The sequence below is a fragment of the Oncorhynchus tshawytscha genome, linkage group LG08 (genome assembly GCF_018296145.1).
Source record: "Oncorhynchus tshawytscha isolate Ot180627B linkage group LG08, Otsh_v2.0, whole genome shotgun sequence".
NCBI lineage: Eukaryota > Metazoa > Chordata > Actinopteri > Salmoniformes > Salmonidae > Oncorhynchus > Oncorhynchus tshawytscha.
Window position 1 is genome coordinate 30,885,266 of NC_056436.1, and position 55,060 is coordinate 30,940,325.

The 55,060-nt window shown below is 43.2% G+C and overlaps 3 protein-coding genes across 7 annotated transcripts; 1 reads left to right on the forward strand and 2 right to left on the reverse strand.

Moving 5' to 3' along the window:
- Positions 1–5,069: 5,069 nt before the first annotated feature.
- LOC112256655 (rho GTPase-activating protein 11A) lies at positions 5,070–13,960 on the reverse strand. 5 transcript variants are annotated; one of them, XM_024430055.2, is made up of 13 exons: positions 13,206–13,960; positions 10,631–10,698; positions 10,399–10,495; positions 10,028–10,284; positions 9,765–9,928; positions 9,513–9,653; positions 9,275–9,349; positions 8,671–8,838; positions 8,424–8,562; positions 8,116–8,224; positions 7,179–7,299; positions 6,605–7,027; positions 5,070–6,487 (listed from the first exon to the last, which is right to left on the reverse strand). In XM_024430055.2, the coding sequence occupies exons 1-13, from the start codon at positions 13,335–13,337 to the stop codon at positions 5,523–5,525; spliced, it is 2,859 nt and encodes a 952-aa protein (XP_024285823.1). In that variant the 5' UTR covers positions 13,338–13,960; the 3' UTR covers positions 5,070–5,522. The 5 variants fall into 5 exon arrangements, with proteins under 5 accessions (XP_024285823.1, XP_024285821.1, XP_024285820.1 ...); XM_024430053.2 differs by having other exon boundaries at positions 5,070–7,027; positions 9,765–9,925; XM_024430052.2 differs by having other exon boundaries at positions 5,070–7,027.
- Positions 13,961–14,582: 622 nt separating this feature from the next.
- On the reverse strand, positions 14,583–18,676 carry LOC112256654 (actin, alpha cardiac muscle). Its single transcript, XM_024430050.1, has 9 exons — positions 18,570–18,676; positions 16,885–17,035; positions 16,567–16,695; positions 16,325–16,435; positions 16,126–16,210; positions 15,573–15,734; positions 15,237–15,428; positions 14,941–15,122; positions 14,583–14,812 (listed from the first exon to the last, which is right to left on the reverse strand). Exons 2-9 carry the CDS (start codon positions 17,011–17,013, stop codon positions 14,669–14,671), a joined length of 1,134 nt encoding a protein of 377 aa, XP_024285818.1. The 5' UTR covers positions 17,014–17,035; positions 18,570–18,676; the 3' UTR covers positions 14,583–14,668.
- A 7,031-nt stretch (positions 18,677–25,707) lies between these two features.
- LOC112255754 (eIF-2-alpha kinase GCN2-like) lies at positions 25,708–51,240 on the forward strand. Its single transcript, XM_042326284.1, is given in 38 exon segments — positions 25,708–25,851; positions 26,408–26,523; positions 28,699–28,801; positions 28,996–29,169; positions 29,262–29,342; positions 29,606–29,768; positions 30,043–30,200; positions 30,294–30,832; positions 31,374–31,489; positions 31,625–31,779; positions 31,919–32,340; positions 33,118–33,145; positions 33,238–33,360; positions 33,921–34,025; positions 35,236–35,347; positions 35,454–35,533; positions 35,853–35,954; positions 36,059–36,109; positions 36,309–36,545; positions 36,951–37,026; positions 38,146–38,267; positions 38,448–38,497; positions 39,019–39,187; positions 39,698–39,761; positions 39,764–39,813; positions 39,956–40,021; positions 40,189–40,359; positions 40,477–40,611; positions 40,704–40,811; positions 42,276–42,404; positions 44,608–44,694; positions 45,068–45,180; positions 45,282–45,338; positions 45,753–45,858; positions 46,174–46,242; positions 47,161–47,205; positions 47,931–48,046; positions 50,774–51,240. Coding segments are annotated over 38 exon segments (4,785 nt in total). The 5' UTR covers positions 25,708–25,722; the 3' UTR covers positions 50,832–51,240.
- Positions 51,241–55,060: the final 3,820 nt, after the last annotated feature.

A 55,060-nucleotide genomic window follows, 5' to 3' on the forward strand; every position in this document is an offset into this window, starting at 1 on the left:
ACTGCTACAAGCCAACACTGTTACGCTGAAGAGGTTCGAACCTGTCAGACCAAAACCTTAACCCCGGTTAATGTGTTGGCTTGACAGTCGCTGGACCAGAGTTCGTCTCCCGGTCAGGCTACCCCTTGCTCAAATTGAGGTGTAGAATCACTGATCTACAAATAGTATTCCCTGCCAAATAACAGTCTTAGTGCAATTAAGATTCAGAGAGCTACGCCTTCCCTGGTTTAGGCAATCCCCCTACCAAACACTTATGCACAACCAGACGTTAATTGATTAGAGACAGCATGTGTCAATTAAAGAACATTTCCTACGTTTTTCTACATGCAGCAAACCTAGTGGATTTTTCTGGAAATACCAGTAAACTAAAAAACTAAAACAACTGTCCCTACATGTCACGTCCTGACCTTAGTTCCTTTTTTATGTCTCTATTTTGGTTTGGTCAGGGCGTGAGTTGGCGTGGGCATTCTGTTTTGTTCTGTGTGTTGTATTTCTATGTGTTTGGCCTGGTATGGTTCCCAATCAGAGGTAGCTGTCAATCGTTGTCTCTGATTGAGAACCATACTTAGGTAGCCTGTTCCCACCTGTGTTTGTGGGTAGTCGTTTCCTGACCTTACAGGACTGTTTCGTGGCGTTCTTTTTTTGTCATTCAGTGTTCAGTTTATTTAATTAAATTTACTATGAACACTTACCACGCTGCGTGTTGGTCCGATGATTCCTATTCTTCATCATCAGACGAAGAGGTGTCTCAACCCCGCCCTGTGCAACTGGGTACTGGACTTCCTGACGGGCCGCCCCCAGGTGGTGAGGGTAGGTAACATCTCCACCCCGCTGATCCTCAACACTGGGGCCCCACAAGGGTGCTTAGTGAGCCCTCTCCTGTACTCCCTGTTCACCCACGACTGCGTGGCCATGCACGCCTCCAACTCAATCATCATGTTTGCGGACGAAACTACAGTGGTAGGCTTGATTACCAACAACGACGAGATTGCCTACAAGGAGGAGGTGAGGGCCCTCGGAGTGTGGTGTCAGGAAAATAACCTCACACTCAACGTCAACAAAACAAAGGAGATGATTGTGGCCTTCAGGAAACAGCAGAGGGAGAACCCCCCCCCCCCTATCCACATCGACAGGACAGTAGTGGAGAGGGTAGTAAGTTAAGTTCCTCGGCGTACACATCACGGACAAACTGAATTGGTCCACCCACACAGACAGCGTTGTGAAGAAGGCGCAACAGCGCCTCTTCAACCTCAGGAGGCTGAAGAAATTCGGCTTGCCACCAAAAGCACTCACAAACTTCTAATGATGCACAATCGAGAGCATCCTATTGGGCTGTATCACCGCCTGGTACGGCAACTGCTCCACCCACAACCGTAAGGTTCTCCAGAGGGTAGTGAGGTCTGTACAACGCATCACCGGGGGCAAACTACCTGCTCTCCAGGACATCTACACCACTCGATGTCACAGGAAGGTCATAAAGATCATCAAGGACAACAACCACCCGAGCCATTGCCTGTTCACCCCGCTATCATCCAGAAGGTGAGGTCAGTACAGGTGCATCAAAGAAACTGTTTTTCAGTCTCTCGGTCCCTGCTATCTCAAGGCCATCAGACAGTTAAACAGCCACCACTAACATTGAGTGGCTGCTGCCAACATACTGACTCCACTCCAGCCACATTAATAATGGAAATTGATGTAAAAATGTATCACTAGCCACTTTAAACAATGCCACTTAAAATGTTTACATACCCTACATTACTCATCTCATATGTACATACTGTACTCTATACCATCTATTGCATCTTACCTATGCTGTTCTGTACCATCATTCATTCATATCTTTATGTACATATTTTTTTATCCCTTTACACTTGTTTATAAGGTAGTAGTTGTGGAATTGTTAGGTTCGATTACTTGTTGGTTATTACTGCATTGTCGGAACTAAAAGCACAAGCATTTCGCTACTCGCATTAATATCTGCTAACCATGTGTATGTGACAAATACAATTTGATTTGACAGAGGAATATGTTTTCTATATCCTATTCCAGGTTATGATTATTGTCCAGTGCTCAAACCCTATCCACATATCCCCTCCCCTCAGTCTATACTGTTTTTACATCTAAGCACCTTCATAACAACTATAGTTTGATCACATCTGTAAACTCCATTATACCAGTGCTAAAGGTGTGCACATTTGCCTGAGGTTATCAGGCACACTAACTTTCGATTAAACTGAGAGGAATTAGTGATGTCATGTTGATAGCATTTGGTTATTCAATGCAACACTCCTATGGATCAAGCTAGTGATATGCCTTAATGAGCCTCTCTTGTATGTGAGAGTAGCATCAGCCTATGGCAGACATTCTCAAAATGAAAAGACATGGCACCATCTGCTGGAGTAGTCCCAGTGGGGAACCGTAAGGGATTTATTTTTGAAAAAGTATGTTTATTTTATTACATTTAATTTAAATTTCTATTTCATCTTTACAATAAATTATCTTCTGATTTCAAATTGTGTTGAAAAGAGAAGGGTTAACACTAAAAAGGAAAAATATCCAATCAGGATTTCCTTTCGTGGTCTCTAGGTAGAAAAATCTAGCTAACTCAACCAGCCATTGGCTAGGCCTTCAGAAGCTGGACAGAATTTATGGTGATACGGCCTCTGCAGAAGTCGGAATTAATACTTATTGTGCTTCGTGGAGCAGCACAGAGCCGTTGTGAAGGAAGTGAGTTTATACAAGACATCCTGACCGCACCTACCGTCAACCAATCCTGTAAATGTGGAGCTTTATGAGCTACTAAATATATATATAGCACTCTGCAATGTTACAAAATTTGAGAGGCACGCCCGCAATGCGGTACGGAACTCAATTTGGCCTCTGCATGCCTAAGGAGGCTCCGCAATTGCATCACACCTTCCACATAGCGCCACCGACCCCATTTTCAGATCATGTCTGAATTGGCTTTACAGGTCTTATTTGGAATAAGCTGTTTACATGCAGATTTGATATCCTGCTCACAAGTATCCCTGTAACCACAAATAAACAGAATATTCCTAATTTAAGGCAATTTGGGTGAAATGGAATAAATGGAATAGTGACAAAAATATGGACACTGACTCACTCTGATTGGCTGGGCCTGGCTCCCAAGTGGGTAGGCCTGTGCCCTGCCAGGCCCACCCATGGCTGTGCCCCTGACCAGTCATGTGAAATCCATAGATTAGTGCCTAATGAATTTATGAACTGTAACTCAGTAAAATCATTGAAACTGTTGCGTTTATATTTTTGTTAAGTATGGATTACTAATGCATTCATTCTACCAATGTAAGACATTCTGGTGAGTACTACTGACTACTACTTTATTTAGTCTTCTGGGGCAACAAGTCATGACAGAAGAGAATCTGCATGTATCCAACTATAGCTAATAAACAAATGGCCCCCCAAATGTAAAAAATTATAATATGGCCTACCAAATGTCAGACATTATAAGCAGAAACTTGTCTAAATTAAGGGGTGAAAGTAGCCAGTAGGCTATACAGTCCAGTACAAAGTATCTGTAAAATAAATTATGGAATTACAGTGGATCGAAACGCACAGGTAGCCTACCTTTCGAAGTGATTTGTTTGAACATCAGATGAAAACATCCCACAACACCCATGATATGCAAAACTGAGCCTGTGCAAACAAAAACAGTAAACGGGATAAAATGTTTACATGGCACAGTATCCCCTTTAAGATCAGCATATCCCAGGCATCTTATCTGGGTTTCTCATAACCTGGATACAAGCCTTTTCAGGTTATTGTAAACGGGATATGTATGGTGTTTATATGCATCTACTCAATAACAGAATACTTAAGTATCCTGAATAATAATGGGATATTGGTGTGCATGTAAATGTGATCAGTGTTAGCTAGCTTGTGTTGTAGTAGTGTGACAATGGCAACAGCAGCTGCAGTGGATATTATCAACTTCAAAGTGGATGTTGCTAATTTGTTAGCATCACCCTTTTCAAGATAAACTTTCAAACTTAGTTTTCAAATCATCACCTGGTGAGTGGCATTTTGTTGTTGTTGCAGCTCACTTACTGTTAGCAATCTCTCAAATAATGATCATGAAACATTGTTGCATTTAAACTTCATCACCGGTTAGGGGGAAGAATGTTATAAAAATATATTTGCAATGCAATTTCATTGTTATGATTTCATGGGGAGTAAATGGGCCGCATATTCTTTAACATTATTTGATGCTGTGTGACTGCAGTCACCATACCAGCCGTGTCTATGTGACCAAAACGTTCTCTCCTTCAGAGCCATGGAGTGCACAGGTATTAAGGTCGATGTCGTTTCAGCACCACGAGCCTGTCACCTTTGATGTGACACTGTTGTTGTCGCTATCGGTGATGGTGTGATCGGTGTTAAAGGTTGTGTAAAGTTTTGTTTTTCTGGTCGCATTATTTTATGCATTATTTCACCTGTCAATACCATTTGTTTCTGTGTGCGCGGCAGCCCGAAGCACGGCCAGGCTTGTTTGATTCATTCATAACGTCATCAAAAAGCATGGCTCTTCCTTGACGAGAACGGTCGGACTACAGAAGATATGTCGGGCGTATTAAGCAATGCTATTTTCTTGATTTTATACAACGTAAACGGAAAGATATTTGTCAGTCTGAAGTCCTAGGTCCTATAGTCAAGTTTTGCCATTGAGTAGTGACAAATTACATACAGTACCCATGATACATTGCAGCTCCCCAAACAAGTGACTATAGTACACCCCCTTGTGGAACGAAGCTCTAAGGACCAGTAGTGATGTCGAGGTGTTGTTATAATTATAATACAATTTCCTATTGCAGCATTAGTGCAGACAAATGCACACAGTATTATGAATTATTCCCAACTAAAAAAACAAGTGTTCTGAATGTGTTGATTTATTTTTCTATTTAACAAAAATTCACATGGTAATGCACTACTTCTGAAGAGATTGGAAATACTAGGACTGTAACTGCAGAGGTGAATTAAATCAATGCCGCTTGAAAGGTTTTATCAATAAATTTGCCCAAAAGTTGCCTTGATCGGTTCATATGTTTAATCCAATGCAAAATATATATTTTTTAAAGAAAATACATTAAATGTTTTTTAGGGGAAATAGTTTGCTTTGTAGACCTTTACCAAATGACAAACTCAATGAAAAGATAAGTAAAAGCAAATCTAAAATCTGGAAACTTCCAGCCATACACCCAACCGTTGAACATTGGCTTTCACACTAGTTGAACAGACTACAAAACAAACTCATTCCATTACACTGATATGCATTTGCAAAACTCCACTTTTACCAACAAGAGTAAAAAAAAAAGGTGCCATAGATCATAGATCAGTCACCCCAAACACAACTCACGGAGAACAGCATCTAGAAATTAAAATAAATTAAACCCTGAAAACATAGAGGGGAATGTTTTGGAGTCATATGGTGACTGTCTATTTCCAGATAGGGAGACCTGCATATTAAAGGGAGCAGTTCTACCAGACTAGAGGTCTATGGGCTTGGTGGCTGACAGCAGTCTGCCATCGTTGAGGGGGTTCCTGGGGGAGCCTCTGTAGCAACACACATCCCTCTCAGCCACCTGCTGCACCACAGACTTCTGACCTTCACCTCCTGGGCTGTTCTTAATGGGTGTGTCACCTTTGGCCTTAGGTTGTACCTTGTTGGTCACGTCGCCTAGAGCGCAATTCCTAGGCTTGCGCATGATGCTGGCGGTCTTCTTGGGTGGGACAGGAGGAGGGCGGGTTTTTGTGGAGCGGCCCTTGTAATTTGGGAGGCCTCCCTGGTTGTCTGCCTGGCACTGGTAAGGCTGAAGCAGAGCCCCAGCAGACAGGCCACTCTCCAGGCTGACAGCCTTCCCCACAGGGGTAGGGGTGTCCTGGGCCCGGCTGGAGGTGTTCCCAACCACTGCAGGCCTCCTGTCCACCAGTAGAGAGTTGATCCTGCGGACAGACTGGCGCACGGGGGTACGCTGGAACTTGAGAGGGGACCTGACTGCTTTGGCCTGTGATTTAGGTGAATACAGGACAAGCTTGTTGAAGCGCTGGATGTGGTCTGCCACCCTTACCCTGCGGGTCTCCAGGGTGCCTGGGGAGGGAAGCTCCACCTGCTGATGCTCCTGCCTCTGGGGATGGGTACTGGGCTCTGGGGATGCCACAGCCACATCTACCATTACAGATACTGTACCCATGGGGGGTAGAGGGGTGTTGAGCTCCTGAAAGTACTCCAGCCCGGAGGCTCTGTATGGAGTGGTCTGGACCCCAGCAGCCATGCTGCGTGTGAAGTGAGCAGGGCTCTGGATGTCCAGGGCATCGATCAGCCTACTGCAGTTCACTTGGTCAGCCACAGTCTCTGCCTCTCCCCCCACAGATCTGTCACCAGCACACAGCGACTGGTCACAGGCCTTCTCTGACTGACTGCTACTCCCTCCCACTTCAAACAGGGTGCTGTCTATAGACAAGGGAGACAGAGGAACAAACTTGATCTGACCAAATGTGATGTTCTGGTCATCAGCCAGACACCTGTGAGGTGTTGGCATGCTAGAACTCTCTTTGTTTGGTGATGCACCTTTGAGTGTTGAAGATTCAGAAGGAGTTGAATCTGTTTCAGTGTTCTCAGGGTGTGATGCCTTCTCCTCTCCTGAGGGGGCACTGTGGTGTGACTCAGTGAAGGATCTTTTGATCTTGAGTAAGGTGGGCCCGGTCTGGGACTGGCTGAACGAGCCCTCACTCTCCAGGCTCTCAGCGCTGGAGCCACAGCATAGCTTCTTGGGGAAGCTGGCCACCATGGGGGGCTTGGCCACCACGATGGCAGGCTCAGAGTAGTAGTTGTTGTTCAGGCACATGTTCATGGGTGTGTCGGTGAAGGAGCCCCCGCCCAAGACAAAACCCTCGTCAGGGGTCTCCCCGTTCCAGGACGTCCGGAGGGCACTGCCTTCGTCACACTGGGGGGTCAGCAGGTTGTCCTCTGACTTACTGTAGAACTTGGAGCCTGTTGAGTACAGTGGGCAGTAGCAGACAGCGCTTCCCTCAAGGGACAACGTATAACACAAACACTGATCCATTTCATGCATTACTTTAACTCTTAGCACATTAATTATGAAAGTACATTTTGAATGTTAGTTTTTAAAATATGGACTCACCATTCGACGAGCTCTTGTTTCGCAATACAGTCGGGCTAAATTCGGCATCTTTGGTGAAACGAAAACTGGTGGTGCTCTCTTGAGTGGCAAGTCGCCAACCAATGGACTCTGAACCCTCTTTCTGAATCGCCAGCATGGAATGAGAAATGACATTGTTGGGATGGAAGCATCTAGATGTAGCCGTGCACTAGAACGTTGTTTAGATGTTTGACTGATGGATTGGAATTTAAGGGTCTTTGGAGTATGGTAAAAAGTTACTCTGAAGAAATGTTTTGGTCAATGTTTTATTAAATTGCAAATATACATCATTATGACGCACTATAAAATTACTGTCGTACCTAAACCAGGTTACAGTTCCGTTTATGTAAATATAATATTTGGTTAATATATTAAACGTTTTAAAAGTCTTAAAATGTTAAGATTTCACAAATCTAAAATAATATTTAATATCCTAGCATTGAGAGTATAAACATCTTGGTTCACTAGTTAATCAGTATAAACATTCCATCAAATGTTACAGAACAGTCATGCAGAAATAACGGTATTCTCGTCATGTAAACAATAATGTTTGACTTATTGGAAAAATTCATAATGTCTTAAAATGGGCTACGTTCAATTTATTAACCCACCATGCATTATTGAAACTAAACATGAATACGCTAAAACTGCCATAAAACAACAGACAAAATGTAAGTAGTTAATCCAAAGATTTAAGCTAAAAATAAAACCTAAAAATATTAGAAATAAGTGCTTCCGTGCTAAATTGTACCTTACAATTGCACCCTAATCCATAACTGTTCATTATTTATATTCGATTAGTACACTTAAAGTCAATAGGCAAACAGGGGTCATCAAGGCTGGGATTGAGAGCAGGCTTTCCCTCCAATTTGAGGACCATATAATCAGTGTGAGGTCAAACATGGGGATCTAAACTTACAGGGTCTCTGCTGCTCTTGCCCAGGCTGAAGCGCAGGCGCAGGGACTTACAAACGGTTTCTTTCTTGGTGACCTTGGGAGAGAAGCAACCAGCTTTCCCTGACTCCACTCTGAAAAACAGACAAGAACATGTGAGCATACCGTTTCAACCATTGTCAAGTTAGACATATTATACATAATTACATACAAATATTGAATAAGGTTAGTGCGTTTCAGATCGTTATCAGTTTGAATACAGGAACAGGATGCATCGTCATTACCACATAGGATTGGGAAATAGCCTTTGATAAACCACATGCATGTATGTACCGGTTGACAACATGCCGGTGACTCAGTCGTTTGCTCTTTCTCCTTGCAGAGCTGGCACACTGCCTGCTGGACCTCCCAATTGAGGACAATGCATTCTGGGAGGAGTTCAGGGATTCCGAAGCACTGGGGTCCATGTATCCTGAACAACAGGAATGAAGGGGAACACTCAGAACACACTATTTTTAGTCTTCTTCTTCTTCTTATTTTTTTTTACGTCACCCATTTTGATTATATAGGGCCGCGTTACCTGGTACAGGAGTAGAGCTTCCACCAAACAGAGCATTAGGTAGTAACTCTAAAACAAGGTTCTTTTTGATGGATCTCCGTTTCTTGCTGGAGCCATAACTTTGACCAGATTCCAAAGGAAGTTTTCTCTTGGAGTTGGGAGTAATTATCACAGGAGTTGAAGAAAAAACTGGGGAAAATCATGAGTGAATTTAGGTTTATGTTCCCCAAGTTTCCCAATGAAAATGATTCAGAACAGAGTCAACTGAAATAATTTGCGGGGATTCTGGATTTGCATTGATGGAGAATATTAAAGCCAATGGACAAGCACACAGGCAAAGAGTAGGCAAGGCAAAGAGTAGGCAAGACCATTTGGGCAAGCATCAAATCATTTAACGTAATAGGGAAAAAATGCTAACAAGACAGACAGCATTGCTACTCATTCACTACATATGAGCAAATGAAAACAATCTGCAATCAAATTGTAATGAAGAGTTTCTTAATTTCTGTGAAAGTCAAGCAGCTGATTCCTTGTTGTAAACTGGATGTTGAATATGTGTTAGAGCTTTGGGGGTATGCTCTCATTTGACGGCAGGAGGCGTGACCTAACCTGAATAAATACCTACCATATCCGTCTGACTGGGGAGTATTTGTGGGTGTTCTATTTGTTTTTAACTTATTCCGAGCTCCATTGACCATATCTGAAATGCGAGACAAAACATTCCAGATTTGGAAATTCAATAGAGCTTTACTGAGAAAGCGATAAGCCTACAGCACTGGATAATTTCAATGACCAAATGCTATACAGAATAAATGTATTCTACATCAAGCAATGTCCTGCCCAGTTTTTCCAGTGTATCTGACCTCCTAAACTGCGCCTGTGTCTCCTCTTGGTCCCAGAGTTTGTGTCTAACTCCTCTAATCCATCTAGAGTAGGGGAGAGAACAGCAGCCTCGCAGCCCAGCATGGCTGGAATCTTCTCCATGATGAACTGAGGTACCACACCTACCACAGAGACACATTTAAAAACTGTGAGCTATAGACATTTACTTTTAACTATCACATTTAATACCCAGTTGATTAGTGACACTACAATAACAAAGCTTGAACTGTTACCGAAATCCAGAGCATGTTCTATAAGGCAGTAGACCACGGCTGCCTGTTGCTTGAGGCGTTTCTCTGTGCTGGCGTTCATCTTGTCTGCCCCGTCTCCAGCGTGCAGGAGGTTGGGAGCCAGGATCACAGACAGGTTACTGCTGTCCATCTTATTCACACCACTTCTGAGACGAAGCAAAACCAGGGTGGGAAAGAATGATTGCCCCAGTTCAAAATGGTACAGATATACTATTTAATTACGAGACAAACTTGTGAAATTGTACCTCTGAGAGACTTTGTGGAGGAAGCCGAAGAAGTAATGTAGGATGCTCATGTTTCTGTCAGGCAGTACACAGGACAGCAGCAGGGTGGCAGAGGTCCTCTCCTCCTCTGTGGGCAGCTGCTGGGCCTTGAGGAAGGCATCATGCAGCTCTGTGGGCAGAACAGGATCTGGTAGCTCCCTGAAGAACTGCTTGACCAGGCCAGCAACATCACACGGCAGGGCAGTGGACAGGCACTCCTCACCCTTATCCAACTTCGCCTAACCAGACAAAAACAAACAATGATGCCCTGTGTTTAACTATCCCAGCAGCCAGGGCCTCCCTATTCATATCAAGGTCAACAGCAGCAGGGTCAAGCTCCAGCCATCACTCACCCTGAGTGCTTTCAGGCGGACAATGGAACCAGACTTTCTGAACAAACCCTCTGTATCCACATGTTCCAGCAGACTTGTGCACGCATCCATGAGAAAACTGGGAAAGCAAGGGGATGGGAGAAACAGACCATGAAAAGGACAAATAATTTGACTAACACACACAAATAGAGAACAACAAAATATTGAGTTAGAAAGAAGTAGAAGTTCTAGCTAAGACAGGTGTTTATCTTACCACGGTACACTGCCATTCTCCACACTGTACTGCGGAAGGCTCTCCAGCGGTACACCAAACACTTTCACCTGCAAAAACAAATGTCATTATTTCCACTTCATGTTTGATTTCAACAAGGAAGGCTTTGCACGGCACCTGGTTTAATCCTCCTATATAGTCCTAACTCACTAATAAACTTCAATTTGGTACCCCATCAATCAAACCACACCACAGAAATATCTGTGAAAGGGCACTTAAGTCTTTACATGTGAATCGTCCCTACTCAGCAGAAGGCAATGACAACTGGTTTAGAACGGTTACGCATTCCATTGCCCAAGGCGGTAGTTTATAACTCATCACCTGATCAAATACAGGCTAGCTGTATGTTGTGCCTGCCAAGTGCCAAACAGTTCTCTTCAGTATTTTAGAGGGAGAGACTAGAAAACAAGTGCTTCAATGTGCTTTTGAAAAACAACAGCCTATAGCCTACCACAGCCCTGTGCAATTTATTTAATAGATTTCCTGCCAGTACATTTGAGAGAATGTGTGAGTTAAATGGACAAAACCAATTGCCTTAAATCAAATTAGTCTACCTGCCAAAGGCAAGCATTCCTTGAGCCACTCTCTCATCACCAAGCTCAATAAAACAGTCTGTGCTATTATGTATGCCTCTTTAGGAATTTCTTATAACAGGGCAGACTGACCCAAATGTGTCTTATAGTCATTTTTTGACTCACATTTGAGACAAGGAACAATTCACTTAGCAGTTAAATACATAAATCTTAGATAGCTATGGCTAGTCCACCCCTTAACACCATTACTTCTTGGGGAGTGAACCTCCAACTCAGTTCTGGCTGACAGACTAGCCCTTGATCACGACATGTAGTTCCATTTCATTACACATAAGAGTCATTGGACAAAGACATATTCTTTACGGGATCCTTTTTTAAGATCCCTGATGCTCGGGTTGAACATAAACATGCATCGCTTGTGGTAGGGATTTGGAAGAATAAGGACCGTATCATTCATATGTATATAGACTCTCTTTAAAAAATAAAAAAAATATCAGAGAGAAATAATTTCCCAAAAGGTTAAATTGATAGACACCTTTATAGGGTTAGTGTTCGCACGCAGCCATGATACGAAAGTAAAGTGCTTTGTGTTTCTAGAAACCTATTAAACTGAGAATCAAATCCAATCACGTGCCCCGAATACAACATTTATTCGATTCACGTTTAGAGTATTTGGCTGCCAGAGTCAGTCTACCTTTGAACATAACACAAGGTCCTTGGACCTTAAGGAGTAATGGTAACATTACACTCAGTAAGAGTACATCTTGGGCTAGCAGACAGACTAACATTAATCCAACAATGAAAGTGAATTACAATGATAGGCTTAACAAATTGGGTTGGGTGAAAGTTAACTCTTGACAATTCTAGGCAGAATTCTGCCTTCTTCCTACAGTTCTCAGCCATCATTATATGCTGACCAGACCAGACGCATTGTGTCTGGTCTGCATCACAAAATAAATTTAGAAATCCATGTTAGCGCATTGCCAATGGCTAAAATAGAAGTCATTCCTATTTCTGACGCAGATCGCCCACGTGCCATCTCCTCATTGGTTATACCCACATGGGTGATTGAAAGGCGAAATGTTTTGCAGGTCGTTGTGATAAAAGTGTAGATTCCAATCACCATATAGGTTCAAAGATGAAAAGGCCTGGAAGGAGGAGAGATGACTATAAACGATTCGGTTGGCCGTTTTATGTGTGGATTAATTGTAGTAGAAGATCTTGTTATTTTACCTGAAACGCACAACTCAATGTTGTGGGGGGGGGCACAATTAATGTATGCACGATAGCGAACGCGCGCAGCCGGTTTGGGTTCCGTAGCCTCGCCCACGACTGCCTCACATGAACAACAATCTGAACGATGTGTTTTATAAATCACTAGCAATACTGCTTTCGAAACGTATGGCCGTTATCTTTGATCAGCTTGGAATAATCTTTCAAATTAAAAAGATACACTTACTGTACTGCAGCAGTTTTGCACAGATAAATACAGTTGTGGGTGCCTCCATCCAACAAAACTACACTTCTGTTTCACTCCCAGAGTTACTGTAACGTTACGCTTACACAGGTGTTACTCCCAGAGTTACTGTAACGTTACGCTTACACAGGTGTTCAGAGGATGCTCGATAGCTCATTAGCACAGGTGGTTGCATCTTGTTTTCCATAAACTTGCAATGTAACATGATGTGTGGGAACACTAACAAGGTGTGTATCAATGTAACCTTGTTAATATATATATAATATGTTTCTCGCTGATATGAAAGGTCATTTTTCTTCCAAAACTGTACCGCAAGCGATGCATGTTAATGTTCAACCCGAGCGTCGGGGATCGTAGCAAAAAAACAACTAAATTCAGAAGACACCTTCATACAATGACTTGTGTCATGTAATGGAACTGTGAGTCATGGGGGATACTTTGGTGAAAGTGCACCGAATGATGCATATTAGTCAGGCAGGATGTTTCACAAACAAGGAACTTATCTAGCTGACTAATCTAGCTTGCAAACTAAACAAAACAGACTTACCGAATAGCTAACTGTCAACTTGCAGCTGGTGTGAGCTTTGTTTTTATTCCAATTCTTCGTCTTTATCCCATAAGCAGCACGAAGGTGTTGCACAACAGCCAGACGCATCACATTTCTTTCAATGATCTTCATATTTCACTTTAACAATGACTTCCAATGTGCCTTCATAAAATGTTCAACACGGCTACCAATTTACCTAGCCAACTAGCAGATCATCTATGCGTATCCTTCTCTAACGTTAGCATAACAGCTAGCTAAAAGTGCCTAGCTAACTATCCCACGTCCGCACTTCCCTTCCTTTCAATCAGCAACAACTCTGTGTACGCGCTTCTTCTCATTCAAAACAATCCATCTAACGTTAATTTGACAAACCAAATCCTTCGACACAACCTGCAACTAGCTAGGTCGACCATCAAATAAAAACAACCACTGTGCCAACTATCCAGTCCCAGCAGAATCGACCCTGTTAGGCGCTATCATTATTGTGTAGCAAGCCCACGTTCGCCACTGTTAACAGTTAGCTAGCATGCTGTAGCTAACGTTAGAAAGTTAGCTAGCTCAATAACGATTATCATAGCTGTACTAGCTAATTTATAGTACAGTATGCCTAAATCTATATTCTACTATTTACTTGAATACATGTGTCGAAAACGATATGACTATTCTCTTGTTTTTATCTAATCTTAATTGCCCTAGCTAGCTACATTGCTTGCAGACTACGTTTCCCTAAAATATTTTTTCTAATCTTTCAAACGGCAGCGCTTCTACATATTGCGCTCTGATTGGCTAGAATGGGTTCAAATATCAAGACCCACACAAAGGAAATGCAGATGCCTTTACAAGTGCCTGTTGAGCAGCTACTGTACCTATACCAGTCTCAGACTATGCATTGAATATCCTTAAAATAGTTAAATATGTAGATTGTCCAAATTATGCAATTTAAAAAAACAGCCAACAGCTTGAATGCTAGACTCAAGATAGGCTACTGTAAAGTTTAGAAACTGGGCCAGAAATATGTGGAGACATATCTAATATGATCTAATGGCAAGTAAAATATGAATACCAACAATACTGTAAAAAAATTATATTAATGTTTTAAATTAAATACTTCTATGTGCTTTTACATTTGAATAAAAGATAGATCTACAAGTTGGTCTATGGCATCTTAAAAGGCCTATATCATAATTACATTTTAGTCATTTAGCAGATACTCTTGATCAATTTATGCAGGTTAAGTGCCTTGCTCAAGGGAATATTGACAGATTTTTCACCTAGTTGGCTCGGGGATTCGATCTAGCAACCTTTCAATTACTGGCCCAACACTCTCCCACTAGGCTACCTGCCACCCTACAATGCAGAAAAGAATCAAAACAAATGCGTTGTTACAAGGATCTAATTTTATTACAACATGTATATACAGGAAATTACACATTACAAATGTATGGGTGAAGAGGGTTGACTGTTTAGAAGCACTTTCTGTGAACAATGGAGGGGCCTGCCTCATCGTACTCCTGCTTGCTGATCCACATGGCCTGGAAGGTGGATAGGGAAGCCAGGATGGAGCCACCGATCCAGACAGAGTACTTACGCTCAGGGGGAGCAATGATCTAGAAGATGAACATAGTACAGAGAATTGCTTAGATTCACGTAGACTCACTGCAAATGCATACCTGAACATTTCAATTAACTTGATGGTTGACATCCAGAAGGTAAATATGGTGGGATTGTCCCTCACCTTGATCTTCATGGTGCTGGGGGCCAGCGCTGTGATTTCCTTCTGCATACGGTCAGCAATACCAGGGTACATGGTGGTACCACCAGACAGCACATTGTTGGCATACAGGTCCTTACGGATGTCAATGTCACACTTCATGATGCTGTTGTAGGCGGTCTCATGGATACCAGCGGACTCCATACCTGATAGAAGATATTACAGACGTCCATTAATTGACACAGAACACACAATTTTGTTGTTGTTGTAATAGCATTTTGTAATGCAACCATAATGTTTAATGCATAAGCATGCCTCACCAATGAAGGAAGGCTGGAAGAGGGTCTCTGGGCAACGGAAACGCTCATTACCAATGGTAATGACCTGACCGTCGGGAAGCTCGTAGCTCTTCTCCAGGGAGGAGGAGGAGGCAGCAGTGGCCATCTCATTTTCGAAGTCCAGGGCGACATAGCACAGCTTCTCCTTGATGTCACGCACAATCTCACGCTCAGCTGAGGGGGGCAAGTTTACAGGATGACATGAAGAACTTTCACACAACTGCACAGCAAGAGATTGCTGTAATCACACAGAAATTACAATAATCAAAAAAATGAGGCATAACCTCGTTGACAGTTAGCTCTCCTACACATCCTTACCGGTGGTCACGAAAGAGTAGCCACGCTCTGTCAGGATCTTCATCAGGTAGTCAGTCAGATCACGACCAGCCAGATCCAGACGCATGATGGCATGGGGAAGAGCATAACCCTCATAAATGGGGACGTTGTGGGTCACACCATCACCAGAGTCCAGCACAATGCCTATAGGGAGCAGACAAGGCACATTAGTGAGTTAGACAGACACGACTAACAGAGGAATGGCCAGTTGTCATATGGGATTAATTCCAAGCATTTGTCACATCATAAACTAACAATGCCACTGACATCAATGGCAGGTGTGCCACATACCCTTCTAAACAGTATTTAACACGTCCTTTGACAACCAGGGCACAATTCATCTAGCTGTCTCTGACAACTAAACAGCACACTTATTCAACATATTGTAACATGTGCATCAACTTGATTTGAGTTGTCTCCTGTTGTCATATTGACCACTAATGTGTGACAGCAAACTACATATTGTATCAGTAATATAGCAACTACCCATGGTTGATATTGGTACATATAAGAGGCAGTGTCCTGGAATACTGACCTGTGGTACGACCAGAGGCGTACAAGGACAGGACAGCCTGGATGGCCACATACATAGCGGGAACGTTGAAGGTCTCAAACATGATCTATAACACAAGAATAAGGGAGATATTTCCGAAGTTTGCTTGACGGTTAACCATAGCATTGCTTCTTACAGATAACCTGGATTTGAAATGGGGGAATAAAGGAGTTACAAGTACCTGGGTCATCTTCTCTCGGTTGGCCTTGGGGTTCAGGGGAGCCTCTGTCAGCAGGGTGGGGTGCTCCTCAGGGGCAACACGCAGCTCATTGTAGAAGGTGTGGTGCCAGATCTGCAAGAATACGAGAGAGTTGAAGTTCTCTGTTTATTATGTTGTTATGCTGCATGTATTTACTTCTAGTCTTGTGCCAAAATCAATACCAAGACTGATGTCAGTGCAAGATGTTGTAATCTAGGACCCACCTTCTCCATATCGTCCCAGTTAGTGATGATGCCATGCTCGATGGGGTACTTCAGAGTCAGGATACCCCTCTTGCTCTGAGCCTCATCACCTACGTAACTGTCCTTCTGACCCATACCCACCATCACACCCTGAGAAGAGAAAAGAGAGCTTAGGAATTACACTATAATCATCAGAGCCTATATGACAGATGGCACAGCAACATACTGCACTCTTTTTGACACAGTTTGACACCCCTCCCCTAAAAATCTGTGTCTGTACAATGACATAATCTATACCAGCCCCAGTTACGTCGTGGTAGTTTTTCCTAAGAACAATACCTGGTGGCGGGGCCTTCCCACAATGGAAGGGAAGACAGCACGGGGAGCGTCATCTCCGGCAAATCCAGCCTTGACCAAGCCAGAGCCATTGTCACACACAAGGGCGGTAGTCTCGTCATCGTCACACATGGTTAGGCTTTACTGGTATGGTCTGTGGGTGACAGAGAGATATAAGGTTGAGAATGAGTGGTGGAAACAGCTGTAACCCCCCTCCCAACCATTGATTGCATTTCAAGCAGTCTTTCCTAACTGGTTTTTGTTCACAACCACAGACAATTTATTACTGTATTGACATGGAAAATGTCTCCATGCAAATCCAGGTTTTTCAATATCCGGTCTTTTGGAAGATAATATACTGCTCTCTCTTTTATACACTGGTTAATATAGTTGTATTTATTTTACTACTGCAGTGCAATTTTTACAACTTGTCTTGTAACTATTTTGGTGGCAGGTAGCGTAGTGGTTCAGTGCATTGGGCTGGTTCAAATCCCCGAGCCAACTAGGTGAAAAATCTTTACATTTGTCCTTGAGCAAGACACTTTACCCCAGTCGCTCTGGAAGAAGATCTGATGAATGACAAAAATGTATTTTGAAAATGTTATCAATTCCTTGTATTTAAAATAGCAGCTATCTATAGAATCCTAACCAATGTATGCTTTAAAAAAATGTATATACAAGCATGTTGTGAAGTTACTGATACTCATGGGCGCAACTTTGGTTTTAGAAGTTATAATAAATCTCTTTAGTCGGATGAACACTGCAAACAGCCTACCCGACCGTTCGGAGGTGTCCGCATGGTCCTAAAGCACAGAGATGTGTTTGTTTTGCATCACATTCCAATGATCCAATGATACAACTGGGGGGCGGCAAAAATGCAATTCCAGAATGTGGTGGGGGAGGGGGGGGGTGCATCTCCCCCCAGCATCCCCCACCATCCCCAGTGAAAGTTGTGCCCCTACCGATACTGTATCTCAGCTGTCATGATGGTTCTTAGGACATTTTTAGGGCCATAGAGGTATCTCCAAAAAGGGCCATATCATTGGCAACAGCAGGCAAGACAAGCTATCTATTTTAAGCTCAACATCCTGGCTGCTACAAACACAGCTTAGACATTGTGCCACATTGACCTCCATGGACACCTATCTGGAGCTATTTCAGGCATGGGAGAGTTGGAGCCAACCCAGAGAGCAGCTGTTGGCACATTGTAACACCTCTGTTTACAGCATGGCTCCTTACCCCATCTCCCTATAATGGCTTCATTTATTAGACACTTTTAGATGTTCCTTGACCAGACTGGCATTAATCAGTGTACCGGTAAGTGTTTACTAAGTTATTACACAATAATTACCTGCACCCTCCTTACCTGCACAATCAGCTCATGATAAGTAATGTATCATTCACAAATCTCTGAATAGAATGTTGCTTATTATTTTGGAGCGATACCATCAATTCATTCCAATAAGCAGTGACTTCAGTTTAAAGTGTACTTCTAGTTCATTCCTCAATAAAGCTACAAAGAATTCATCCTGGTAAAAAACTACATCCAATGTCAGAGACCAGCTCTGTCTGGTCAGTGCCAGGTCAAGATGTACTCAAATAACCAAAAAGTGGACTCCCAGTCCCGACAAAGTTGGATGTTTTCCATAGAAATAAGTAGTAATAATATGCAAGTAATATGCACTCACCAAGTTGTATTGCAAGACTGATGCTTCCACTGGGACAAAGGGCGAGAGTGAGAGGACCCCTTAAATAAGAGCAGGTCTGGGGATCAGGGGCGGAGCCTGGAGTTCACATAAGTCCAAATAAGAGCAGCTAGAAAAAAGAAAACAACATTAGAAGTAAATGTATGTGAGCAGGTGGGATGAGACTCCTCAAAATGATGAGATACTTCCTGAAAAATGCTAGACTGATCTGCTTTAGAAATAAAATGAGAGAAGTGAAAAGGGAATGTTCTAGAAAAATATATATATATGTCTGGGTGTTATAATGGTATTCTTAATGTCAGGCCATGTTGTTAGGTCAGTTTAAATTGTCTTCTTCATTAAAATACTTCATATACCCTGAGTGGACAAAACATTAGGAACATCTTCCTAATATTGAGTTGCATCCCCTTTTGCACTCAGAACAGACTCAATTCGTCAGGGCATGGACTCTACAAGGTGTTGAAAGCGTTCCACAGGGATGCTGGCCCATCAGTTGTGTCAAGTTAGCTGGATGTCCTTTGGGTGGTGGACCATTCTTGATACACACAGAAAACTGTTGATCGTGAAAAACCCAGCAGCGTTGCAGTTCTGGACACACTCAAACCGGTGCGCCTGGTACCTACTACCATACCTCGTTCAAAGGCAATATTTTGTCTTTCCCATTCAGCCTCTGAATGGCACACATACAAATCAAATTTATTTATAAAGCCCTTCTTACATCAGCTAATGTCACAAAGTGCTGTACAGAAACCCAGCCTAAAACCCCAGACAGCAAGCAATGCAGGTGTAGAAGCACGGTGGCTAGGAAAAACTCCCTAGAAAGGCAAGAACCTAGAAAGAAACCTAGAGAGGTACCAGGCTATGAGGGGTGGCCAGTCCTCTTCTGGCTGTGCCGGGTGTAGATTATAACAGAACATGGCCAAGATGTTTAAATGTTCATAGATGACCAGCAGGGTCAAATAATAATACACAATCCATGTCTCAATTGTCTCAAGGTTAAAAATCCTTCTTTAACCTGTCTCCTCCCCTTCATCTACACTGATTGAAGTGGATTTAAGAAGTGACATCATTAAGGGGTCATTGCTTTCACCTGGATTCACCTGGTCAGGTTTTCTTCATGTTTTGTACACTGTAGGTTAGCTTTTATTTTACATGTTTTTTTACACAATGATAAAGAGTTCGTTCGAATTACATTCGAATTTTCAAAGAATTCTGAGAACTGTTGATAAGACATGATAAAAATAAAGGTTCTGATCAATCATTATTTTTGAGATCACACAAAAAGCTGCATTGGTCATTGTAAATGTAGTTTCATGATGTTGTTTTAAGGACAGAGTTTGTGAGAGAACTGAAAAGCAATTCTGACATTTACTGAAATTGAACTTAATGCAATTATCTCTAAAAAATATAGAGCAGATGTGTCACAGTGTTTTTATTGACACACATTTGGTGTGGGTGGAGTAGTCAATGGGTGTCTGAGGGATCAGACACATGATATAAAATCCACTGACTGGTATGAGACACTTATACCACGGCAATATGAGGGCCTTGCATGCATGGTGGCAAAAAACAGATTTGTGGGCCTTCTTAAGGAGATGAATGAGAGCGGCTTTAGTCCACCAGTCAGTAGAACACTGTATATGTCAGTGGACCAGGCTGCTGTTGGTATGTGGGCTGAGCCCCTAAACATGGTGAACAGCTGAGGGTAATGACAGTCCTGTCCTTCCTCCGAGCTGTCTGTCTGACTGGCCTCCGTCTGCTATGCTGAGCCCTGATTGGCTCAGCTCTCTCCTTTTAGGGTCATGGTGTGTAACAGGTGTCAATCCAGTGGGGTCCCGTCATGTTGAGTTAGCAAACTGAGATCCTTATTTGTCCCACCCCCTTCAACACCCTTTAGGCGGGTCAGACAGGGGGACACTGTGGCGGATGGTTATCTTTGGAGTCTGTTAGATTATATCCACGGCTGGATTATATGAGAGCATTTTTCTCCTCTAGGCTGTCCCACTGGATGTTGGGCCTGCCTATTTATAGGTGTTACTTTGTCGCTATTTCTCCACAGATAGATAGGTGCTGGATGCTATGGGTTAGGATTCCATTGCAGTCCAGTTATGTTCTTTTGCCATCCAATGACCAAACCAGCATTGATCACTGATGTTATTGGAGACATAATTTTTAGAATCTCACATAACTCAATGTCACACAGCTTGTTCTGAGCACAGGCATATCTTTGAACTCTCATCACACCCAGAGCCTTTTACACCAATAGCCTATACCATTGAATATCTGTTCCAAAATAATTTATTCAGAATATTAGTTTTTTAATTATGTACTATTATCCTAATTTGTCATGTAGTAAAAGTCTTGGTCTGTTTTCCCTACTTATCCACTCTGCTTCCTCATCACCATCATCCAGTATTTAATTTTATTTATTTAACGAGGCAAGTCAGTTAAGAACACATTCTTATTTACAATGATGGCCTACCCCGGCCAAACCCTCCCCTAACCAAGACAATGCTGGGCCAGTTGTGCGCCGCCCTATGGGACTCCCGATCACAGCCAGTTGTGATACAGCCTGGGATCAAACCAGGGATCGAACCAGGGTCTATTCTGACGCCTCTAGCACTTGAACCAGGAATTATTGTCCTTGATAATGAAACAACAAATTTGGGCAATTAAGACAATAAAGCTATCAGGTGGACATATGTTTGTAGTGAATGGGATTGCATAGATTCGTTGCAGGAAATAGAATTTATCTGCACTCTTGTTTTCTTTAGATGAACATTACTGCCATCTACAGTTGTCTTTTGAAACAGTTAAGTGATGATGTTACACGTCTGTGATAGCAAGTGATGCCATGTTCCAGCCAAAGATGGTGGATAAATGAAGATTTCTCACCGGCCTTTTTGTATTATTGATGTTTAATGAAGAAGTTCTCCACGACCCATGTAAATCTGGGATATATGAGATTTGTGGTGCAAGCTTATGTACAAAAGCCACTTCAATGCCATGAATCTAAAAAGTTTGGCCACGTGTCAAGTGTTTGCAAACGGAATATCATTTAAGAGTCTGAGGATGCACGGTGTTGCAATTATGATGGGAATCACGTTCCAGTTTCCTGAGTGCCCTGTTAAGGTGAAAGAGGTCAAAGTAGCAAGGTTCAGGGCTGTCGAGAAGCTCTCCTATGCAGAGGCAGTGAAAATTGTTGAAGCATCAAGTAGAGATGATGAAGCTATGGCAGTGGATGATACCCAACAGTCTGTCGATGTCAGTCAGATGAGAGATCCTGAAATATTAATCGTGAAGAAGGTTGATTTTATTGCACAGGTGATTAATTGTACAGGATAAATTAACAAAAAAATTTAAGAAACTGGAAATCACTGTGAAAGTGGCTAAAATGTTCTTGGATCGCCAGGATTTCCCAGCTGAATCATTGCATGGAACGGTGGCAGGCCTGATTACCAGAGATGATGAGTCAGCCTACAGGGAGGAGGTCAGTAACCCGACAGTATGGTGCAACAACCTCTCCCTCAATGTCAACAAAACCAAGGAGCTGATCGTGGGGCAGCACTGGAGCAGTTAGACAGCTTCAAGTTCCTCGGTGTCCAAATCACTAAAGACTTAAAACGGTCCAAACACACACGCACAGTCGTGAAGAAGGAGTGACGGTGCCTCTTCTCTCAGGGGGTTGAAAAAGTTTTGCATGGGCCCTCAAATCCTGAAAAGGTTCTACAGCTGTACCATTGAGAGCATATTGACTGGCTGCATCACTGCTTGGTATGGCAATAGCACGGCCCTCGATCGCATGATGCTACAGCGGGTTGTGCAGACAGCCCCCGAGCTCCCTGCCATCCAGGTCCTCTATATCAGACGATGTGAAAAGAAGATCCCAACCACCCAAGCCATAGACTATTTTCTCTGCTGCTGCACGGCAAGGGGTACCGGTGCATCAAGTCTGACACCAACAGACTCTTGAATAGCTCCTATCCCCAAGCAATACGATAAGTAGCTAACAAAATGGCTACACAGACTGAGTTTACCTTGTATCTTTATTTACCTTTTATTTCAATATTTGCACTGTCTCTATGCACACTCACTCGCCCTACACACTCACACACACTGTCACTCCAACACACACACACACACACACACACACACACACACACACACACACACACACACACACACACACACACACACACACACACACACACACAGTCACTCCAACACAGACACACACACACACTGTCACTCCAACGCACACACTGTCACTCCAACACGCACACAAACACTCACTTCATCATCTGCTCACTCACACATAATATGCACATATATTTATACTGGCTCTATACACCCGCACACCCACTCACATGCAAGCTGCTGCTACTCTGTTTATCTTATATCCTGTTGCGCAGTCACCTTACCCCTATACATATCTACCTCCATCACTCCAGTATCCCTGCACATGTAAATATGTTATTGGAACTGATTTTTAAAATATTTCCTGTATATAGTATGCTTACTTAGTGTATTTCCTATTTTATTTTCCAAGTAAAATTTTGTTATTGATTATTGCATTGTTGGGTTTATTGCATTGTTGGGTTTTGAGTTAACAAGAAAGGCATTTCACTGTACTTGTGCATGTGACATTAAAACTTGAAACTTGAATAATGTCTGAAGATGCTTCCCTTCTCAGGCTCCATAGCCTGTGTAGAGATCTGAGTACATTTGACTAAGTGAAGGAGTACATTGACTTCTGTTTCGTTTAAAAATATATACAGTGAGGGAAAAAGGTATTTGATCCCCTGCTGATTTTGTATGTTTGCCCACTGACAAAGAAATGATCAGTCTATAATTTTAATGGTAGGTTTATTTGAACAATGAGAGACAGAATAACAACAAAACAATCCAGAAAAACACATGTAAAAAATGTTAGAAATTGATTTGCATGTTAATGAGGGAAATAAGTATTTGACCCCTCTGCAAAACATGACTTAGTACTTTGTGGAAAAACCCTTGCTGGCAATCAGAGGTCAGATGTGTTTTGGGTCATTGTCATGCTGGAATACCCCTCCACGACCCATTTTCAATGCCCTGGCTGAGGGTAGGCGGTTCTCACCCAAGATTTGATGGTACATCGCCCCGTCCATCGTCCCTTTGATGCAGTGAAGTTGTCCTGTCCCCTTAGCAGAAAAACACCCCAAAGCATAATGTTTCCACCTCCATGTTTGATGGTGGGGATGGTGTTCTTGGGGTCATAGGCAGCATTCCTCCTCCAAACACGACGCGTTGAGTTGATGTCAAAGAGCTCCATTTGTCTCATCTGACCACAACACTTTCACTCAGTTGTCCTCTGAATCATTCAGATGTTCATTGGCAAACTTCAGACGGGCATGTATGTGCTTTCTTAAGCAGGGGGACCTTACAGGCGCTGCAGGATTTCAGTCCTTCACGGTGTAGTGTGTTACCAATTGTTTTCTTTGTGACTATGGTCCCAGCTGCCTTGAGATCATTGATCCTCCCTTGTAGTTCTGGGCTGATTCCTCACCGTTCTCATTATCATTGCAACTCCACTAGGTGAGATCTTGCATGTGGAGCCCCAGGCCGAGGGAGATTGACAGTTCTTTTGTGTTTCTTCCATTTGCGAATAATCGCACCACCTGTTGTCACCTTCTCACCAAGCTGCTTGGCGATGGTCTTGTAGCCCATTCCAATCTTGTGTATCTCTACAATCTCGTCCTTGACATCCTTGGCGAGCTCTTTGGTCTTGGAGAGTTTGGTGGAGAGTTTGAAATCTGATTGATTGATTTGCTTCTGTGGACAGGTGTCTTTTATACAGGTCACAATCTGAAATTAGGAGCACTCCCTTTAAGAGTGTGCTCCTAATCTCAGTTTGTCACGACTTCTGCCGAAGTCGTTGCCTCTCCTTGTTCGGGCGGTGCTCAGCATTCGACGTCACCGGTGTTCTAGCCATCATTGATCCTTTTTTCATTTTACATTGGTTTTGTCTTGTCTTCCCACACACCTGTTGTCAATCCCATTCATTACCTGTTGTGTATTTAACCCTCTGTTTCCCCTCATGTCTTTGTCAGAGATTGTTATTGTCAGTGTAGTGTTGATTGTTTGTATAGGTGCGCGTCGGGTCCTCGTACCCATGTTTTGTGTTTATGTACAGAGTGTTATGGAGCATACTCCGTGGACTTTATTAAAAGACTCCATTTTACACTCCATTTGACTCTCCTGCGCCTGACTTCCCTGCCACCTATTACACCTATGCTTGACACCGCTTGTTACCTGTATAAAAGACACCTGGAAGCCAGAAATCTTTCTGATTGAGAGAGGGTCAAATAATTATTTCCCTCATTAAAATGCAAATCAATTTATAACATTTTGACGTGTTTTTTAAAATTTTTTTGTTATTCTGTCTCTCACTGTTCAAATAAACCTACCATTAAAATTATAAACGGATCATTTCTTTGTTAGTGGGCAAACGTCCAAAACGGCAGGGGATCAAATACTTTTTTCCCTCGCTGTATTTTATATATATTTATTCTTTAAAGGTATCTTAGTTTTTACCCCAACCAGTAGGTGGCGATAATACATATTTTTGTATGTAGTCCACCAATAAAACCCTTGAAGACGAACGTTTATTGGCGATGAGGTTGAAATGGGTGTAGAGTTAGCTGGTAGGGAAATTCATACTACAGAATAGTAGGCTGATATACAGCCAATACAGTAGGTGGCGGCATGCACCTATAACATTTGTTTGTGGATCGCCATAATACCAAAGACTAAGAAGGCCGCCTACCATTAAGATCCGGTCTTTTTTTAACAGGGTGGGTCTCATAGGCGCCAATGCCTAGTTCGTGACAGTAAAAGAACCATAAAAATAAAATGTGAGTGGGATGTATCGCTTCCTCTTACGCCTCTGGCTACAGTGTTGCAACAATGTTGTGACTATGTGGTGCAGTCAATGCTGTAAGTTCAACGTTTTCGAACCAGATACAATGTCAATCATGTAACTTTATTCAATATTGGTAATGTTTGGAAGTAACAAGATGAGTGTTACGTCGTTAAATCGCCTCGATATTTAGAGAGGGGTGTGTGCGCGAAACATGAGTTCCCATGTAGCGCAGCTATGATGAGTTGTCATCAGACTTCTACATGGGCGGACGACTATTCTGTACAACAGGAAAACGAACTAGAAGCGCTTGCGTCAATTTTTGGATAATATTTTAATGGTCTGCGTAATAACCATCCATGGAAGGTTGGCCTACTTTCAACACAATCGATTTATGAATAGATAGTAGCAACTTTTTGCCAATAAAGTTGAATCGGTAAAAGAGCCGTTCACTTGGCTCCCTGATTAGCATACTGTTACTACTTATTTTTGAGCTCAAAACGTTTTTCTGCAGATAAATTACAAAATAATTGTCGAAAGAGGGTGAATCCTCACTGAAGAAACAATAAATAGCGGGGAGGGCGTAGTAGAATAAATCTAATAATTTGTCCATGTAAAACAATATTTGAAGGAGCATTTCACGATCTGACAATGGTAGCCTATCTTTTGCGCTTTACATTGTAGATTTGCAGTTTTGTAAAGCATTTTGAACGAATAGCTGTTTTGGAGCCAAATGAGCCGGCTCTTTTACGTGAACACTTTTACGTGAACAGAGCCAAATGAGGCGACTCACCAATAAGACTCTGAATGTCCATCACTATTGCTGACTTGCAGAAGCAAAGTTGTGCTAATTACACAAACGCCATGCATGTCTATTCGTGGCTAGGTTTCCATGATCCTCTGTTGTTTTCTCCTCATCAAGATCAAAAGACCACTAGATGTATACCTGTGCCTGCGACCTAATGGACTAAGCAATGGGAAGGAAAGTTATGTGACAGTGGACCTGCAGGTCCATTGCCCACCTACGTTCCCTGATGTGTGAGTATCGTTACTCAATCCATCAATGGGATGGATATGTCATAGAATATCCCTTTCCCTAGATTCAGATGTTTATAATGTTGCACTCTATTGCTTAGTATACACCTCTGGCATTAGGAAGACTGTATGACCCCTATCATGACTCCAATGACATTACGTTGGGTGATTCCACATACAGTGCCTTCAGAAAGAATTCACACCCCTTGACTTTTTCCACATTTTGTTGTTACAGCCTGAATTTTAAAATGGATTGCATTAAGACTGTGTGCAATAATAGTGTTTAACAAGACCTTTGAATGACTACCTCATCGCTGTACCCCACACATAAAATTATCGTTAAGGTCCCTCGGAGGAGCAGTGAATTTCAAACACAGATTTGACCACAAAGACCAGGGAGGTTTCCCAATGCCTCACAAAGAAGGTCCCTATTTTTAGATGGGTACAAATAAAAATAAATAAGTAGTCTTTGAGTATCCCTTTGAGCAAGGTGAAGTTATTAATTACTCTTTGGATGGTGTATCAATACACCCAGTCACTACAAAGATACAGGCGTCCTTCCGAACTCAGTAACTCAATCGCTCAGGGATTTCACCCGAGGCCAGTGGTGACTTTGAAACAGTTATAGAGTTTAATGGCTGTGATAGGAGAACTGAGGATGTATCAACAACATTGTAGTTACTCCACAATACTAACTAAATGACAGAGTGAAAAGAAGGAAGCCTGTACAAAGTGAAAATATTCTAAAACATGCATCCTGGTTGCAATAAGGCACTAAAGTAAAACTTCAAAAAATTTGGCAAAGAAGTAAACTTTATGTCCTGAATACCAAGTATTATGTTTAGGGCAAATCCAACACAACACATCACTGCGTATTTCTGTCATATTTTCAGGCATGGTGGTGGCTGCATCATGTTATGGGTATGCTTGTCATCGGCAAGGACTAGGGAGTTTTTTAGAATAAAAATAAACTGAATAGAGCTAAGCACAGGAAAACCTGGTTGAGTCTGCTTTCCAACAGGCACTGGGGGACAAATTCACCTTTCAGCAGGACAATAACCTAAAACACAAGGCCAAATATTCACTGGAGTTGCTTGCCAAGACAACATTGACTGTTCTTGAGTAGTTCGTTTTGACATAAATCGGCTTGAAATCTACGGCAAGATTTGAAAATGTCTGTCTAGCCATGATCAACAACCAACTTGACAGAGCTTGAAAAATGTAAAAAATCAAATAGAATAATGTTAAAATATTTCACAATCCAGGTGTGCAAATCTTAGACTTACCCAGAAAGACCTACAGCTGTAATTGCTGCCAAAGGTGATTCTAACATGTATTAACTCAGGGGTGTGAATACTTATGAAAATTAGATTTCTGTATTTCATTTTAAATAAATTTGCACAAATTTCTAAGAACATGTTTTCACTTTGTCATTATAGGGTATTGTGTGTAGTAGATGGGTGAGAATTCAATTGAATCAATTTTGAATTCAGGCTGTAACACAAAATTTGGAATAAGTCAAGGGGTATGAATACTTTCTGAAGGCACTGTAACTGTATGCCGCCTGAGGCAAATGCCCTGACAATAGCCTCTAATACTGCCCAATGCTGGCCAAATGCTCTGTCTAAACATAAATATGCCTTGCTCATGATTTGGAAACCTTTGGAAATTTTTAACTTTCATATGAGCGTTTTTCAAATACAGAAGATAAACTTACTGTACGCAGTTTAGCAAAGTTACTCACGACTGTATTTTGAAAAACGCGATCCAGACGGAAATGTTAAATGGAATGGCCCAATGGAAATGCGAGCAGCAAGGTGGGAGGATGTGGCATGGCCTAGGCTGTGTGAAAACAAAGCCGGATGCAACTTTGCTAAACTGCGTACATAAGTGTATCTTATGGTTTCCATAAACATATTGCAAGTGAAGATTAGCAATGTTTCTAAGCGTTAAAACAGAGCGTCGGGACATGGAGCCAGCTGTGGTCCATACCTTCAGGTGCGAACCCAATAGGGGGACATGCTGTAAGCCCCCTTGTTACCTTGTTCTGGAGAGCTAGGCACAAATGTACAGTCAACGTGTCTTTTGGTTTGGTACCATCGCCTGACAATCCTTTTTTAAGCAAAATGTTATACATGCATAGCAATAATTCACGTTTGTTGTTTGCTTGGGCGACAGACCTCCAGAGTTTGAGCTGAAGAATGCCAAAGGTCTCTCCAATGACAACCTCCAGAGCCTCCAGACACAGCTCACTAAACTGGCTGCAGAGCGATGTGGGGAGGTGAGAAAGACATATACAGGCAGACAGACGGATGCCTACAGACAAATCCACTCTGAACCAAACATGTAGATCTGAATAGTTTATCTACTCGTAGTTAGGAGTAGATGACCCATGAAATCCGGTGCCATTTTTCAATGGCCGCATCTCTGACAGAAAATATTTTTTGTCCCATCATCACCCCTCTCTTCCCCCAGATGATGATCTATGAGCTGGCCGACCATGTCCAGGGGTTCCTGAGTGAACACAACAAGCCTCCGTTCAGCTCCTTTCATGAGGAGATGCTGAAGAACCAGCGGCTGCAGCAGGAGAGGCTAGCCCTCGAGGAGCAGGAGAAACTGGACCAACGCCGCAGTAAGGAGGAGCAGACGGTGAGGATGCATGCATGCTTATACACGCACTACATGCACACACACACTTACTGTCCTCTTCACTGTACCTCTCAACTCATTCATGTCTAAAGCAATTTGAGATTATGGCTGAAATCCAAAGGAGAGAGGAGGAGAAACAAGAGGAGAAAAGGAAAAAAGACATTGCCAAACAGGTGCCTTCATAATCTTCAAATGTGTACATTTTGCAAACTCGTGCTGTTTTAGTAGATAAGCAATTCTTATTATTCCTCTGGAAAATTGATTGGAATTATTAGCTATGTATGTTTTTAGGCTAATGATCAATTAATATATTATTTAAAACCATGTTCCATTAGACCTGAAATGCACCTTTTAATAATCATTTAAAAAACAAATGCCAAACAGAACCTGAAATAAACGTTTGATTTAACCATATTCTGGCTTTGTGACTGCCCAGGAGTGCCTTGAGAGTATAGACCAGCCTGCTGTAGACAGTTCTGTATTGGGCAGCTCATCTTATTCCCCTGGGCCTCCACCTGAGCTTACTGAGCCCAGAAGAGGGACCAACCCCCGGAGACTGACCAACTCCAACACCCGCCACAGGCATGGGACAGCCACGTGTAAATAATATTTAGCTCTGTGCCTGAACTTAGCTAACACTGCATGCTGTTTTTGTTGTAACCAGACGGGACACATACAGGGAGGATAGCCCATGCTCACAGGAAGTGCTTTACTTCAGCAACAGTACCCTTGGGGATCTCTTGGTGCATAGGGGAAAGTGCCTAGTAAGAGCTTAAAATTCCCTGTAAATCTCATTATGGTCTGCGTTGTAGTTTACTGTACTGTCAGTGTTGAGTTGTGTGCCTCAATATGCTATGTGTCTGTCTCTGGCAGGGGAGAGTGTGAGGCTTGGCCGTAATGTTTATAATGCTTTCGACGCGACCAACGGAGAGTTTGCCATAGTATACGAGTGGATCCTACGCTGGAACAAGAAGATTGGCAAGTTCTTCACCAGTGAGGAAAAGGGGAAGATTGACAATTGTAAAAAGCAGGTGAGTAATTCCTAGCTTAGATCCTGCCATCAGATGTAGTACTAATAGATAGGCCTACACACTAAGCAGTACCTTCTGCCTATTTCTTTATAGATCCACGGTGCTGCGAGTGAGCTGAACTCCCTGCTGAAGCTGAAACACCCTAACCTGGTGCACTACCAGGCCCTGAGCTCCAGTGAGAGGGATGACTGCCTGGTGGTGAACCTGCTGGTAGAGCATGTGGGGGTCAGCAGCAGTCTGAGCCAGAGCCTGGCTAGCCAGACCGCCATCACCCTGGAGCGCCTCCGCCTGTTTACCACCCAGCTCCTGGCTGCCCTCGACTACCTCCACTCCAACTCTGTTGTCCACAAACAGCTGGGCGCCTCCAGCGTGCTTCTGGACCACCTGGGCAACGTGTGACTCACAGACTACAGCCTCTCCAAGAGACTGGGCGACCTCTGCAAGGAGGACATCGTTCAGCAGGCCCGCGTGCGCTTCTGTGAGGACACGCTGCCCACCAAGGCTGGGAAGAAAGGGGACGTGTGGAGCCTGGGGCTGATGCTGCTGGCACTTAGCCAGGGCGAGGAGGTCAGGGAGTTCCCGGTGTCTGTGCCCACCAGCTTGCCCGCTGACTTCCAGGACTTCCTCAACAGGTATGCCTGCCTGACAAGAACCATCCATTCAGTTTGGCCAGACAGCTAGTCTCGGTGTCGGCCAGACAGCTAGCCTCATCCACTTCCATGCCTGGACCTCACATTTTTATGGTGGCAATTAAAACTTTCATTTTTCGTGTGGTTAAATTCTAAATGAAAATGTGTTTTTTTTTTTTACAGATTTTGACTCATTAGCACATGGTTTTTGAATGGTTAGCTAGATGATTTAGGGAACTCCACTTTTCTATTCAGTTGATGAAAACTATACACAGTGAACACACAGGTTCATTTAGATGTATTTAACCTTCCTGTACCTTTTTGCCGTATTGTCATTCCACCATGGACTGTGTGTTAATCAGGGCTTGGCTGTCAGAGCTCGTCATCTGTATTTGGGTGCCAATCTTAATGTACTGCTGTGTGGATACAGAGTAACACAATGTGGACCAGAGGATTAGATGTTGATGGGCCACTCCAGGAATGTCAGCTCTGTTCTTTTGGAAGTTTCCATGCTAAATGCACCATTCTCTGTTCTGTGTGGTAGGTGTGTGTGTCTGAATGATGCTGACCGCTGGAACACCCAGCAGCTGTTTGACCACCCCTTCCTCAACCCTCCACCTCCGAAGACCCCTCCACAGTGCCAGGACGCTAGTCCAGAAGGTGACAACTGTGTTGAGATCAGGGCCACAAGATATTTTCAGTCCAAGACTATAATGTTGTGAAAAAATGGTTGCCTTTTTTTAAGTGGCTTGATTCACTATGTAGAATCGTAACGGCTGTATTCTGTCCTCCCAGACATTGGTGATGACTTTGCGTCGTCAGTCATCCCTCACAGTCACATCCTCAATGCTCCGTTCAGCACTGGGCTACAGAGGCAGTTCTCACGCTACTTCAACGAGTTTGAGGAGTTACAGTTGCTGGGGAAAGGAGCTTTTGGTACCGTTATCAAGGTAACCCGTGTTTTAATATAGCATAGCTGACAGTAGCATTCCTATCCTTTCCCTTTCACTAAGTCCATGGTTATTGTTCACATATTGTTTGTCTCCTGACCCAACTTTTTGTCTCTTTCCATCCTCTCGTTATGTGCAGGTCCAGAACAAGCTGGATGGATGTTACTATGCTGTGAAGCGTATCCAGGTGAACCCGGCCAGTAAGCAGTTCCGTAGGATCAAAGGTGAGGTGACGCTGCTGTCACGCCTCAACCATGAGAACATCGTCCGCTACTACAACGCCTGGATCGAGAGGCATGAGACCCCCTCCACGGGGATACTGAGCTCAGACAGCACAGAGCCCCGGCGCACAGCGGAGAAACTGCCTCAGGTCCGAGCCCCTTCTCTGGGCCCCAACGAGCTGGGAATCGGCATGCTTGACAACGTGGAGGGTAACGCCTCACCCCCTGCCCCGGCGAGCTCGGTGGAGTGGAGCACCTCCATCGAGATGTCATCTAGTGCCAAGTGCAGTGGTCACGAGTCCAGCGACGAGGATGATGATGTTTTCTGTGCCTCGTTCCTGTGAGTTCTCCTAAGGCATTAGAACTATTGGAGTGTGATGTACAAAATAGTCTTGACGGTATAGTAGCATCGATCGGAGGTTCGTTTCATGTCCTATATGCTCTGTGAACTTGATATATGGAACTAAAATGATTTACTTTTAGTATTTGTTTTGGTTTGTGATTCAGAGAGTGAAACAATTTTTGACAATTGAGATGGCAGCATATCCCAGGTTAGTGTTTATGTGACCTGATTCAGAATCGTAGGCATTTGAAGTATAGCTATAGAAAAAGCACTATGTATGGAGAAAGGCAAGATCCATGATTGGCTAAGATAATGAATGGAGACGATAGAGATATTACTTCCTGGAGGACAATGCCATACTGACATGTGCTATAACATGTGAATTCTTAAAGAAATGGGTGGGGCTAAGGCATAAGAGATTGTGAACGATGCTTAATAGGGGCGTAAACAAAGAAGAGCTCTCTAGAAAGCGTGAAAATCATTCAAGGGCATTTATTCTCCTACTTTTCTCCAGTGGGACAACAAGTTACTCAGATTTCAAAGAAGCATAACTTTCCCATGTTTCCCCTCGACTACATGATATACCATTTTGGAGCTCTGAGTGTACTTGTCTAAAAACAAAAAAAGCCAATCTTGAAAAGTTGACAAAAGCTCACCTTGAATTCAGTCACATATATTATCACCAAGTTGTGTGTTACTTTCATCAACTGAATCAATGTAACCACCATCCCTCAGGAAGAGCCAAGCAATAGAATGGGTGGTGACACGATAGAGCACAGACTCTCTTTATCTTTACATCCAGGTAAAGCTCCGTTCACTAGCACTCAACTAGTACCCCACTAGAGGACACTGTTCTATGTCTAATATCTAACCAGTGTTCTCTCCTCCCTCCAGATGGAATACTGTGAAAAAAGCACTTTACTAGACACCATTGACCAGGGCCTCCATCAGGACAACAGTCGCCTGTGGAGGTTCTTCAGGGAGATCCTGGATGGCCTGGCTTACATCCACCAACAGGTCTGTCTGTGAACCCTCCCTAACCCTCCTAGTGTCCTCAGAGTGTACTGCAGGGTTCAATGTCTGCTTTAGGGTGTGGAACAGAGATGTAATGTTTAAGAGCCAAGACTTTGAGGAGAGAGGTGGGACTGTCCTGTCACATTCGGTTAGGAAGGAGGGAGTCCAGGACAGTCACTGCTTGTGATTCTACTGTTCCACTCCAAGTATCTGCTAATTCTTCAGATCCCCATGTCAAAGGTTTTTCTAGGTTCATAGTGGGAATTGAAGTGGGATATCATTTGTCCTGTAGGAATTGATGATGACTCATTCTCCACCTTTGCAAAATTGTATCTATGGGAATTTTGAATTTATTCATAGTGTTTTTTGAAATGTGTTTGATGCAAAATTGTTTTAAAGGACCCTCTTCTCTTTTTCTCACACACTCAAATGTTTTGGTATGCATGTTCCTTCCTTCCAAGCTGTCAAAGCACGGCTTAGAACAACAATGATGTCATGCATGTGACATGCTTTCAGCAATGGTTCCAATTAGCACTAATTGATCACCTCCATCCTTCCAACAGGGGATGATTCATCGAGACCTCAAGCCTGTCAACATTTTCTTGGATGCTCAGGACCATGTGAAAATTGGAGACTTTGGCCTGGCCACAGACCATCCTGCTAGTGTGGTATGCCTTAATGTCCTCGGGTTCCGCTGTCTCCTGGTGATGGAGATTCATTAACTGATACCTTGAAGTTCATGTTGAGGTCTCTAAAGCCGTGTTCTCAAGTCGAGTCCCAAGTAGAACGGCTCGAGTCTCAAGTTCTGTCCAAGTCGTGCATTATAAGCGCAAGTCGAGTAGTTTTTAAGTCAGCTAAAAAATAACCTATACATGCAATGACTTGTTCAATTACAAATCCTTGTCTGTTTATTGAGGCTACCAGACAGCCCTTTTCATTGTCTATAACACATTTAGATTATGTAATAATGTTAATAACAAATTCCAAAGGCAAGCTTCATAAGTCATTTATTATTTTCAAGCAATTTTGACATACCAGAAGACCACTAAGGCCTATGCTAGTAATTATTGCTTGATGCTCCATTTCTGGTGAGCTTGTAAAGTAAACAGTTAGTATTCTTGATCACCAACATTTTTTTGAGCTGTATATTTATGGCAATCCTCTCTCCTACAATTTGATGATTACACTGCGCCCAATCCTATAGCTGTACAGCAAATAAGCAATCTGTTTGCTAGCTCAGTAGTTAACAAACTTTTTTTCTCTTGCAACCCCCAAAAAGCAGTGTTCAAAGTTCGCGACCATGCACGCACAACAGCTGCACAAATGTAACTACTCATTATAGCCATAAAAGCTGATGCATTTTCAAAATGCAAGATACAGAAATAAACTTTTTCGGCCTGCATTTGTAGTTGTCATTTCCAATGCTCATTGCCAACTTAACTGGGTAAGCCCTTTTCTTCTTCACAAATAACATAATTAATTCACCAAAATATGTTATCATCCCATAATGCAATGTTACAGCTATCTTTAGACATATAGCCAGCCAGTAGCCACCCAAGCTAGGCCTATATGAAATAGGAAATGATCAATTAAATAATATAGGCCTACATAAACAAGTGCTTTCTGGTCCATAATCTCTGGATATGCAAGCCTGCCTTTGTGCCAATGCTGATGACTGGTCATTGGTCAACAATCAAGGCAATTTCAAGTCATCAGTCATAAGTCTTAATCTAACCATGATGGTGTTTCCGACCCCAGTGCAGCTCAGTGTAAACAAGCAAAACTGTAGGGTCGGAATCTTCTGGCAAAAGTGGAATGTTGACACTTTAAAAAAGTTAGAGTATTTCGTTTTGTTCTGTGTTTCCCAAATAACTCAAGAATGAACAAAGAACTGACTTTGTAGAAATCGTCTCGTCCCTACAGGCCGCAGCAAGTATACTGGACATTGAGGAGAGTGGCTCTGTTCTGATTCTCAAACCGGACCAAACAGGTACTGAGAAGCAAAATCCATCCTTATCTAACTAGCTTATAAAGTGTCTCAGGGTCTGTGACTGTATATTTGCAAAATTGATTATGTATATTTTATTTCTGAACAGGGAATATGACTGGTATGGTTGGTACTGCCCTATATGTCAGCCCAGAGGTGCAAGGAAATACCAACGCCACTTACAACCAGGCAAGAAATATGAATGGAACACACACCAACGTCAATTCAGAAGAATAAAATAAAGATTTTAAGAAACTGTCTCAGAACAATCATTCATCCAAAAATGTAATCTCAAAAGTAGTCTAGGAATTATAATATCTTGTAATGAATTAAGGGCCTTGGCTCCTGGGTGGAGCATAGACTAGTGTCCTCTATCTGTTTAGAGGTAGTTCAAGGTTTTCCAACAGTGTTACTGTATCCTCACTAGGAAATATATAATTCAGGATTGATTGTATATACCAGATGTAAAGGGAAGAGGGCTCATCCTGTGATCTGTGTTTCTCCTTAGAAAGTGGATCTGTTTAGCTTGGGTATTGTCCTGTTTGAGATGTCCTACCGACCCATGACCACCGGCTCCGAACGAATCTCAGTCCTGAGCCAGCTGCGCATGGTCAGTCTGTCCAGCACAGAGAACACAGACTGGGGCGGGGGGGGCCACGGGAAGGGTCTCACTCCTTCATCACTGTCCCATTACTCTGTCATTCCACTCTGCAGGAAGACATCAACTTTCCTGAAGATTTCCCTGAGTATAAGAGTGGAACGCAGGTGAGGAAGGACGTATTCAATTCATGTTACACAAGTTATACTCTTAGTTTCACACAACTTCAGGGAGCTATGTAGAAGTAGTAGTTCACTTTATAGTCCCACAATGGGAAGTTGTTAACGAAACCAAACTGAGTGACATTACACAGTATAGGCAGTTTGACTTTGATAGACTGATCCCTAGCCCTGTGTCTTATCTCAGATGAAGGTTATTGGCTGGCTGCTGAACCATGACCCGGCCCTGCATTCCACGGCCCAGGAGCTCCTGAAGAGTGATCTGCTGCCCCCGCCCCAGATGGAGGAGTCGGAGCTCCACGAGGTCCTGCAGCACACCATGGCTAACGTCAATGGCAAGGCCTACCGCACCATGGTCAACCAGCTGTTCTCCCAGATCACCTCCCCCGTCATGGACTACACCTACGATATCGACCTCCACAAGGTACCAGGCCTACTGCTCCGGGCAAGGTACCAGGCCTACCCACTGACGCAGTGGAGCAGACCCTCAAACCTGGCCTAGCGGACTACCACACAAACACAACCCAAAGCCAACCAGACATGAACACTTGGGCATCACTGTCCTCTCTACCACGTCATAGCATCTCAAACCATTGTTTGTGACAGACCGGTATTGAAGAAATTGTTGAACGCAGAATAGAGTGGTCCAATAGTCCAAAGTAGGAAGAGCTACCCATCTCCTCCTGTAGGTGTCACTGTAGACACAGTAATGATGCTGCTTCTGTGATCATACAGATCTCCTGTCATCTGGTTCACATAATGGCGGGACTGTTTGAGCTTTCATCGATGCCTTTTGATTCCTAACAGACTGCGTTTTGTTTTGCTGCAGGGCAACTTTCATTTCAACAGTGCCAGATTGCAACCGTATGTGTACGAAACAATCACCAGGATCTTCAAGAAACATGGTGAGTCCAGATTCAGACTCTTATTTTAAGAGCTGAAGTTGTTTACTCTCTTGGGCAAATGACTTGACCCATTCCACTTTAAAGTTGCTGCTATGAAGACCTCACTGGGGCCTTGACTTGAACATCTGTTCATATACAGTACCAGTCAAAAGTTTACGAACACCTACTCATTCAAGGGTTTTTCTTTATTTTTACTATTTTCGACATTGTAGAATAATAGTGAAGACATCAAAACTATGAAATAACACATATGGAATTATGTAGTAACCACAAAAGTGTTAAACAAATCCAAATATATTTTAGATTCTTCAAAGTAGCCACCCTTTGCCTTGATGACAGCTTTGCAAACGATGAACCCCAGTTTCAACTGTACTGGGCAGATGGCAGACTGCATGATGGCGTTGTGTGGGCGAGAGGTTTGCTGATTCCAGTGTTGTGAACAGAGTGCCCCGTGGTAGTGGGGTTATGTTATGGGAAGGCATAAGCTACGGGCAACGAACACAATTGCATTTTATCAAGGGCAATTTGAATGCACAGCGACGCCGTGACGAGATCCTGAGGCCCATTGCCATACCATTCATCCGCCTCCATCACCTCATGTTTCAGCATGATAATGCACAGCCCCGTGTCGCAAGGATCTGGACACAATTCCTGGAAGCTGAAAATGTCCTAGTTCTTCCATGGCCTGCATACTCACCTGACATGTCACCTATTGAGTATGTTTGGGATGCTCCTGTCAATATGCAGAAACTTCACACAGCCATTAAAGAGCGGGACAGCATTCCACAGACCACAATCAACAGCCTGATCAAGTCTATGCAAAGGAGATGTCATGCTGCATGAGGCAAATGGTGGTCACACCAGATACTGACTGGTTTTCTGATCCACGCCCTACCTTTTTAAAGTATCTGTGACCAACAGATGCATATCTGTATTCCCAGTCATGTGAAATCCATAGATTAGGGCTTAATGGATATATTTCAACTGACTCATTTCCTTACAAACTGTAACTCAGTAAAATCTTTGAAATTGTTGCATTTTGCGTTTTATAATTTGTTCAGTTTATGCTGAACTTATTATCATACATTTACATTAGTGTCTCTGTGGCTGTCTTTCCAGGGGCTGTGCGTCTCCAGACCCCCCTGCTCCTCCCCAGGAACAGGAAGCTGTATGAAGGCAGTGAGCCTTCTTGCTTGATGGACCACAGTGGCATGCTGGTCACCCTGCCCTACGACCTCCGGGTGAGCATCAGGAAGCAGGAAGTACTACACGCTCCGTTAACTAGCCCTCAGTGATCCCAGCACTCAGTGGACTAGGGCCAGAACAACCCCGGGACAACCCTGGGACTAACTGTGTTTCCACAGAGATTTATTGTCGTCTTGCATGCACTGTTTATTTATTCTCTTTTGTATCCATTCCAGATTGCATTCGCAAGATTTGTGGCCAGAAATAATATTACCCATTTCAAGAGGTAAATCTCATAGTCAATCACTGAATACTTGAATCTATCCATTTCATATGCATGTTCAGTCTTTGATAAACCTCAATGTTATCCTGTGTGTGTGCAGGTGGAGCATCGAGCGTTTGTATATGTCAATTGTAATGTAATGGTGTGTGTGTGTAGGTACAGCATCGAGCTTGTTTATGTCCATTGTAATGTAATGGTGTGTGTGTGTGTGGGTGTGTAGGTACAGCATTGAGCGTGTTTATGTCCATTGTCATGATGTGAGTGTGTGTAGGTACAGCATCGAGCGTGTTTATGTCCATTGTAATGGTGTGAGTGTGTATAGGTACAGCATCGAGCGTGTTTATGTCCATTGTAATGGTGTGAGTGTGTATAGGTACAGCATCGAGCGTGTTTATGTCCATTGTAATGGTGTGAGTGTGTATAGGTACAGCATCGAGCGTGTTTATGTCCATTGTAATGGTGTGAGTGTGTATAGGTACAGCATTGAGCGTGTTTATCTCCATTGTAATGGTGTGAGTGTGCAGGTGGTGCATTAAGCGTGTGTTCCGGCCCAGAAAGCTGGACAGGGCCCACCCCAGGGAGCTGCTGGAGTGTTCCTTTGATGTCATTGTCCCCGTCACTAATAGCCTGCTGCCTGACGCTGAGACCATTTTCACTATCTCAGAGATTATCCAGGAGTTCAGTGTCCTGCAGGTACCACACTGTTACCACTCCGTCTAGTAATTCCTCGTACCATGTTACTACCCCTGTCAGTCTAGCTAAAGTCACAGACCATATTGTCCTTTACAGTACACTCCCTGTCTCGCCTCAGGCCCAGACACTACTGCCCAGTCTCTGTCTAGCTCTGGTCACAGACCTGTTCACTCCCTGGGTTCTAGACAGTGCAGGAGGCCCAGTTCACCCAGCACAAACCCATTCCAACCCAGGCCTGCTTTGCTCTGCTAAAAGACCAGCATGCCTCCAGGACCCCTCTAAAAGGGTCTACCTCTGTGTGTGTGTGAAAGCTTTTAAGAATGTATGTCACTCTGGACGAGAGGGCAGCTGAGCAGTTCTACAGTAGTGCTTTAGGGACGAGGTTGGACTGTAATTGTGCACAGTTGTAATTGTGTTTTGATGATGCTGTTAGGAGAGGAACTACCAACCTCTCTACCAGGAGAGAAGCTGCTGGGTGGTGTAATGGTGTGTTGTTGGATGTTGTGTTAGGAGAGGAACTACCACATCTACCTGAACCACACCAGCCTGCTGAAGGCCGTCCTGCTACACAGCGGCACCCCGAGGACAAACTGAGCCACGCATCCAGCATCCTCTGTGACGCCATGGTTAGTACTACGCACACGGCGCTCATGTGCAAGTTAAACACACACCATGCGTGCGCACATTGTGTGGTGTATATAAGTTTTGTCTGTTACATCTTTGTTCCACAACTGTAACTCTAAAATGGTATCCTGTCTCTGTTCATAGAGTGAAAAGCTGACCAGGAGAGAGGTGGAGGCCAAGTTCTGTAACCTGTCCCTGTCCAACAACAGTGTAAGTACCTCGTGTTGTCTCTGGCCTCTGGTGCTTACGACCGGTCTGGTGAATTCATTAGTGTTTCGACTTTTTTCTGCTCAGGGTCCGCCTTTCTTGAACATTGCCTTGCTCTCAACCACAGAATGTCTTTTCTGTGTCTGATGTTTTCTGTCTCTCCCTGTCAGTTGCAGACTCTGTATAAATACATAGAGCAGAAAGGAGACCTGCAGGACCTGGTCCCCCTCATCACCTCTCTGACCAAACAGAAGACTGCAGTCACCCAGCTGGCAAAGCAGGGCCTTAAAGACCTGGAGGCACTCACTGGCCTGCTCAGGAGCCTGGGAGTCAAGCTACAGGTAGATCTCCCACTTCCTAACTCTTACTCAGAGTCTGGTGTATAAAGAAAATGGCATTGCGTGTGTTTTCCTGTGGATTTCTAGATTGATTGATTCTCATATTTGTGTGTCTTGTAGGTGGTGGTAAATCTGGGTCTGGTTTATAAGGTGCAACACCATTGTGGGGTCATCTTCCAGTTTGTGGCCTTCATCAAGAAACGTAGACGCGCAGCGCCAGACATCATGGCTGCAGGAGGGAGATACGACCACCTGGTAATGTCCCCATCTTTACCACCCTCCTGCTCAGGTCCTTGGAGGTGTTGAACTATCAGGGTTTAGTCCTTATGAGGGTACTCTTCCTGTAGATCCTTGAGTTCCGTGGCCCAGCGTCCTCTGCTCCTGTCCATTCGGCAGTAGGGGCCAGTTTGGCTCTGGACAAAGTCTGTGCTGCCCTGGCCAGCATGGAAGAGCCGGTGAGTACTATTAACTATTCATCAGTGTTAATGACCCAAAGATACAGAAGGTCATATTTGATGATGGCTTATTACTTTGAGCCTCCATTAAAGTTCATGTCCGTTATTATCCAGCCTCTAAAATGTTGCTGTTTTGGGAAAGGCTCACATTTTTCTATACTGTACAATGACAGTTGATGGGTCTAACCCCTCTGTAATTAACTCAGAATGTGTGTGGAACTCTGTCTGTGTGTGAGCAGGTTTTAAGCTAACTCTCTCTGTGTGTGTGTGAGCAGGTTTTAACCTAACTCTCTGTATGTGAGCAGGTTTTAACCTAACTCTCTGTGTGTGTTAGTGTGTGAGCAGGTTTTAACCTAACTCTCTGTGTGTGTGTGTGTGTGTGTGTGTGTGAGAAGTTAACTTCTTGACGCTACCCATCCCTTTAGCGGGATAATTGTCATCAACAACCGCTGAATTGCATAGCGCCACATTCAAATAATATTACTAAAAATATTTATATTCATGAAATCACAAGTGCAATATAGCAAAACACAGCTTAGCCTTTTGTTAATCCACCTGGCGTGTCAGATTTTGAAAATATGCTTTACAGCGAAAGCAATCCAAGCGTTTGTAAGTTTATCAATCGCTCAACAAAACATTATGAACACCTAGCATCAAGTAGCTTGGTCACGAAATTCAGAAAAGCAATCAAATTAATTGTTTACCTTTGATCTCAAGATGTTTTCATTCACGAGACTCCCAGTTACACAATAAATGTTCCTTTTGTTCCATAAAGATTATTTTGTTTGTTTGGCGCGTTATGTTCAGAAATCCACATGAAAGAGCGTTCACGACAACGCAGACAAATTCCAAATAGTATCCGTAATGTCCACAGAAACATGTCAAACGTTTTTATAATCAATCATCAGGTTCTTTTTATAATGTATATAATCGATAATATATCAACCGCAACTGTCTTTTTCAGTCGTAGAGGGAAAGGCAATGGCTGCCCAAACTCTGTTGCGCCAAGCAAAACGCTGCTGGCACCTGGCCATACAATGACTCTTATGTTATCTTTCTCGCTCATTTTTCAAAATAAAAGCCTGAAACTATGTCTAAAGACTTTTGACACCTTGAGGAAGCGATAATTGATATCCTTTTAAATGGAGCAAAGGCAGGCTATGGAACATGGAGTTTTCAAAATACAAGCCACTTCCTGGTTTGATTTTCCTCTGGGTTTCGCCTGCAATATCAGTTCTGTTATACTCACAGACAATATTTTGACAGTTTTGGAAACTTTAGAGTGTTTTCTATCCTAATCTGTCAATTATATGCATATTCTAGCATCTGGTCCTGAGAAATAGGCCGTTTACTTCGGGAACGTTATATTTCCAAACATAAAAATAGTGCCCTCTAGCTTCAAGAGGTTAACCTAACTCTCTGTGTGTGTGAGCAGGTTTTAACCTAACTCTCTGCGTCTCTTAGCCCTCTATCAGTTCGTGTGACGTGCTGGTGGTACCAGTAGGCCACATCTCCATGGGCCGAGCCATCAACGTGGTCCAGAAGCTGTGGACAGCAGGGGTTTCTACTGACATTGTCTATGACGTGTCACAGGTCAGTGATGAGCAGCCCGTAGCACCTTCTGCTGTGACAATACCTAACCAACAACATGGCGACACCATTCTATTCTACCCCACATGGACAGGCGGACCAAACTGCCTGTGAAGTTATTTACCTTGACCGTATGTGGAACTGTAAACACTCAGGGAAACGGGATCCTTTTTGAGTTTCCTTTCATATAAGTCTGTTAGAGTATCACGTTTAAGAAACACGATGCCCATTTGTTTCCTTGGCCGACTTTCATCATCTCTGTTACTGTAAAGACTTCTATAAGCAGTTTTTATTTTCAGTTTGTAGGTGAAATCTGTTGACCAACTCTAACCTGAGAAGTGTTGCTGTGTAGTTATCACCCTGGTGAATGTGACTGGTGTCGTGTCACTGTGCTGGGCCATGCCTCTCTCATTCTTCATTTTTACGTGACGGCCTGATCTCAGGCCAGGAGGTGTCTGTGTGTGTCTCCCTCTGGCAGAGCGTGCAGCCGACTGCTCTGCTCCCCCTGCCCTCTTACGTTCACCCTTTCTCACTCCCTCTTACCCTCTAGTATCCTCCCTCTCTACTTTTTCATTTGCTCTCTTGTTGTCCCATCGCAAACTCTATAACATCACTGATTGCTCAACTCCATCCCCCTGACCTCCCAGCCACAATTTAAAACTTAGCTTTGTCTGAGCTCACACAGCTCTGCAGGAGAGAGACAGCATGTCGGTCCAACACATCAGAGTTGTAAAGGACGCCTTCCTCATGGTCTAATGTTAACCCTTTTCACATGCACTGCTTTTACTGGTCAAATCTCCAGTAAGTACTCATTTATCGTCTGGAGATGGTTCCACTTTATTTTTGTTGGGTCTTGTTTCACGTTTTGTCACGTGCACAAGTACAGTGAAATAAATGCCTTTCTAGCTTTTACTAGACAAATATGGTCAACCCTTTCCACATGCGGTCACCTGGGAGGCATATGGCAGAAAGCTGGTTGGCCCTCTCTGTCTGTCTCAGTGATAGAGCCGCTGTGAGGAAGCTGGTGGGGGAGTGAGACTGCTGGAGAGCAGAGCAGAGGTGATATACAGCACAGAGATTGTTCCTCAGTAGTCTACTGTTCTGGTCTGACCCACCTCTACCTGCCGGAGGAAACATGTCTGGCTGTATTTGATTAGGATAAATCCGCTCTGCTGCTCACACACAGCCACAGGTGACTGCACTACCTGGACAGGCCCAGGTTTGGGCACTGGGCAGAGCAGCTCTCCGTTCCAAGGAAAACTCCGTCGCTCCGGAGGAATTTGAGGCACAAGTGAAGCATTTCACCAGCACACATTTAATTATCCAGACCGTACGCTGCCATGGCCCAGTGGTATCTCAGCCATCCCTGTTCTCTCTCTCTCCTATCCTTGCCACAGTACCTGCTCTGACATGTGTGAAATGGGGAGTTTTTCAATTTTTTATTATAACATTCCAATCCTGTTGTCCAAACGTACGGCACACGCTCTCTGTTTTCACAGGAACTGATGAGCCATAGGAGAGCCACTGAAATCTGCCAGCTTTTAGCACACCCCTAAACCACCAGGACTGCTTCCAACTCGTACTCTTAGACAGACAGCCCACCTTTTACTAAACACATCACATCAAACTACTTTTCCCATAATCCCACTGTCATCGTACATGAGAAACATGGGGCTGAGGGCGGGCTTATCCTCGAGTGGCGCAGTGGTCTTAGGCACTGCATCTCCGTGCTAAAGGCATCACTACAGACCCTGGTTCGGTTCCAGGCGGTATCACAACCGGCCGTGATTGGGAGTCCTGTAAGGCGGGGCACAATTGGCTCAGCAGACAGGCAGACGGGACAAATCCTTACCCCAAATAAGCATTATGATGTATTTGACATTTTAGCAGAGCATACATTTTGTGTATTCCCCCCCTATTAGTCCCCCATGGGAGTTGAACACACAACCCTGGCGTTGCAAGGACTTTCTCTACCAACTGAGCCACACGTTCTATGGCAGCCATGTACGCTCCCCATTTAACATTACATAGGGAATATTTACATAGCATTTAACATTACATAGGGAATATTTAAACAATGCTATGCAACTGTAATTCTAGAATTAGTACAATATTCACATTTCTAAAAGTTGGCCTAACTCTCAGTATGGCTTTGGTGTTAGTGTTTCTTGTTCCTCTCTGTGTCTGACTGTGTCATTGTGTTCAGTCCCAGGAGACTATGCTGGAGCACTGTAGACAGGCTGGCATCACCTGCATGGCCCTTGTCTCAGACAAGGACGGGAACTACATCAAGGTAATTATAATGAAAATGGATTTATATAGCGCTTTTCCAGATGCTCAAAGCTCTTTACATAGTAACTGTTCTTTACTATAACTGTATATGATTCTAAGTCCTGGCTGGAATGCAGCACTTTGAATCATTCTCTGGGCCAGCATCTGACTACGTAGTCTGAAATGTAATTTGCCTTTGTTGGCGACTTCTCCTACTTGTACAATAATTGGACTGCACCTGTGCTATTAGCTTAGTGCATGTAAATGGTCTTGATATGAATTCCAAATGGTTTGACGTATACATTAGTTTGATATGAAAAATGAGAATTTAGAGTGAACGTTTTGTGTTGGAAGCAGGTCTGATTTTCCCCTCACTGTCCCCCGTGTGTCCCCAGGTCAAGTCCTCTGAGAAGGAAAAGCAGTCAGAGAAGAGGATTCCAGAGTCTGACCTTGTGGATCACATTGTTCAGAAATGTCGGACCAAATTCTTTGAGGAGAGAAATATCCGGTGACAACGCGGTTTATTAACCCACGCACAAACTCTGTAATAGACTTTCAGTGTTGTTGGGGAAAGAGACTCATACAGCTGTTTTGTCTCTCCTCCAACAGGGAAACCTCTGAGACGGTCTCTCTTCAGAACACCAAGGGGTCACTCGTCAATGCCTCATGTACGGTTGAACAGCCTTCTTCTCCACCCTGTATACAGGGATGACCCTGCATTACCATTGACTTGGTTCTGGGTTGGATTTCATACGAGCGTCTGCATGGTGTTAGAGCTGTGTTGAATGGATAATTAAAGGGTGATGGTGACTATGTGAGCTGCAAGGTGATTTAATGACGGTGTTAGATTTCACACCACCTCTAGCTCACATGCACAGTATATGTGAACCTTAATGCAGTACAATGGCCGTATGAGTCTGGGTAACAATTATGGCTTCTCCGTCTACTGGTGTCTGGGTGATGGTGTGAGAAGGCTGACAGCTAAGTCAGAGAGGAGCTCAGCTCAGGCATATTCCCATGGTCTCATTAGTGTGTGTGTGTGTGTGTGTGTGTGTGTGTGCGTACGTGCTGTGACTTGACAGGATTGTCAGAGCAGCATGGGAGCAGCGCCTCCAGTAACATCAACGTGTTACTTATCTCACCAGAGAAGGTGTCCTCCAGCGCCAGACGGCGCTACGAGACCCAGGTCTGTCAATCAATCACGCCGGTCACTCATACCTGTCCCGAAGTCAACTTTTTAACAGATTGAGCTCAGCCCAGTCACGCAGGCGACCACGACACAACTCTCTCTGGCTGTGGTTCCCAGCTCTGTCTCACTTTAGCACGGTGGCATCCGTCAAGGTCAGACAACACCACGGCTTTTACACACGCGGCCAGCCCAGTTGTTAACGGCATTGGCTCACATGGAGCCCAACTGCATGTGAAGATGAAGTGGCTTTTGTTTCCCAGTTTCATTGGAAAAATGTTTTTTTTTTTTTTTTTTTCACCCTCTTCTTTTCAGATTCAAACCAGATTGCATTATCTTGCTAGCAATTTACAGAACAAGAGCAATGACATCGAAGTTCTGGCTGTAAGTCGTTTTCTGTTTCCCCCGCTTTACATCTTATCTGTTGAATCCATGTGTATAATAGTGAAATCAGGACAGAAGTTAGCTGATAGCTGTAATAGCAAACATCGGCGTGCAGTGGGATTTAGAGTTCCCCTGGAGGTAGATAGCTACAAAGTGATTCCAGTTGTCGCAGAACAATAAACAGAAAACAAAAGGAGAGGGCAAGTCATTTGGAGCTAAATTGCTACCATATTTAGTTGATTTTTGGTTTTGGAGTAAATTTGAAAGGAGGTATTCACCGAGTAAATTATACAGCGTAGTATTTACTGATACGACATACTCCAAATACATTTGTCATTCCATATGTTTGTGTCTGGTTCCCATCAGAGTTATAGGCTAGATGCTGGAGCGTGAGGTATTGAATTTGAAACATTACAGACATAATCGCCTTGATGCCGGTATGTATTTACACAGAGCTAGAAGTCTGCCTCCAGATCACGTCATCAGTAATCCTACCTGCCTGTCATAGGTAATACCCCTAACTAAAGAGAAATGCAATTTTCTCAAAATATAATATAAAGGCATAGATGGAACATAAGCTGATGGTTCTATGATTTCCTGCGAGGGACCTTTACAGTAGTGCCCTTAGTGGTGGTGAGAGCACCATGAATGAGGCAATGTTCTGCTCACAGACTAAATCGATACAGCACAGTGTGCAAATGAACTTCATCACCTTTAGCTGAAGGAACTGAACCTTCTGTTTTTTGTTGCCACTGTGCAATGCGTCTTGATATTTATAGTTTATTTGGTTGCTGTGGTTACATTTACTTCCTTTAGAAAACAGACAACATGCTATGTACAGTGTGGTCTGGGAGTTCATGGTGCGATAACATCCATTGTCTTTGGAGTCTTAACGCAACTCCCTCTGTTCCGTCCCAGGTGGACCTCCCGAAGGCAACTCTCATCAACTTCCTGTCATTGGAGGTCTGTACCCAGCTCTGCTTATCATGACCTATCTGAAACAGTCAATAAAGGATATCTTGGCAGGATAGAGGAGGAAGGAAGTCCTGTTTCCTTCCTTGTCACCTTCACTCTGTCCTCCGCCAGCAGTCCTGCCAGGACCCTTTAGGTCACCTGCCCTGTCCCCCTCGCACAAACACCACAAGTTACCAGCTGGGACAAAGTGTAAACTAACATTCCAAACTCCTGACCGCAGGGCTTGCCAAACGAAACCAGGAACCCCTGGCTTTCATAAATACAAAAAATGAGAATGTCAATTATATGGTGTTAAGAAACATGTTCTGAACACAAGCAGTGTTGCATAACTAAGCAAACACTCGCGCCAAATGAATGGTGGTCCTATACAGTTCCCCTCTCACATCACACATGTGGATTTGTGAGTGTCAGAGAAAACACTTTCGCTGTATAAAACAAATTACAATACACAGTGTGTGTGCCCAGACTCACAGGAAATCATGCATCACACAGACTAATTACCCCACAGAGCAGTGAGGGCCTGGGACTCGCATATCTATCTTTTATACTTCCCACCATTTAACTGCAGATGGGGGAGTGAATGTACACACAGTCTCCGACACAGTAACTACAGCCTACATAAACAGCCCTGCTTGTTTGATCGCAGCCACTATGTTGAATGTCTGATTGCTGGTTTCTCTCTCGCTCTCTCTTTCTGCCACTCTTCTCTCCAGTTTGATGGAGATGAGCAGTTCAACAACAGCGTTAAACATCTGCTGTCACGTCTCCCTAAGCAGCGCTATCTCAGGTCCATCTGTGAGGAGCTCCACTGCTTCAAAATCCTAAAAAGGTACGTAGCTGTTTTTTTCAGGCCCTGTGTATTCCAGGGCAGGCAAACCCAGGCCAGCGAGAGTGTGAGAGCAGGGCAGTAGACCCCATGACCCCCTGTGCCCTCCCAGGTTCTGACTCAGGCCTTGACTTACCTTTTTTTATTTAAAAAAATCATGAAACCTGAGGAAAACGGTCGAGAGCATTAAAGGCCCTTTAAAAACCAGACTTCCTTTTATGACCAGCAAACACCAGAAATCCCCAGCCCACACTCCGGGTCCCCAGCCCACACTCCAGGTGTGTGGATGTCAGTCAACTCTTCAAACAGAGCAGATCAGAGATAATTACAGTCTATAAAACACCACCAACTCCTCAGATGATCAGATTTCCATTTGGGGTAAGGATTTGTCCTGTCTGTCTGACTGCTGTCTGAGTTTCTCCATTGTGAGTGACACCCAGAGCCCTGGGCCAGGTCACAGGCACCGTTAAAGCTCCACTGCAGGCTGTCTGTACAGGGGACTGGGCTAATATCAGCCTCGCTACCTATAGCCCTGCTCAAAGACTGGGCTAAAGCCTCTCCATTTTTGGTTTTCCCTGCCTAGTTTTATTTAGATGCTCAGAACAAGGAGCCTATGTTGGATTTGATAGATGTTCTCTTTCATGAATGGAGATGACACAGAAGAAAGCAAGAGCCCATTTCTCTGGCTCTTTCAGGGCTCTTCATCAACCATCCAGAGCAGTTGGTTTTAATCTCCTGTGTGTCTCATTCACCGATGAGGGGAAAGTGTTTACTGATAAATTACCGTAATTTCCTAACAATGGAGATATTCACAGTGGGTTTTATGTGTTTGTTTTCACTTGAACTAGGTGACTGAGAGGGCCAGATTCAGTGCCTTGAGAAGGTATTCACACCCCTTGACTTATTCCACATTTTGTTGTGTTACAGCCTGAATTTAAAATGGATACAATTGAGATTTTTTGTCACTGGCCTAAACACAATACCCCATAATGTCAAAGTGGACTTATGTTTTTCAACATTTTTACTAAAAAATGAAAAGCTGAAATGTCTTCAGTCAATAAGTATTCAACCTCTTTGTTATAGCAATCCTAAATAAGTTCAGGAGTACAAATTTGCTTAACAAGTCACAAGTTGCCACAGACTCACTCTGTGTGCAATAATAGTGTTTAACATGATTTTTGAATGACCACCTCATCTCTGTACCCCGCAATTAACTTTTTGTCCTGAATACAAAGTGTTATGTTTGGTGCAAGTCCAATACAACACATTACTGAGTACCACAGCCCATATTTTCAAGCATAGTGGTAGCTGCATCGTGTTATGGGTGTGTTTGTAATCGTTAAGGACTGAGCAGTTTTTCAGGATAAAAAAGAAATGGAATGGAGATTGGCACAGACAAAATCCTAGAGGAAAACCTTGTTCAGTCTGCTTTCCACCAGACAGTGGAAGATGAATTCACCTTTCAGCAGGACAATAATTGAAATGTTGCACAATCCAGGTGGGGAAAGCTCTTAGAGACTTACCCAGAAAGACGTACAGCTGTAATCGCTGCCAACGGTGCTTCTACAAAGCATTCACTCGGGTGTTTGCAAAAATGTCTAAAACATGTTTTCACTTTGTCATTGTTTGGGTATTGTGTTTAGACGGGTGAGGGGGAGGGCAAAAAATGTAATCCATTTTGAATTCAGGCTGTAACACAACAAAATGTGGAATACGTCAACGGGTAGGAATACTTTCTGAAGGCACTGAAAGTGGTCCAAAGGCCACAGTAGTAAACAGTCGCCTGGCTGCAACGTGCCTATATACTACTCTGCCCATATGGCCCCGCAGTCATTGAGCAGCAGCTACAGCCACTCTTTCATTTACTTGAAAACAGACTCGTAACTCGCTGCCTGCCAGATCATCTGAAATACCCTATGAAAGAATGAAAAGAAAGGGCCACTAATGATGGTGACAATGAAATAAGAATAGTCAAATTAGGCTGTTTTTCCACAATGAGCCGGCCAGTTAAAACTTACCAAACCAACTTTACCTGGTGTGGTAGGCTTTCACAAGAAAGCAGTTATAGGTTATGTTGTTTGTCGTTGATGATAATAGCAATTGTTATGCATTCCCTTTACATATGGAAACGTATACACAGAGAGTACAAAACATTAAGAACACCTAACTCAGAACAGCATCTATTCGTTGGGGCATGGACTCTACATGGTGTCAAAGCGTTCCACAGGGATGCTGGCCCATGTTGAACACAATACTTCCCACAGTTGTCAAGTTGGCTGGATGTCCTTTGGATGGTGGTCCATTCTAGATACACACTGTTGAGCGTGAGAAACCCAGCAGTGTTGCAGTTCTTGACACAAACCGGTGCACGTGGCACCTACTATCATACCCCGTTCAAAGTCACTTAAATCTTTTGTCTTGCCCATTCACCTTCTGAATGGTAAACATACAAAATCCAGGTCTCAAGGCTTAAAAATCATTCTTTAACCTGTCACCTCCCCTTTATCGAGACTGATTTGAAGGGGATTTAACAGGTGACATCATCAATAAGGGATCATAGCTTTCACCTGGTCATTCTGCCATGGAAAGAGCAGGTGTTTATAATAGTTTGTATGCTCTGTGTACTTCAACATAGCTTGCTAATGGCCACTTGCAGTTGTTTGGACAAACATTGCGTTATTGAGAAATGGGCTTTGGTATTGGGACTTAATGAGTGTGTTGTCTTTGCAGGGCTGCTGTGGTGGTTTTGTACAGCTACAAGGACGATTACTACAAGATTCTTCTGTGAAACCAAAGATGTTACTGCTCAGGACAAGCTCCAAGCTGCTCCCAGCACAACAGGCTTCCTGTGGCGCTTTTCTATATAGAGATACTGTATCTGTTTAGAAAGATGACTTTCCTTTTGAGACTGTGAACCTAAAGGCAAAAGTCAACTTTTAGTTTTAAATTGTGATCCAGTTACAATCAGCTCTGAACCTCACTGCATGTTGTGCTCCTCCCTACATCTTGAAGGCAAAAAAATGTTTTCTAATCTTCTTACTGTACCTGCCTTAATGTGTAACGGTTAATGTACATTCTGAAGAGGAATGTTTTTTTTATTGCAGATAAAGTGTTGCTATATTTCCAAATAAATGGCCAATTCCATATTTTTAAAGTGACATGATGAATAATGGCATTAAATCTCATATTTTCCCTCAGTTTGTGGTTCTCTTTTGTGAGATTGCAGCAGTCTGCGGGAACAAAGAATGTAGTCTTCAACAAAGCAGCTCCAACCATAGCTGAGGAACTTGCTGAATAGCTATGGACTGTGGATATTCTATTACTGAGATATCTATGGGGTTTTCGACTGACTACTACGAATTTCCATTTTCCTGTTGAATGTGAACTCCGATGGTATGGAAAAACCATTATGCTGTAAGACACTAACCTTAGAAAGAAAGGCACCTCAAATAGGTGATTGAGTTTTCAGAGCAGTCTTCACTTCCTCATGTTGAGGTTTATGAGCAAATGCTGACTGACAAGTTGAAACAGAGGCACTGTCCACAGTGTGAAGGCTTCAGGTTGTCCGTTCAACCCTTCCTGGCTCAGTATTTTTTTGTCTGTCATTTTATGAAGCCCTGACTGAGGTCTGGCCATTGCATTCCTCATCCATAGAGTCCTCTAAACCAGGGATCATCAACTAGATTCAGCCGCGGACTGATTTTTTTCTTCTTCTTGAGGATGGTCAGGGGGCCATAACATAATTACAAATAATTTGTAGACTGCAAATTGACAGCAAGAAGCCTAAACCAATACATTTGACAAAAACATATTTTGAACCTTGCTTACAGAGTGATGGAGTGCTGCATCAGATGACCTGGCCTCAACCCAATTGAGATGGTTTGGGATCAGTTGAACCATTGGAACACTCCTGTGTTCCAATGGCATGGTTTGTTAGCTAATCCAACTTTATTATTTTAAAAGGCTTATTGATCATTAGAAAACACTTTTGCAATTATGTTAGCACAGCTGAAAACTGTTGTGCTGATTACAGAAGCAAAATCTTCAGATGGGGCCACAGTGTCTCCTGACCCCTCCTGTCTCAGCCTCCAGTATTTATGCTGCAGTAGTTTGTGTCGGGGGGCTAGGGTCAGTTTGTTATATCTGGAGTACTTCTCCTGTCTTATCTTGTGTGAATTTAAGTATACTCTCTAATTCTCTCTCTCTCTGAGGAGGACCTGAGCCCTAGGACTACATGGCATGATGACTCCTTGCTGTCCTCAGTCCACCTGGCCGTGCTGCTGCTCCAGTTTCAACTGTTCTGCCTGCGGCTATGGAACCCTGACCTATTCACCGGACTTGCTACCTGTCCCAGACATGCTGTTTTCAACTCTAGAGACCGCAGGAGCGGTAGAGATACTCTTAATGATCGGCTATGAAAAGCCACCTGACATTTACTCCTGAGGTGCTGACTTGCTGCACCCTCGACAACTACTGTGATTATTATTATTATTTGACCATGCTAGTCATTTATGAACATTTGAACATCTTGGCCATGTTCTGTTATAATCTCCACCCGGCACAGCCAGAAGAGGACTGGCCACCCCTCATAGCCTGGTTCCTCTCTAGGTTTCTTCCTAGGTTTTGGCCTTTAGTTTTTCCAAGCCATCGTGCTTCTACACCTGCATTGCTTGCTGTTTGGGGTTTTAGGCTGGGTTTCTGTACAGCACTTTGAGATATCAGCTGATGTAAGAAGGGCTATGTAAATACATTTGATTTGATTTTGATTTGATATAACTGGCCTTCTTTAGACTAGTTGAGTATCTGGAGCATCAGCATTTGTGGGTTCAATTACAGGCTCAAAATGTCCAGAAACAAATAACTTTCTTCTGAAACTCGTCAATCTATTCTTGCTCTGAGAAATGAAGGCTATTCCATGTGAGAAATTGCCAAGAAACTGAAGATCTCGTACAATGCTGTGTACTACTCCCTTCACAGAACAGTGCAAACGGGCTCTAACCAGAATGGAAAGAGGAGTGGGAGGCCCCGGTGCACAACTGAGCAAGAGGACAAGTACATTAGAGGGTCTAATTTGAGAAACAGACACCAAGTCATCAACTGGCAGCTTCTTTAAATAGTACCTGCAAAACACCAGTCTCAACAGTGAAGAGGCACCCCCGGGATGCTGGCCTTCTAGGCAGAGTTCCTCTGTCCAGTGTCTGTTCTTTTGCCGATCTTAATCTTTTATTTTTATTGGCCAGTCTGAGATATGTCCTTTTCTTTACAACTCTGTTTCGAAGGCCAGTATCCTGGAGTCACCTCTTCACTGTTGATGTTGAGACTGGTGTTTTGCGGGTACTATTTAATGAAGCTGCCAGGTGAGGATTTGTGAGGTGTCTGTTTCTAAAACTAGACACTCTAATGTACTTGTCCTCTTGCTCAGTTGTGCACCGGGGCCATCAATTTGATGTTATTTTAATGGACCATAAATTAGCTTTTCTTTCAAAAACAAGGACATTTCCAAGTGACCCCAAACTTTTGAACGGTAGTGTGTGTGTGCGTGTATGTGTGTGTATATATATATATATATATATATATTAGAGGTCGACCGATTATGATTAATACCGATTAATCGGCCAATTATTATTATTATATTATTTTTTTTTTTTGTAATAATGACAATTACAACAATACTGAATGAACACTTATTTTAACTTAATATAATACAGCAATAAAATCAATTTCGCCTCAAGTAAGTAATGAAACATGTTCAATTTGGTTTAAATAATGCAAAAACAAAGTGTTGGAGAAGAAAGTAAGAAAGCTGTGCTATGTAAGAAAGCTAACGTTTCAGTTCCTTGCTCAGAACATGAGAACATATGAATGCTGGTGGTTCCTTTTAACATGAGTCTTCAATATTCCCAGGTAAGAAGTTTTAGGTTGTAGTTATTATAGGACTACTTCCCTCTATATCATTTGTATTTCATTAACCTTTGACTATTAGATGTTCTTATAGGCACTTTAGTGGAACGAATTGCAAAAATCGCTGAAGTTGGAGACTTTTATCTCCCTCACCAACTTCAAACATCAGCTATCTGAGCAGCTAACCGATCGCTGCTGCTGTACATAGTCTATTGGTAAATAGCCCACCCATTTTCACCTACCTCATCCCCATACTGTTTTTATTTATTTACTTGCTCTTTTGCACACCAATATCTCTACCTGTACATGACCATCTGATCATTTATCACTCCAGTGTTAATCTGCAAAATTGTAATTATTCGCCTACCTCCTCATGCCTTTTGCACACATTGTATATAGACTCCCCCCTTTGTTTTCTACTGTGTTATTGACTTGTTAATTGTTTATTCCATGTGTAACTCTGTGTTGTCTGCTCACACTGCTATGCTTTATCTTGGCCAGGTCGCAGTTGCAAATGAGAACTTGTTCTCAACTAGCCTACCTGGTTAAATAAAGGTGAAATAAAATAAAAAAATAGTATTGCAAGTGTAATAGTATAGCTTCCGTCCCTTTCATTGCTCCTACCTGGGCTCGAACCAGCAACACAACGACAACAGCCACCATCGAAGCAGTGTTACCCATGCAGCTACTAGAACAACTACTAGAAGGCTCAGAACGAGTGACGTTTGAAACGTTATTAGCGCGCACTAACTAGCTAGCCATTTCACTTCGGTTACACCAGCCTCATCTTGGGAGTTGATAGGCTTGAAGTCATAAACAGCGCAATGCTTGACACACAACGAAGAGCTGCTGGCAAAACACACGAAAGTGCTGTTTGAAAGAATGTTTACGTGCCTGCTTCTGCCTACCATGCTCAGTCAGATACTTAGATGCTTGTATGCTCAGTCAGATTATATGCAACGCAGGACACGCTAGAAAATATCTAGTAATATCATCAAGCATGTGTAGTTAACTAGTGATTATGATTGATTGTTTTTTATAAGATAAGTTTAATGCCAGCTAGCAACTTACCTTGGCTTACTGCATTCGCGTAACAGGCAGTCTCCTTATGGAGTG

What these genes read in the sequence shown, in the direction of transcription:
- LOC112256655 (XM_024430052.2), bottom strand. Translation starts at nt 13,337, where the DNA reads ATGAAGATCATTGAAAGAAATGTGATGCGTCTGGCTGTTGTGCAACAC. An exon ending in TCCGCCTGAAAGCACTCAGG is followed by an intron (nt 10,285 to 10,398) that starts GTGAGTGATGGC and finishes TTGTCTGGTTAG; the next exon opens with GCGAAGTTGGATAAGGGTGA. An exon ending in GCAAGAGCAGCAGAGACCCT is followed by an intron (nt 7,300 to 8,115) that starts GTAAGTTTAGAT and finishes CTGGCGATTCAG; the next exon opens with AAAGAGGGTTCAGAGTCCAT.
- LOC112256654 (XM_024430050.1), bottom strand. Translation starts at nt 17,013, where the DNA reads ATGTGTGACGATGACGAGACTACCGCCCTTGTGTGTGACAATGGCTCT. An exon ending in ACCGAGAGAAGATGACCCAG is followed by an intron (nt 16,211 to 16,324) that starts GTACTTGTAACT and finishes CTTGTGTTATAG; the next exon opens with ATCATGTTTGAGACCTTCAA. An exon ending in CTTCCAGCCTTCCTTCATTG is followed by an intron (nt 15,123 to 15,236) that starts GTGAGGCATGCT and finishes ATCTTCTATCAG; the next exon opens with GTATGGAGTCCGCTGGTATC.